This window comes from Talpa europaea (genome assembly GCF_964194135.1).
Source record: "Talpa europaea genome assembly, chromosome: 7".
Classification (NCBI taxonomy): Eukaryota; Metazoa; Chordata; class Mammalia; order Eulipotyphla; family Talpidae; genus Talpa; species Talpa europaea.
The window spans coordinates 96,475,535-96,547,623 of record NC_140074.1 but is presented as its reverse complement, the minus strand read 5'-3'; positions in this window follow the sequence as shown (position 1 = coordinate 96,547,623).

Below are 72,089 nucleotides of genomic sequence, written 5' to 3'. Positions count from 1 at the left end.
TATGGATGAACAGTTATTCATCATTTGGTATCATTTTTCCCGTTATTTTTCATAGACTATTTATGCACAGCTTTAGCAGGACGTCAGCATCTTCTGTCATGCAGCTAACTGCACTCCTTCTGTTTGCTCTTGTTCCTACCGCTTACTGCCATGTTTTTCTAAATATTAAGTGTGTGACATCCCTCAATAAGTCCTGGGCAGGATATACAATTTTCTCAAATACATTGATTTGGTCATTTTTTTTTTGGGAAAAGAGCCCAGTGGATAGTCCCCACTGGGGGAAAAATATCTTTTTGCTCGGAATTCTTTCCATATATTTTAACTATGAATGCTGTTCTGAATGATGTGTTTCCTGATATTAATATTGTGATATCTGATTTCCTTTAGCTTGCATTTTATCTGATATGTTTTTACAGCCTTTGAATGTGAACTCTTCTAAGTTCCTTAGTTTGTAGTGTGCTCCTCTACACACAATACTTAATTTCTGTTATGTAATACAAGCTGATGGCTTTTGTCATTTTTTTGTTTAGCCAGTTTCCAATTTACATTTATTATTCACATGCCATTTTGCTTTAGTCTTTCTTATATTCTTGTACATTGGTTTTCTTTTCCTATCTTTTGTTACATGAGCTATATGTATTTATTTTTTTAGGGAATCTTTAGATATAAATTCTGTTTTTAATTCAATTGCAATTCAATTTAAAATTTTTAAAACTTCATTCTTTAACTTTTTAATTATCAGCCTCAAGTAAGAAATAGTACTTACTGATTCCCTTCAATTTGGAAAAAGAATTCCTTTTCTTTTTCTACTTCCTATTTTATGTATACAGAATATGAGATTTTAGAAGCTGCTATTATTTTTCTCATTGTAAAGCCCTTACTATTTCAAAATTACTTGTAGTGTTTTCTAGTGCTTTGCAACTTTATTTTAAATAATTGGCTTAATTATATATTCGAATAATTTCAAATTTTACTTCTAGTCTTCCTACTTTCTCATTACTGACTCTGAGTTTTAAAAACTATTACAGTTTCCAATTATGTTTGAGCTTGGCTTTGGATAATGCTTTTCTGTATAGGTATATGGGTTGCATACTTGAGTATTTGCATATCTGGAAACTCTTCTCTTTTCATCATCTTCACTTCATGAATAAAGTTGTCCAGGAATTTGGGGTTCACTAAATTTTCCTCTCAAAACATATTGTGGAGCTCTCCAGTGTCTCTATCATTTAATGTTGCAGAAGAAAGGTCTCAGCCCCACCTGGTCCTTATTTGAGCTGTTAAAGGACTTATCAGAGAGGTCCCTCTATATAATGAGTTTCCCCACCACTCATATTATTTTCACATATATTTGCAAATATTTAAGTTAGATATTAACTTGGTTCTGATAACTTCTTATAAAAATCAAGACAAACTTGCTTCAAGAGAATTTTCCCGAAGACTAGATTAATAATGTGATGGAAATTGTAATAAATAGAAAAGTAAGTGTTCTGCCATAGAGCTGGAGGTAAACAGAGGAATGAAGGAAAAGGAAGACGGAATAGTAGAGATGACAGGCTACCTTGGTTGATCCATGTTTAATCACTTTCATTTCACATTCTAAAAATAAGATCATAATACAATTTTACAATGTTTTCTATAAAAATAGATCTAGAAATGTCTCTGATTATATGTGTTTTATCCTTTAGTGAAGGTGGCCTTTCATATTATAATTTATATCTATGGACTTCACAGTTTTAGAATAACATTGGTATACTATTTAAACATGTTTGTTAATTGGAGCAATAATATTACATACCAAAATATTGCTATGTTAATAATTATTATATACACTTATGGTAATTAACTATATTATTAAATATATAAAGAACCAAAAATAATATAATTATAATGGCCCTAAGTATATTACAATATAGAACTAATAATTTGAGATAAATATAAATGATATTCTTTTAGGAACTCAGTCACCTCCCCACGATACTTCATTCCCTTCTCCCCCCCAAAAAAAACACACACAAAGAAGAAATAATCTTTCTATATTCTGTGAGTTTTTACAATTTCTCATATTCCACCAGTAACTCCTGCTGGGCTGTTTCCTCTGGGCTGACACTGGTTTCAGAAAGACATGGAGCGAACTAGTTCTTGATAACCTGCATCTTTATGTGCTAAATGTCTCCAAGTTGCCCTCTCAAAGACCTTCTCTCCCCACATTCTGCAGGGAGCAAATGACACAGAGGGGGAGAGAAGTGTCACAATCTATGCCCAGCTGGTCTGGATTATCCAACCTCTGAGGTATATCCGCTGGCTGCCCCTGTATCCCATTATAAATCATCTCCTTGCTGAACATCAGGCCAGACTGGGATCTGATTCATTGGCTGAATGTTGCTACCTGGCTCCAGGAGAAGCCTGCGTCTCAGTCCTGTAATAGTCATCACGCTTTAAGAAACCTTCACATTTTTGAACAGTTACATAGTGTCCTCAGCAGAAGAAAAGAGGAAGTCTGGAGTCCATTTCCGGCAGCTAGCAAGGAGCTGTTTTCCTCTCCTTGACATTAGCAAGGTTTGTCAGCTTGTTAATCTTTAAGGGGATTTGGGGTTGAAATTTTTGGGGGGTGGAGCTTGGGATGGATAATATAGTCAAAGCTCTTCAAAATGGTTTGAGGGAATAAAATAGATGCCCATGTTTTTTATGGCTGTGATTCCCACTTGGCCTTGGGTTTCAACTCCCCAGTTTAGTGAAAGGAAACCACAAACTATTGGATAGTGTAAGCACTATAAAAATAGTCTCTACCTTTTTTCTTGATGACTTCCAAGTCTGTTTCTATAATTCTGAGGTAGCAGAAGCAATCAATAACTGTAATATAAATTACATGTGGATTGAGCATTCAAGCATTACAAAGCCTGGGTCTCCAGAAGGCCAAAGTTAACTGACAAGTTTAACCTAGACACATTTTCTTCCTTTTTTATTATTTCTCTGCCTGATACCCAATAACCAATAAAGAAGGTCTGGTAAGAAAAGCAGCATTAGGGCATAACTAGACTAATCCCCATTCATGGAAAAGTTTTATTCTGATCAACTCCCATAACTTGCAAAAACCACATTTGGGATGAGATAAAACAGAGGGGAGGGAAAATTTCCCCCACAGAGACCTGACTATAGCAGTCATACTTACTAATTATTCTCTGACAAATATACATTTGCCTTTAGACAAAATGGTAGAGATGTGCTACATCTGGCAAACATCACATGTGGCTTCTGTGTGGTTGGAACAATACTGTCATTGTTTCTAATATTAGATGGTGGAGATGGAGTCAGAATTACGTCTGCCTTCATAGATAGTGTGTTCATGTTCCCTCCTCCTTAGGGAAGAGAGAGAGAAATCTCAACGTACTCTATAGATTTTTCTGGAGAAATGCTGTGCTTGTAACACCATGCCTTTTATATGAGAGTGGTATTTAAACCATACTCCATGCTCCAAGTTATTTTCCCTTAGCATGCGTTTAAACTAGAGCCACTCTGCTTTTCTCTCTTTAAATGCTGGATTTCTTTTTTTTTTTTTTTAAAGATTTGTTTATTTATTTGTTTGTTTGTTTGTTTATACATACAAGCACTGGGTACAGTCAGAAGCATGGGAGGGTGAGAGAATTCACCAGAGCCAGAGCTGGGAGCAGAGTAGGCAGAAGGACCGAAGTACACTGCTGAGGGGAGCAGCGGGCGGCAGGAGAGGTCTGCGCGCCATGTGGGACTCTCCTTCTGTGGCTGGGGAGCAGCCGGGGATCAAACCGGTGCCGCATAGGCTGCGGGCAGCTTCGCAACCCATCGCTCAACCGCTACACCACAGGGGAGGCCCTAAATGCTGGATTTCTACATATAATCGAGTGTGAAGAAACAATTCTCCTGCTTTAAAAACAGGATGAGGGGATTTAAAAGTTACATGTGTGATATGATATTTTGCTTTCTGTCCCATGCCATTGGAAGCAGCGGCAGTCAACACCAACTTGTGGCATGGGATGAATTTCTAGCAGAAACTTCTGTGACTCTGCTTTGAGTAATTTCTACAAGGTTTGAAATACAGCAAAGAAAAATGCCAGAGTTCCTGATGATGGAAATTACCAACTGTTAAAGAGTCCATTTTAAGTAGATAATAAGATTTATAACCGATTCCATGATTTAGCATCATTGCATGTTCCTGAAGAATCAGAGTTGGTCAAAAAGACTTAACAAGAATAACACACAGCCTGTTTTATTCTCATGAAATTTAAAAAATTTTGGAAAACTTTCAATGTTATTATTTTACTATGCGTTTGCTGAACTTTTTTTTTTTTTTTTTTTTTTTTTTTTATAGAGGCATGTTTATTTATTTATTTGTTTTGTTTGTTTGTTCTGTTTACACATGCACTGGGTACAGTCAGAAGCGCGGGAGGGTGAGAGAATTCACCAGAGCCAGAGCGGGGAGCAGAGCAGGCAGAAGGACCGAAGTACACTGCTGAGGGGAGCAGCGGGCGGCAGGAGAGGTCTGCGCGCCATGTGGGACCCTCCTCCGGTGGCCGGGGAGCAGCCGGGGATCGAACCGGCGCCGCAGAGGCCGCAGGCAGCTTCGTAACCCCGCGCTCAACCGCTGTGCCACCGGGGAGGCCCCGTTTGCTGAACTTTTAAGGAGAGGTGAGGAGATACAAAAGAATACACAGTAAACTTGTAATCAGACCTGGGTTTGGGTCTTAATTCTACTATTCGTTATGTTTTGGAGTAAGTTACCTAGCGACTTAAAAAAATTTGAATCTAAATGTATTCAAATATCTTCATCCAGAAGACAAAAATATCTGTGCAGCCTAATTCCTATGACTGTTGATGGGGAAAAAAAAAAAATCAGAACTGATTATAACAGAATTTCTCAAACTGTGAAAGTTCCTATTTGTATGTGTATGTGCGTATGTGTGTTTCAACTTGAGGTTTCACTACACAGATTGTTAGCAGAATGACCGTGTGGCTATGTGAGTTGTTCAACATGAAATTGGTTATCATTTTAATACCTGTAAGACTTGGGTGGTCCTGGATGATGAAAAACCACAGGCTTCCATTAAGTTCAAAGGTGTTTAGCAGTAGACAGAAAATAGACAATCTAATGAGATAATCAACTTTGGTTCAAGTTGCAGATGTCTATGCATAGAAAAAAGAATTAGGTAATCTATGAGACACAAATGTAAAGGTCACATGCTATGTGAAAACCTCCTCTGAGTTATTGAGTCGCTGATGTAACAATCATCAATACAGTTTAATGTATGACATCAAAGTTGCTGACACGAATCCAGTCAGCCACTTGATAGAAATTTTTCTTTGTTTGCAACCCAAGCATGCTGAGAAAGCAACCCCACGTAATACATGGGATAGTATAATTGTGCCCTTAATTGGCAGAAACCATTGTACTGAATTGCAGGCAACTCTGTATCTCACTCCCACCAGAACTTTCTTATCTGAATTTACATCAGTTATTTGAAAGGGTAAATATCTTCCTTAGTGGTAAGCATCTCAAACCCCCAGAGAAATCAGAATTCAACACTCAAAAGTGGAAGAAAAAAATACCCTGTTTTTAATATTTGATATTTAAGAACTTGCTATATTAAAGAAAATTTGGCCATACTAGAGTGGCAGTTCAACAATCACAAATTAAAGTGTGAATTGAAATTTTAATTTAGGCCTGTGATTTTAATTTTAAATTTTTCCAAGTGTATGTACTCTATTGGAAGATTTAAGAGAACTTAAAGCTCATTATTTTTATATTTGTTTATTAGATTTAAAAGGTGTGGTTTATAGTAAGACACTTACAACACTTAGGAAGGATATCAACTATTTCAAATTTAAATATGTAGTCTAAAATATTCAAGGGAGGGCCTCCCCTGATGGCGCAGTGGTTGAGCGCTGGGCTGCGAAGCTGGCTGCAGCCTCTGCAGCGCCAGTTCATTCCCACGGCCACCGGTGAGGGGCCCACATGGTGCGCAGACCTCTCCTGCCGCCCGCTGCTCCCCCCAGCAGTGTGCTTTGTCTGTCTCCCTGTTCTACTCTCTGCTCTGGCTCTTCTGAATTCTCTCACCCTCTCGTGCTTCTGACTGTATCCAGTGCTTGTATAAATAAATAAATAAATTAAAAAAAAATTTTTAATAGAGGCATGTTTTATTTATTTATTTGTTTGTTTGTTTATACATGCACTGGGTATAGTCAGAAGCACTGGTGGGTGAGAGAATTCACCAGAGCCAGAGCAGGGAGCAGAGCAGGCAGAAGGACCGAAGTACACTGCTGAGGGGAGCAGCGGGCGGCAGGAGAGGTCTGCGCGCCATGTGGGACCCTCACCCGGTGGCCGGGGAGCAGCCAGGGATCGAACCGGCGCCGCAGAGGTCGTGGGCAGCTTCGCAAGCCAGTGCTCAACCGCTGCGCCACTGGGGAGGCCCTAAATAAATTAATTTAAAAAAAATCATCACTGGCAAAAAAAGTGAAATCATTGGAATTAAATTATTTTAAATTTATAATTGGGACCATGCATTAATTCAAAAGAAAATTTAAGAGTGAATGTTCAAATTTGCCAAGAGAATGGAATAATAAAATTTATAAGCAGAATTTAAAAGCATTAGGAATAACTAGGATTTTAACTTTTAATTGTAACATATCTAACATTAATATTAGGAACTAAATAAACTTTTGAATGGTCCCTTCTGCACACAAAAACTACCCTCAAGTTAACTTTAAAAAACTTAAATGGACAACAATAACTCAGGAAAATTATCCTGTCAACTGAATGAGCTGGACTCAATAGAGTGTAGGCTGAAATCAACCTTATTCTTTTTCACCACTTCTCATTAAACTGTCTGCGAAAAAGTTCTTTATCTGCGTTCTCATCTCACATAGGTTTCATAGTTTTTTTGTCACTCTTACAAAATAAAGAACCCAGATTTAACTTAATAAACAAACATCACTCCAGTTCAGAGCAATTTTAGAACCTCTAGTCTCCTCCCTCGCTTGGCTTGCTCAGGTCTGGCAGCCCAGAGAGTGGGCGGGGGTGTAGTCTGTTTCTTCCTGTGTCCTGGCTCCACTTCTCCTTCCATTCCTCAGCAACCCCTTGGAGGACCTTGCAGGTGGTGAGGGGAGAGCAGGAAAGGACTGCATGGCACAGTCATGACGTCACCCTCTGCCTGTGGCTGATTCCACGTACTGATGTTCCTGATATGACATCACTTGTGGCTCCTCCATAGATGCTCCTTTAGGGGCCTCCAGTTGATGTTTCTATGGCTCAAGTGGGGTTAGGCAGGCTGAGCTCCATATAGTCCAACTCTTTCTTGAAGTTCTTTCTTCACTTTAGACATCCTTTTGGATGTCTGAAAGAGGACACCAGGATGGATCCCTTCCATATCTAATCCCAAGGACAACCTGTGTTTTTGCCTCTAGCACCGGAAATGCAGCCTACCCCCAATCACTCATTTTTCCTCTTTAACTGTTTTCTTGGGTCTTATGTGACAGCCTGTGCCACATGTTCCGCTGTGTCTCCAATACCAGAGAACACTGGGAAAGAGGAGCGCTGCCAAGACTCCTCCACAGTTCTCCCGAAAACAATTTTCTCAACTTCTTTCTTCCATGTCAAATCATTTACATTTTCAAATCGGGTGATGGGGCTGACACTGACAGAACCAAAGCTCACTACACCTTGATTTAGGAGTGAAGTTACTTGGGATTTATTATCCCTTTCTTAACTTTTGGGCTCTGAGGTTACTGTGCGACTACTATGAACAAACAATATTCACTGATAATTCACAGATGGAAGGAATTTCACAGAATAACAGATTATCATCACTAAAGAATCGTTTCTCAAGCTGAGACATGTGGACCCTTACAGGTGTCCTGGCATATTCTCTGTGATATGCTTAATTGTTTTGTTTCTCCTTGAAAAATATAAAAAACAGAATTCCACCACAAGTTGCACACACTCTCATGAAAAATTTAGAAAACATACAAGAGAACAAAACAAAAATATAAACCTCAGGAGTACAACCCAGTGATGGTCACTGTTACCCTTCTGATATGGGATTGTGGGAAATACATACATCTCTCTGAAGTCTGGGATGCTAGTATTTGTACGGCATTTGATCTAAAAATCCATTATCTAAATCTGAATAATATTCTAAAAAGTTATTTGCATGTATTTCTTTGATAGTTGTAAAATTTAGCAATGCCTGTGATTAAAAAAAATCTAGTTTTGCATAAGGTTTTATACTAAAAAGCAGAAAGTCTTTCACTTTCATCTCTCCCAACCCACATTCTCTGCCCTAGAAGTGACCATTTTTTAACAGTTTCCTTTTTAAACATTGCTGTTGGATCCTCCTGTCTTTAAACCAGAGGTTCTAATTTCTGGTTTCACATTAAAAATTTCCCAGCACAGCCCTCCTGCTTGCCTATGACTATTTTCACAAAGCTTTGTCCCTTTGCCAAGCAGTAGCAGCAGCTTTTTCTGTCCACTGTGTCTGTGAAAACATCTTCTCCTTTTCTTTTGCTAATAAACTAGTCTTTTTACAACATAAAATAAAATTAAACTAAATAAAAAAACTACCTAGAAGTTTCTTAATGTTCCCCATAATTAGACCCTCTATAATATTGACTGATCTGGACCCCGGGAGCTGGATTCTGGCACAGGTATTATTTTTAAGCCCAATAGGTAATTTTGATGTATCTTGAGAATTAAGAACCACTGAGTTATGTAATATACTTACAGAGTAATTGTTTGACTTACCCACTTTCAAAACTATTAATTTTCTATCATGAGAACTGAAGATTTACTTTACTTTCACAACCCCTATCTTTTTCCCTCCCCATGAGTCCCACACTGGGTAGTTATATAATTATTAATGTTTGCCCATGGGTTTATTTATAATTTAAAATAAATGCAGATGTTTATGTGTGCTCATCAGATTCAGATATTATCTTCCTGTTACCAATTATGAAAGATGAGAACACCCTTCTTACCCCCTTCCACCTCTCCACCATCCTCTATCAATTTCTGTTAACTTTCTATTGTGAAGTCAGTTACCACTGTGATCTAAACTATTATGACATGCATGATTACATGATTTATCAATTAGCTGATTCTAAATATCATAAACCATCAATGTTACATATGTACATATATATTTATAGAGACAGCCTATAACAGCGTAACATAATGATTCAGTCTTGCTCTGCCACTTACTAGTTTTATGATCTTGGTCAAGTCACATTTTTCATCTTTCATCTTCATCTCTAAAAAGAAGAAAATAAAGCTTATTTTTTGGAGTTGCTGTGAGGATAATTTAACCCATGGCACATAGTAAAGACTCATATAGTAGCAATTCTTCACTGCTTAGCTCATCAATAGGATGATCTCTAGGCCATATAAAGTAGAATACTTCTTGAATCAAGGTTAAATTAATTTCTTTTTTATGCTCTAATAAAAGGTTTTTTAAATGCTTTTTTTAAAATTTGTTTTATAACCCCACCACAGATTTCCTGTATCATTTCCCTTGCTTTGCCACAAGTCTCAAAATGTCTTCCTCTTTTTTTTTTTGTTCTCAAAAATGTAACATACTCCAAGTATATCTTCAAAATATTTCAGCTTTTCCATTATGTGGTCTACTACTGATGGAATCCACTTTCTTCCTGGGCACATTCATCTGCCCTCTGACCTCTTACTACAATCTAGACCAGATGCTTTCTAGGTTTCATGGATACCACCAGGGTCTATCAGTGTTTCCTGCATTCCACCATTTCCTCTCTTTGATCTCTCTCTATTTTTGCTGGTGTAAATCCTCAGATAATTTCCTCGGAATGGTACATGAAAGGCAAATTTTCTTAATCTTTGCATACCTGGGTACTTTATTATTTGTCATCATGCAATCACAAAGAAACCCCAAGCAATGTTTTTTTTTATTTTTTAATCAAAAACCTTTTTTATTGAAGTAATATTGCATTATAACATTATATAAGTTTCAGGTGTGCATTGTTGAGAATCAACATATGTATATATACTACATAAGTAGCAGTACTTTTAATTGAAAATTTAAACAGATGTATATACTACATAAGTAGCAGTATTTTTTAATTGAAAAATTCATTTTAAAAGTCATAGGCAATCCTAAGGACTTAGAATAACCAAAACATCTTTCAAGAAAAATAAACTCAGAGTTAATTCTACCCAAATTCAACACTTGTTTTAAAAGTATAGCATTTAGAAAAGTATAATATTGGCATAAACATAAACAAATAGCTCCCTGCCTATAATAGTCCCCAAATCTCAACCACCCTTATCTGTCACTTTTTTCTATTTGTGGATCACAAAGAAGACCTTATGCCCTGATATTGGGCATTACCATCCACAGAAATGCATTTCATCCCTAGTAGTACATGTGTTCTAGATCTCAGTAGATCCATCCATTGTATAGATCCAGATTCAAAATAGGAATCTTACTGCAACCAAGATGCTGTTAATATCTGGCAGTGTTTGTGGATACCTGGACTCTTCTTCTATGGTTGCTACCATGGTTCAAATGACCACCTTCCCCTGTAGATTTAGATACCATTGCCTTCTGGCATCCTGCTTACAATCCTATATTTTTCCATCCATTCTGAAATGATGGTGCTTTGCTTGAAAGGCAAGTATAATAAATTGATTTTTCTATATAACCCCCTGCCCATATATACACACAGACCCCAGATTCCTTAACATGCCTTAATACGACCTACACAAGACTGCCCCCACCTTTCTATAGTTCAGTTTCTCAAATGTGTCATGCTCTATGCACAAGTTTTCTCTGTGCATGGAATGTTCTTTCTTCTTTTTTTCCTTCTACATCCTTCAAATTTCATTATAGGTCGCACATACTTTAGCAACATCTTCAACCTTATTACAATTGGATTAAAATACTCCTAAAATGGCTCCTACAGCCCTGACATTTACACTTTCTTAGTATCACCCTACTTCTGTTTATCCCACTAAACTATAAGCTTTACACAGTATTATCTTGCTCATAGTATACAACAATCACTAAATACTGAAATATTTTTAAAAAGTGTAAAACTACCTTAAGTCAACACTTAGCCTCTTCCTTGGGCTATTGTTGGAAAGTATCTGGCTTTATTTTAAAGCAGTTCCAATGCTGCCGGGCTGGTTTACATTACTCTTTCATGAGGGCTAAAAAAGGCAACCAGGCTGTTGGCTGAATTTTCTAAATATGCTATTAGCAATGATCTCTTTTTAATGATTGCCACCTCCTTGCCATTTGGAACAGAGTGGGGAAGTCTCATACCTACAGCCTCATAACCTTTACAGTGCAGAAGTAAATATCAGGCCTAGTACGAGCAGTTTGCTGCCCAAAACTCCTGGAAGAGAACGTGCTGCTACTTCAGAGGATAGCGGCTCTTGGCCACAGGAGAGCCAAAGGCTTGCAGATTGAGTCTCTGTGTGATTATGTTGGCTATTTGTGTTAGGAAAAGATGGTAAAACCATGAGGCTCCTCAATGCATTTGTAACTGATATTCACAGTGGAGAAAGGATTTGAGAGTCCAATAGCGAATTGGCCCTTTTAGGGGAATTTTATAAGAACTCTCACTCCTTCTCAAGCCACATTTGCATTCCTGCTGAATGGGCTTTTTAGATTCTCCTTGTGAACATGCATAAAATCAACAGCCAAAGAAAATGCATTTTGGAGATGGCTATGTACCAGGATAAATACAGGTTGATTTTATTCAAAGATAATGAGATTTTTTTTTTCAATTTATGTAGGTAATGACTGACTTCTTTTATCAAACATACCAGCCGTTATGAGCATAAATGAGTTCAAGAATCTGGAACATAGGTCCCTTAGGAAGTCATGTACTTATCAAAACCATGCTTCCTCTGCTTATATCCTTTCTGGAGCTCTATGCAGGCATGGTCCCTGCGCCTGTGACATATTCTTTTAGAATGAGCCAAAAATCATTCAGAACTACAATAGTGAATTGGATGGGTAATGGGTAAATTAAAAGATATATTCTCTTTTAAACTGACAATGAAAAGAAAAAAACAAAAAGAGTGAGAAGAGAGTCTGTGTGAGATATTACTATCATGACATGATTCAGTGTGGGAGTATGTCTTAACTTCATGGTAGAAATTCAAGGTTGAGGGCCTCACCGGTGGCGCAGCGGTTGAGCACTGGGCTGCGAAGCTGCCCGCAGCCTCTGCAGTGCCAGTTAGATCCCCGGCTGGCCGGCGAGGGTCCCACATGGTGCGCAGACCCCTCCTGCCGCGCCCGCTGCTCCCCTCAGCAGTGTACAGCGTTGGTCTGCCTGTTCTGTTCCCTGCTCTCGCTCTGGTGAATTCTCTCACCCTCCCACACTTCTGACTCTATCTGGTGTTTGTATAAATGATAAATAAATCTTTAAAAAAAAATTCAAGGTTGAGCTTTAAGTAGAACTAACAATGCCAAGTAGGTTTGCTGGTTTATCGTGGCCAGTTGAAGCTTGATCAGCATCAGTCAAGATGCACTATGTCATAGCAAACTTCAAATTTTATCCTTAAAAAAACTAAAGCAAGCAATATCTTTGAATCTTTATACATATGTGTCTATTCATTAATGTACAGCTCCAAAATCTCAGAGAAGTTCACAGGCACTAAGCCTTAGCTCTCTCTTATTGGCCAGAGCAAAAATGAAGCCAGTTATACTTGGGCAAATTCATGGTGATGTGAGAGCAGGTAGAGGCCATGAGTCTGCCTACCTGTGTGTAGGGCATCCCAGGACAGACCCGTGAGCCCCTCAACCTCTGACAAAGCAAAAAGGCACAGGCAAAATATGAATAATACTACCAAGAAGTAGCATTTCCTGATTTATTTTTCTACTCCAGGCATCCTTCTAAGCACATTACATAGATCATCTCATTTAATACTTACCACCACTCCTTGCTATAATTAGTATAAAACATTCCCATTTTATAAGCAAACCACAGAAAAATTAAGTTACTTCTCCCAGGCCACAGGGCCACATTCAGGCAGACTGCTGAATCAAGGGTTTTGTTTAGAAGATGCATTCTCGGCTGTCAAGGGAAGAACTGAAAGCTTTTGCTTTTTATTCCTCATAGTTTCCTCTGTGGGGTTAGAAATGGTTACTTGCATTTTGTAACTATAGAGCTATACCCAAGCAAAAGTAAATAACTGGTCAAATATAATCCCTGGCAAATATTAACAGATGCAGATGACTATTTGAACATAAAGAATGAAGAACTGAGAAGAGTGAAACGTGATTCTCAGGCTTCAAGCATGTATGGCTTCATTGAAATAGAATGAAGAGGATCATAGGGGAAAAAATCAGTTCACTTTTAAGCATATGGTGCTTGAAAGAGAATGGAATATTCATGTGGGAAAGGCCCATCAGAGAACAGAGCTCCTGTTTCAGAGAAGGTCATAATACTGCATTGTCAATAAGCAAACTGAAGACTAGTTTTGGATACTGCCCAGTCAGGGAACATGAGCAGGAAAAAGAGTAATGGGGAGCCATTGAGGGCTATTTCATTTGAGGTTGCCTAGTATTCATCAAAGTGCAGGGTTTTTTTACTCATGTTTCAGAAGAGACCATGGCAATGATGGAAAGAATATAAACATGATGCTCACTCCTCAAAAAGGTGATAAATATGATATAGAAAGGAATGGAGATATAGAAATAGATGATAAAGATATATAGACATTTCGATATGGATATAGTTGGGGGAAGGCAAGAGAAATGTTTTGATGAGAAGTTATCCTGGAAGATACAGATAGCATCTTTTCTATCAAACTATAAATACATCTGCATTACTTAAAAATAGTTTGCCCTAAAATTTACTTTAAAACAGCACCTTGTAATATATCAGCTTATTCTTCCCTTCCAGGTACCACTTAATTGAACATGTTAGGTCATATATTTTAGTTAACTGTAGTATTTTAGATCAATCTTTCCTCATCATCTGAGTTGGAAAAAACTGTGGTCAACATTTATGTCTTGTATCCTTTCCATATTATTATTACACAATGGTGAATTGATAGCACAAGAATACTCATTCATTCAAATAACCTTTATTTACTGAAAACCTTTTTTGTACTTGACACAAAGATTAGTCAGTCATCAATGAAGTGCTATTACTGCCAGTCACAAAATATCATATATGGTATGATTCTACTTATGTGAAATATTTAGATTAGCCAACTCTGTAGACAGAAAGTAGGCCAGTGATTGCTTAGGGCCTGGGGAGGACTGACATGGAGATTGGTGGTATAATAGTTAAATGGTATGGAGATATTTTTAGGATGATAATTGTGTTTTAAAATTATGTAGATGTTTACACAATTGAATCACTGAATTGCATATTTTAATGGATGAATTATAGATGTGTCCATTATATTTCAGTATAACTGTTACAAAAAGTGTTGTTATATGTTTTGTTCTCTCTTGAGGAAAATATATTCAAATGGAATGTAAGGTGGAAAAGTATAGTGCTAGAGGTTTGTGTGAAGAACTCTGAATGCACAGAAGAGGGGGACATTATTTTGTTCAAGAATATTGGGGAAGTTCAATGACCATTTGCTAATTGGTTGATGGATATCCAGCTGTGCCTACAGCTCTCAGCATATTGCCTCTAGTCTTGATAGCTCTTGGCTTTCTTAGAGCTGGATATTAATTCATGAAATTAAGTCCTCATCACATGGGAGAGGAACATACCCCCTTGCTGCCTGGAGCTCCTTGAAACATTTGCTTTACATTCAGACTGAAACCCAGAAGAACAGGAAATCAAGCTCTGACATGTGGGCATTTGGTCCAGTGGCTAGAGCTCAGAGCTTTCTTTCCTTCGAAGATTAATGAAGCACAAAGATGCCAGCTCTTTCCTTTCAACTCCTCACAATAATCAGCTCTCAGCAGCCTGCCAGTTTAATATTGCTTCACTTCAATACTCAGAAACAGTCCCAATTGGAAAAGACCAGGAAAATTTGGTCCAAGAGTTTTTATGAAGAACAGCTTAACAACCCCTCTAGAACATTCCATAAGCAATATTACAAGCTTTCCTTTCTTTTTATATCTAGGGATGGGGAAGAGAGTAGGGGGAAGGGCATTGTAATCATGAGTCAAATTTCAAAGTCCATAAGTTGAACCTCTGTTAGGCCCTGGATATTTTCTAAATTAATTGACCATCAAATTCTTACCCTCTACATCTGCATTACATTAGAGATCATAAAACTATTTGGGGTTTTTTGCTACTTAAAGGAAAGATTGTGTAGGCATAATGCTTTGAGAGGGCCTGTTCCTTTTCAAAATTTATTTTGAATTCATAAAAAGAAACAAGATAATCTTTTGTGTTTATGCATTGCTATTCTCCTCTAAGAAGCTCAAAGGACTTTGCATAGTCTTGTCAGTCTTGATAAGGGAAAATGGAGACAGACCTCTATGTTAGCATCTGACTCTAAAGGAGAACTTGAATTTCCTGCTAAGCCTTTCAGTATTCTTCAACTGGTTTGTTTGATAAATTTTGTAAGAGAAGTGCATTCCTTTAGCCCACTAATTAATCTAGTCATTTAGTCATGCAACAAATACTTATGGACTGTGCCAGACACTGCATAGGCCTAGGGATACCAAAAGAAGATGAACCAGTGCTCTCAGAGGGTTTATAGGCTGATGTGAGGGACCAGCAATCTAGAAATAAGTAAATAAAGAAGAAATAAACTTAATACAGTAGTTGCAGATAAAACAGGGCATAAGGTTATCTACTTTACATAGAATAAGCCTAAAAACTTTCTGGAGAAGGTAGCCATTGAGCTGAAATAGGAAGGTAGAACAGAAGCCAGCCACACAGAAGAGTCAAAGAAATATACTCCAGGTACAGAGACTAGCTGGTGCAAAGACCCTGAGGCAGGGAAGAATTTATCATTTTTAGGAACATATAGGCCAATATGGACAGAGAAAGCTGATGACAAGAAGTGTGATAAAACAGAAATAGGAGCATGCCTTATATGTACTGGGCACCATGATGTCACCCGGCAAGAATGATACTGGTTAATAATATTGGCTAACTCATATGTAACCCCATACTAGTCTAAGCCATCTTAGTATGTTTTACCTCACTCTAAACTTATAAGGCGTCATTACCATCAAAAACACTTTACAAAAGAGAGACGAAGGAACAAAAAGTTGAGTCAACTGCCCAACACACAGAGCTAATAATATAGGTTGGAGAACAGAGATTTGAACCCAGACATTTTGGTGCCCAAGTCCAAATACTTAGTCTGCTGTGTTACACAGTTGTTACATAGCACGCGAGGAGCAGGGGAGCCAGAAGAGTAAATAGGCAGTAAGAATATAAATTCTTGGCTCCAGGAAATTAAAGGCTGCTTGCAGAGCATCTGAACAAGGCTTAGGGGTCAAGCCATGACTTGCTGGGGTAATTAACCAGGTGGAGAGGGCAAGGTAGGGCTGGTGGTCCATGACAAAGACCTGAGACTTTCAAAGCTTGTGAGTTACCCAGAGGATATTATGCATGACTGTAACATGCAGACAGGGAATATCTAGTACTTTCTGAGAGATGATGCTAGACCAATAGGTGGGTTCAAAGCCATAAAGCTCTTACCCTCCTTGCTGACTTCTACCATAACCCACATCATCCAAGTATCATGAGTGTCATCAGTGTTAAAAACGAAAGCAACCATCTTTTTCATTATAGCAGGAGGTAGATCAAAGTGAAAAAAAAAAAATTACACAATGATGTAATCATGAGGCTGCATTAACACTCCATGGCAAAAGACTATAAAATACCCAAATCTTGCACAAGTCTGGAAAGACACCCACTACTCTCCCAAATCAGGCAGGAGTTATTCCATGGTTATGTAACTTGGGGATAAGTAAGCCCCATGCAAGGGCTATCTGGGAATATGCCTTAATGACTATAGGGATCTGTAGTTTGAGTTTTAGGATCTTATTCTAAATCTAGCTCTGAACCAGTGCATGTGAGGAAAAGTGAGAAGTTAAAAGGTCAAGAAGGAAATGTCAAGTTGGAAACGCCCTGGAAAGTTCTCCAACTCATATTCTCGCTTTATTGTGATAGAAGCCTATGGCTATTTTCCCTTCTTTCTTCATTGTTCTCTATTTGGTCCCTAAAATATGCCTTTTGGAGTCAAGCTGGGCCAGCAAGCCCAGTTCTTACAATGGTTTTCCCTGTGTGATACATCAGAACTTAGAGGCAAAAGAACCCAACACTGAGGGTTTTCACTGAGGCTCCTGAAAGTTTTCTTCTACCTCAAATTAAAGCACCTTGATAAAACCAGATGGAATATAGAGAATTAGGTAGTGATTCACTCATTATTCACATTTCTACATTTTACAATGTTTTTTTCTGGTTCCAGAAGTAAAATCTGTTTATTGCTGGATCTTTGGAAGATACAAAAAAGATAAAAAAGAAATAAGAATCCTTCACCATCCTATTATACGTTTTACAATTTAAGGTAAATCTCTTATTTTTAATTAACTATAAAATGCTTTTCTTCCCTATACAGCAATAACTTTTTAAACAAAAAGTGTATTTAAGCATACATATTACCAAAAAAGTATGTAACAAAAAGTAGGTCACATAGCATATAATGTATCCATTTCCCATTTTCCAGTGTATCTTCATTATTTATGAATCCCTTATACATTCCAAGGTCTTATTCTTTGTTCCTTATATATGTTGCAACATTTTCCTGATTTTCATTTAATCTCTTATTAACTACTCTTTTATTATAGAAAAGTGTTTTAATTTTTTATGTAGTCAAATCTACTCTATTCTCCCTATGGTCTATAGCACCAATATTGTCCTTAGAAAACTTAGCATTCACTCAAGGTTATGGAAATAATCACCTATCTTTTCATATTAAATTTGTATGGTTTTCTTTTCTACATGTAAATTATTACTCCTCCTGCAATTTATGCTGATAAAAGGCATGAGTAAAAGATTTGGCTTTGTATTTCTCAAATTGGTGAGCCAATCATTTCAATATCACTTATGGGTAAATCTATTCCTTCTCCATTGGATAAATACCACTTTCATTATGCAATTCTTGTGTTAATAATCTGTTTCCAAAATTCGTATTTTGTCTCAGTCTGTCTGCACCACACCCTATCTCTATATACTATTTTATGCATATTTTTAAGTGACAAAGAAAGACCCTCTTCGTTACTCATATTTTAGTTACTTCTGAGTATTTATTATTGCAAATTAACTTTAAAATCATATTGAAAAATCTTTTTAAAGTTAATTTGCAATAATAAATGCTCAGAAGTAAATAAAAAATGAGGAATGAAGAGGGTCTTTCTTTGTCACTTAAAAATATGCATAAAATAGTATATAGAGATAGGGTGTTTTGCAGACAGACTGAGACAAAATACGAATTTTGGAAACAGATTATTAACACAAGAATTACATAATAAAAGTGGTATTTATCCAATGGAGAAGGAGCTTCCATATGATCCAGCAATTCCACTCCTAGGTATTTACCCAAAGGACACAGAAACATCAATTCCAAAGAGCACCTGCGCCCCTATGTTTATAGCAGCACTATTTACAATAGTTAAGCTTTGGAAACAACCCAAATGCCCAAAAATAGATGACTGGATCAAGAAGATGTGGTACATATACACCATGGAATATTACTCAGCATTCAAAAAAGATAAACACATGCAATTTGCAGCAACATGGATGGAGCTGGAAGGGATCATGCTCAGCGAAATAAACCAGAAAGAAAAAGAAAAATACTAGATGGTCTCATTCATAGCAGGAATCTAGAAAACCTAAATAAGGGACCAGGAAAAAGAATAACTACAAGAAAGTAAATATCAAAATCAACAAACAACTATGAACCAGAGACACTTTATGGGGTATGGGGGTGGGGAAAGGAGGGCTTGGGGTCAAAATAATGGGGTTGTAATTGTATGGGGAATATAGAAAATAAAATTTAAATAACATGTGAAAAAAATCATATTGAAAAATCCCCTTCAGATCTTTCTAGAAATAAATGGATCAAGTCAGATATAGTTTTGGGTCTCTCTCTCTGTGTCTCATCTCTCTCTCATAATTCTTCACTATGCGGATTTCCCACCTTTCTTCTTATTTTATTTATTTATTTATTTTAAGTTATTTTTATTTTTTAAAGATTTATTTATTTATACAAGCACTGGGTACAGTCAGAGGTACGGGAGGGTGAGAGAATTCACCAGAGCCAGAGCGGAGAGCAGAGCAGGCAGAGTGATGAAGTACACTGCTGAGGGGAGCAGCGGGCGGCAGCGGGGGTCTGCGCGCCATGTGGGACCCTCGTCTGGGGGCCGGGGATCGAACGGGTGCTGCAGAGGCTGCTGGCAGCTTCACAACCCAGTGTTCAACTGCTGTGCCACCGCGGAGGCCCTCTCTTCTTATTTTAATAGTAACTCTCTAAGGCTTTCCAGGTCTTACTAAAGAACCTATTGTCAACTGGTCAGGTTTCTTAGCATTTCTCAGTTGTCTTTACTAAAGCTTATTTCTTTGCACAAGGCTGTAGGTAATTGGTCAGCTGCTGGGTTTGCGGTCTTTAATCAGGTGACTTTTCCAGTTCTAATCAGCTGGGGGTAAGGGATAGGAGAGTGGAAAGTCACAGTGATGAAACATGTCTAAGTATCAGGAGTTATAAGTGGGGCAGACTTTCTTAGACCATGCTTGCATAGTGCAGACATTTAGAAACTGCCAGACTAGATCCTCAATATAGGTAAAATAAGCAGCACTCAAAACTACATCTTCAATGATTCCAGATTTTAAATATATAAAATTTAAATTGTATATATTTAAGTATCATTTACTGAGCATTATAATCAGCAAGGCACAGTATTAAAAGTTCACAATCATTATCTTATTAATTATTCTCAAAGTTGAATATTATTCTCACCATTTTAATGAGTAGGAGAACAGAGGCTCAGAGAAAATTTTAAAAATGTACTCAAACTCAGAAGGTTAGTGTCAATACCAGAAACGGAACCAAGCTCATTTTGTCATCAAAGACTTTCAATGTTATACTCATATGCCTTCTGAAACAGGACTGGAAGGAAGTGCACAAAGTACTAGGAGTTTACCTATGGTCAGCAAGATGAGGAATAGTAAGATTTTCATAAAAGGGAGTCAAGTTTAAGGACACATGTAGACTTCAGAATCAGAATTTGACAAGTAATATTTACCTGCTGTGTGTCCTTGGATAAATGGAAATTTTCAAAACCTATATCATCAAGAATTTGTAAGAATTAAATGAGATAACCTATGGAAGGAGCCACAGTGCATTGTCACGGATCAATTTGACTAGCGCAACTCCTATTTTTATATTTTTCAGTATCTCCCCAAATTTCTCAATGAGCAAATATTTCACCTCTACCTAAATGGAAGATGAGAGTAGGGATTAGTTTATCATAAGTAGCAATATTGAATTTTAAGTGGTGATATTGAATTACATTAAACAATTTTCCAACTTCCCTGACAACTAATGGTGTGCATGTTTAAGAAAGTTAGCGAGATTTTAATTTAGAGTAAGCCTTTTTATTTTGGGGGCAAACTTAACAGTGGCAGATGTAAACTGCTCTCTCTAGCACTATGCTTTTACAGGTACAGTTATACAGGTACTCCCTGAATGCTGACCTCCAAAGTACTACAAATTACTTTATGATGGTGTTTTTCAAAATAAAGTACTGAATCATCAGCATCAGAATCTTTTGTTTAAAATGCAGCTCTCTGAACTTTAGGTATCACCTACTAATTCAGAATCTTGGGGCCTGTGTTTCAGAAACTTAAAAAAAAAAAGGTAAGTTGAGGCAGGGGCAGGGGAGGTGGATTTGAAGCTCATTGTAGGGTAAATGATTGTCGGATTTTCTGCCCTCCCACTATTAGGATTGATGATGGATTCCTGCGGGCCTGAATGCATGCCTGATGGCGGGAACCAGGAGTAGGGTGTGGGCATACGTAGGTGAGTACACCTGGGCTGAGATTGGGCTTATAAGGGTGGTGTCTCAGGGAACAGAACCACCAGGAGAGAGAAGAGAAAGAATGGCACCATGCAGAAAGAAAGAGTAGCAGAAGAGAGAGAACAAGGCAACGAGGGAACGACGGAGAGCCCAGAAAGAGTGAAGATTCGCCAGGAGGTAGGAGGCCCGCCAGCCTCCTAGCCCCCCAGCCCTCCTGCCTGCTGTGTACCTGGTAAAATTCCAATAAAACCCTGAAAAAGCCACCGAGGGATCCAGGACTCTCCTTTACCCGTCTGCATAGGGTCATAGAGAAACTGCTCTGTGCCTTCCCGCCCCTACACCCAGTTATGACATTAACTAGTTGTGTATCCTTGAAAAGACCCCTTCACCCTTCAACCCATCAGTTTCTTCATCTGTCCAATGAATCAGAAGGCTTCTTGAGGTCTCTTCCAGGTATATTATTCTATCAAAGAGCAGTAAGAAAATGTTTTGGGAGAATAAGAGACTTGATCAGTAGGTAAAAGAAGAGGATGAACGTATTTAACAAAGTTTATTGAGCACCCCAGGCATCTCTGAGTGCAGCTGATGTTGGAGGGACAATGAGATAGCATCTCTGACCTGAATCATCAGTTTCTTGCTGGAAAGTAGTCCAAGAAGAAATATGGGCAAGGACTGCAAACAGTTTGGAATGTCAAGATAAAAATGTTTGATTTGTGTAAGTAAGCAACCAGTAATCATTGGTAGCAGATGAGCAGAGCAATGACATAATGGAATATTTTGGATGTTGGTAAAAATAAAAGTTGTGGTAGAATGTTCAATTAAGAGGCTCCTGGAAAGCTCTGGATAAAAAATGATATGGGCATAAATTAGAGTTCTGTGGAACACAAAGGAGTGATTCAAAAGAGTTAAAGCTTCCAGTTTCAGTTTTGACACAGAAAGAGCTTGAATGTTTTTACTGCCATCCTTACAACAAGAAAAATCTGGGAAACTAAAAACTGCTGACTTTTCAGAGAACTGAGATATAAAGAAAACCTCAAAATCCAGAGAGACACATCCTGAGAGCCATAGCTGATATAAGGTGCCCCAGTCATTAAGTGGTAAAAACACTTAAATTGTTAGTGTGAGGAAATGCTAGAGGCAGAGAATGGACTTGCCTAAGTGTGAAAAACTCCTAGGAACCACATAGGACATCGTTCACAGGTTTTACCTCTAGGAACTCTACCAGGTTATCAAAATGAGGAACGACCAAAAAAAAAAAAAAATTCTCTTGTGTCCCCAGTCAGGGAGAAGAAAAGACTCACCATTACGAACAGTGCCACAAACACCTAATCTCAAAGGAAAGAAAGACCTTATTACCCTATCAGAGTCCTAACCCACCTGGGAAAGGACATTTCTGCCACTCTAGCCTCCTCTACACTTTCTATCTCACTGAAGGTATAGAAAGAAGAGAAAAGGCTAAGATTGAATTGTAGAAAAGTTCTGAGCCCAGGGATAGAGGCGCATCAAAAGGTATAAGATTATAGAACTTTCCTTCACCCACTCTGACACCATACTAATAGGGCCTTAGTGTAGTAACAGTGGTTCACAGATGAAAGGACTGTAAGACACTTACCCTATCTAATTAGGAGTCCTCAGGAAAGCCCAAAGTCAACATGGAGACAAAAACAAGGACACCAGAGAGAATTAAAACACCTGACACCTGCAGCTATGCAATCATTAAACACAGCTCAATATCTAGCCAGATTAACTTAACAGATCTCACTAAAAGTCTAATCTCAGTTTCCATTGTCTCTGTTTATCATGTCTGACATACATCAAAAAATTGCAAAGAAAGCTAAAATCAAGAAAAAACACAAAGTGAAAACACAACATAAACATCAGAACCAAAGTAAGAGACAGAAGCAGAAGACAGAATTATCAGAGTGAGAATTTAAAATGCCTGTGACTAACATGTCAAGGGATCTAACAAAAAAGAATATGTAAGAAGAGTGAGGCGAGCAAGCAGGGAGATGGGAGAAAAATCAAAAGGTAATGTTTTAAATTAATAATACTGACACAGAGTGAAGACTGCCTTGTGATAGGCTCTTCTGTAGACTGGACACAGCACAAGAAAGAATCAGTGAGTATGAAGATGTTAACTGAAACATCCTAAACTGAAAAAAATTTCTGAGAGAATGAAAAAACAAAACAAAACAAGACAGAACATACATGAAATGGGCCTCCCCTGGTGGCACAGGTGATTGAGCACAACTCTGTGAAGCTGTCCGCAGCCTCTGCAGCACCAGTTTGATCCCCGGCCGCCAGTGAGGGTCCCACATGGTGTGGCAGACCTCTTCTGTCACGCCCGCTGCTCCTCTCAGCAGTGTGTTTCATCAGTCTGCCTGTTCTGTTACCCGCTCTCTCTGGTGAATCCTCTCACCCTCCCGCGCATTTAGCCTATACCCCAGTTCCTGTATAAATAAATAAATCAATCTTAAAAAAAAAGAACATATACGAACTGTGGGGCAATTTCAAGATATCTAATAATGCATAAATAGAATACAAGGAGAAAAAGGATGGAGCAGAAATTTATTTGAAGAATGCTCAAGAATTTTCCAATACTACTGACAGTCAATAAACCATAGATGAAAGAAACTCAGAGAACATGATATGATAAATATCAAAGTATTGACACCTCGATATATCACTCAAACTGCAGAAAATGAAAGACACACTAAAAATTTTGAAACAAGTTAGAGGGTGGGACGGTTTTTCTATAAAGGAATACGTATAAGACTTATAGTGAACTTATTGTCAGAAACCATGCAAACAAGAAGAGAATGGAGTAAAATATTTAGTGTTGAAATTAAAAAAAAAAACAGTCTAAAAGTTCTAAATTCAGCAAAATTATTCTTGAAGATCTCTTTTGACAAACAAAAGAAGAGAGCATTCATAACCAGCAAGGCTGCAAGAAATGCTAACAGAAGCCCTTCAAGCAGAAGTAGATAGCACAGGCCAGAAAGTCAAATCTACAGAGAGACTGGAGAATATGAAGGATAAGATGAAAGAAAATAAAATATGTTTTTATTCTTAACTAAGAAATAATAGTTTTAAATAATGTTGTATTAATAAAATAACATGGTCAGTATAGCTTATGAATTAGTGAAATTAATAAAAACAAAGGCATAATCTCACAAAGAGATTAACACTTTGTGAAAAGGTATCTGTAATACATGTGAAATACTACAGGGGTGTTTGAAAATGAACCTAGACTAGTTAAATGTATATATTGCTAATGCTAGGAAAACCATTTTTAAAAATAACTGCAGCTTAAATGTTCAGAGGAAATCAATAGAATCATAAAATATTCTATTAAAACCAGAGAAGACATAAAAAGAGGAATAAAATAGAAACAAAAAAGGGAACAAATGCAAATGCAATGAAAACATTTACAACTATGACAAATATTAACCTAATTATATTGATAAAACCTTACCTAGGAATAATTTAATGCACTACTGAAAAGACAGATACTGTCAGAGTAGATTAAAAAAAAAAGACCCAACTATATGTTATTTAGAAGAAAATCACTTTAATTATAAAGAACATATAAAGATAAGAGGATGAATAAACATATACCATGCTAACATTAATCAAAAGAAACTTGGGGAAGCTACAGAAACATCAGGAAAAAACAGATTTCAGACTAAGGAGAATTATTAGGGATAAGGAATTTTCAGAGATAAAGAGGGTCAATTCTGCAAGAAGACATATCAATCTTAAATATGTACACATTTAACAAAAAAGCATCAAAACATGTGAGGCAAAAACTTCAAGGGAAAATAGACAATTACTATTATAGTTGGTGAAGTCAGTACTTTTCTCTCCTTAATTGATAGATCAAACAGGCAAAAAGTAAGGATATGGCTAACCTAAAAGTGCTATCATACAAAGAGTTCTACTTGACAGATACGGAATATCCCATTCAATAATAGAACATAACTTCTCTTCCTCATTTGGAATATTCACCAAAATAGACCAAATTCTGACTCATAAAGCAAACTTTTTGTATAATATTTCTTACATCATTTTTCATTTGTGCACAATGTATGCATTTTCATCTTGGTTATATTCCCCCATACAATTGCATTCCCCTTATTTTGACCCTAATCCCTCCTCTGCCCTCACCCCCCGTAGTGTGTCTTTGGTTTAGAGTTTAAAGTATAGCTTAACCAAGATCAAAGAACGAAAATTATGTGAGTATGCCATCATATCATGAAAAATTTAAACCAGAATGCTAACAGAAAGGGAGTAGGAAAATCCTTAAATTTTTGGAGATTAAACAATATACGTCTACAAAAATTTCAAGATAATTTTTAAAAATATTTTGAACTGAATAAAACTAATACTTAAAATTTGGGTGGCACAGCAAAAGCAGTGTTTACAGGGAAATTCATAGCATTAAATATGTTAGCAAAGAAGAAAGTTCTAAAATCAATCATCTAAGGAAGAGTACTTTAGCCCTAAAATAAGAAAGAGATATATTAAAAAATTAGATCAATAATCAATAAAATTGAAAACAGGAAAATAAACTCTTCTTAGGAGAAAATTTTAATGCATAGTTTGGAAAGAAAATAGAGAAGCAAGTTAGTCACTTGAGGTTAGGGTTGGGAAAACCTGCACAGTATATTGTCATAGAATTCAAGGGTCATAGTCTCAAGAAAGTATGGAAAATCAATGTTGCTAAAAGACTCAAAGTTCAATGAAAGCGAAGTAACTGGAAATGGATAGGAGACCATGGACCCTCTTCGTGAGAGAATTATCAGGGAAACTGCTGGAAAGGACCCAGACTGCATGCATCAAAGTTGGCTTGAGGTAAGTATAACTGAAAGCATGGGTGATAACAAAACTTGATGGGTCTCCTCAGTGGCGCAGCAGGTTGAGCACAGCGCTGTGAAGCTGTCAGCAGCCTCTGCAGCACGGGTTCAATTCCTGGCCGGCCAGGGAGATACCCACATGGCGCAGCAGACCTCTCCTGCCACGCCCACTGCTCCCCTCAGCAGTGTATTTCGTCAGTCTGCCTGTTCTGTTCCCCACTCTGACTCTGGTGAATCCTCTCACCCTCCCTTGCCTCTGGCCTGTACCCCAGCTCTTGTATTAAAAAAAAAAAAAAAAAAACCTGAGGCAAAGGCCACACACTATCTGCTTTAGTATCTGGGCAGTAAAAGGAAGAAACATCAGCAACTAAGAGAAGTAAAGAATCTCTTTATAGCTGATGAGATCTATATGGAAAAAGAGTAGAGATGCGAAAACGTAGGTACTTAGTATTGGCAGCAAAGCTGCCAGATGCCGAGAATGAATGGGATCATGAGCAGAAAGGAGACAATCACCCAAGGACAGAGCTCTAGGCAGCTGAGCAGTATTTTTGATTTTGATATTTAGAGGCATTGCCGTGGTCCTCGGATCAGGTCGAGAAGAATGTATGAGAAAGTTAGAGGTGGTTTCTCCTAATAGATGAAATTTCAAGTCAGATTATTTTTATTGGGTAAATGTCAGGAGTAATCTGTAAATCATACACTTAAACTCAATATAACCACCAGGATCAAGAAGGTTATAGCATAGGAGGGCTGATATGACATGAAATTATTTAAGAACTTTGAATTTCCATAAAGTATTTACTTGCTCCTAGTTTTCTTGAACCACGAGCCCCTCTTAGTTTATCTTTCACCTTCTCAATTTTGATAGAGACATGGCCAAAAAGAGGGTTCTCCCTTTAGTGAGAAAACCAACACTCCGTGTGTGTGTTTATAAATGTGACTGACACTTGGTCTCAGGATGGAGGCGCTGATACAGAGGTGAGCTTTGGGTGAAGCTAGAGTGCATGTTGCATGGGGGGACAGTCATGTCTCAGGTCCTGCTCATTGCTGTTGTGTGTGTGTGTGGGGGGGGGGGGGTTGGCAGGAACTGTCACATCTTCTGATATTTGAAAAGAAGCCAGAACACTAGATGTTTATGTGAACTATTCTGATTGTTGTATGTTGGCTCAAATGAAAAACAAGACTGGGTAAACCATCTGGGAACCAGACCTGCCTGTGCATCAATCTGCATCCCTGTTGTACACATTCAATTCAACCTGTCACAGACCTGGGGACAGCTTTTGATACCTGAGAGCTGAAGTTACTTGTGGTTTCCTTTAGCTGCACTGATTAAAGGGAAAAAGGGGGAATCCTTCAAAGTCAAGTGAGCAATTGGGATTAATAGTTTACCAGGGCAACTGATATGGGGAAAACAGGGCAGGAGCCTGAAGCTAAATGGGTTTTGTGGCAACTGAGCATTGTTTGTTTGATTTTGATATTTAGAGGCATTGTCGTGGTCCTTGGATCAGGTCGAGCTAGGGTATACTTTACCTACTATGAGAAAACCTACGTAGGTAGTAGTTCAACAATTAGGTATCAGTAAACTGAACTCTGGTCAAATACATGCAGCACTACAAATAAAACAATTGAGAAAAATATTTAATTATTTAGGAAATTTCTCCGTCTATAAAGGTCATTGCTCCAAACAGTGTTACCAATTTTTTAAGTTTTAAGAGTTTGAAATATTCCATGAAGCATGCTTCCATGGCCTCATACATTATTTTGTTAACATTTTTAAAGTTTTCTGAAATAAGAACCTTTTTTACTAAAGTTGTGTTGGTTAGTTTCTATAATAACATAAATTAACACTACCAGAGGTTGTGACTCAGCTGGCAGGGGGTTAGGTGCTTTGGGGTTGTTTCATGATTGCACAGATGCTAGCGAGGCCAATACCCGACCTGTGCTATCTCGGAGATTTCACAAAGTTGTTCCTGAATCCCAGATTATAACACCTGCCCAAGATCTCTTCCCTTCAATTCTCTCTCCTTTCCTTTGTGGCAGAGATTGCTAGTTGTTTCCTAACATTCATTCCTTCGATGACAGAAGAATTTTAGCTGGTGATCAGACTCCTCAGAATTAGGCAAAATTCCAGTCTTCCTTGCCAACTAGCTGTAACATGCAACTCAGTTTTGGCCAACGTGAAATAAAAAGACAACTTTTAGGCACCTTCTATTAGAACTGCTTAGTCCTTGACCACTTCCTCTTCTTAGTCTTTTATGCATCTAGTATGCAGATACATCATTTTGGAGCAAAAGGATGAGGGTTATACTCTAGGGATGACAAAATGTGATCTGGAATAAGAAACCTAAGACTATTTGGGAGCCAAGTCTCCAACCTCTCTGGGCTATATGCTTACAGCTAACTCTACCCTAAGTGACATGCCTCCCTACCTAATAGTATAACTAGCTACATCTAATGTTGGTGTTGGAATAAGGTAGGTAATAAATCACAAGTCTGTCTTCACCTCCTGTCTTAAGAGGCCTAATCTCGTCCTTTACTATTCTAAACAACATATGAGCATACTCCTCAATACGCCAAATTTCTAGAAGGCTAAGCTGACATACTGAATAAGCTAAAACATCTATTCGCCATCTTTTTCATTGCAATTTTGTATATATATTCAAAAACCAAAATTAAAAATGAATCTGGAAAGAGTGTCTACAATCCCACTTATTTTCATCTAAGAATTTTTTTGGCTCTTCTTATGATTCTATTCCACCAAATAAACATTAAAATTACCATATTAAGTTTTCCCCAAAAAATCACATTCAATTTTTAATTGATATTTCATTAAATCTGTGTTAATTCAAAGAGAATCTATGACTTTACAGTAAGCCTTCTTTTCCAAGGAAATAGTTTAATGTACTTGTTCAAGTTTTCTTCTCTGTCTGTAGTTACATAGCCCACACATTTCTCATTAATTTAATTCCTGGATTTTTATCACTTTTGTAGCTACTGAAATACCAATTTATTACTTGGCACTTTGATCTCAACACATCACAAAACTAAACAAACATTGGAAGGAAAAACATGACTGATTGGATTATGGACCTATAAATTTTTAGAAGTTATTGTTACTGACAAAAGTGAAAGACATACTATAAATGGTCCAGTAATTTTGTATGTGATAATTTTTTTTTAAATAGGAAAGTTTATTTAAATATGGAGCAAAACCATACCTTTATGTGTTTTTGAAAGTTTTGCTTCATTTTGATTACTGATCTGGAAACCCTGACATTTCCATTCCTGTTTTATAAAATTGGAAGACTCATGAGACAAAAAGAATGCTTATAATTATTTAGTGAATCCCTCATTTTACACACTATGAAACAGGCCAAGAGAGATACTGTGCCTTGGCTGAGATAGTCCAGTTATTTACTTATTTATATTTTTTAGTGATGGCATCAAACAGATGCACTAAGAGTGGGGCAGTAAAAGAGAAGTGGTTTATTATGCAATAAACACGGGTTTGAATTTTGGGCTGCCCACGCACAAACTGAGTAACTGTGACCTGCCTGCATCACAACAGCCTGATGTGTAAAAACTGGGGACGATAATATCAAACCTGAAGGGTTGTCCTAAGGATTCAATAACAAATTGCATTAAAACACTTAGTCCACAGCTTAGCACCTGACAATGTGCCTGTTTCAAAAGTGCTCTGTCCCATCTATATCTGAAGACAAGAGGGCTTTCACCAACAGATAAAAAAGGAACTCTCCTTGAAAGAAATGTGATTATATTATTCCAACAGTCACAGGGAAAACTGTGAAGTTAAACTTCAAGAATCAGTGGAAATAAGATTACAAGGTTGCTTCAAATTTAGCATGAAGCACTGAAGCTGATTAATGACAGGTATACTGGCTTGACTGAAGATTCCCATTGAATCTGGAGCTGGATTTTTTACTGAGGCACCACAGAGTGTCTCCAAAGTGGGTAACTTTAACGTCTTGAGTTTGGAGCAATTTTAATATTTAGTAACTATGGGCAAGAATTTTTGTCTCATTTTTTCAATCCAGTTGCTGGAGAGAGTATATCATTTACTTCTTATCTTGATCCATCGAGACCCCACTAGCTAAATAGTCTTTTCTACAGAGCAGGTACCACCCCATGCAAAACTGTTCCAACCAAGAGCCTTAGATTTCTTCCCAGGTGTCTAGTCCTGAAGGACAGAGAATGCCAGCACATGCTGCATGAAGGATAATGTCTTGGGAGGCAGTGACTCAGACACATGCCAGAAAAGCACAGCATCCGGCCAGCCAACTCTTAAATAATCAATCCTGACAATTACAGATGGAGCAGAATTTACACACAGGAAATGTCAGTCAGTGAATGTCTCTGGGTAGTATCAGGAGGGTTCACTTTGCTAACCCAGGAACTTCAAGGGTCGTTTTTTAGAAGAGGCTGATTGTGTTTATGGTTGTCATTTGTCTATATGGTCATTTCACTTCTCTTTATGTTGTGATCTGGCCAGATTACTCCTGGAATAATCTTATTTTGCTGGGTATCTATACATTCGATGGAATATGCTACAAAATCTAAAGTGTCACATTACAGTTCTCCAAAACTATTTGATTGCTTTGACATGAAATCCAGAAATAAATAATCCTAGTATAGTAAGAATGGTTTTAGAATGATTTAGTTCATTCACCTGGAACTGTCCTGATACCCAAAAAGGATGAATTAGGTAAGTACTTACTAATGGAATGCTGCCTTATACCTGACAAAACAAAATTTGACGTGTTGTTTAAAATTCAGGTAATATTTTTTTCCTCCCCACTGTATCACTTTTCATATGTAATTTTGCCTTTATTACATTTAAGAAGATGGAACTGCTATGGTTCGTATTCCATAATAAAATTCTCTCTTCATCTGAAAACTGCTTTGTAGCCATATTAACCTCCATTCATGCATCCAACATAGCAAAGTAAAAATCACTAGGAAAATAAAAGGGCTGACATATAGTTACACAAAAAGCTAACATTTTTTTTTAAAAAAATATTTATTTATTTATTTTTAAAGATTTATTTATTTATGCAAGCACTGGGTACAGTCAGAAGTGTGGGAGGGTAAGAGAATTCACCAGAGCCAGAGCGGAGAGCAGAACAGGCAGACTGATGAAGTACACTGCTGAGGGGAGCAGCGGGCGGCATGAGAGGTCTGCGCGCCATGTGGGACCCTCACCCGGTGGCCGGGGATCGAACCAGTGCTGCAGAGGCTGCGGGCAGCTTCATAACCCAGAGCTCAACTGCTGCGCCACCGGGGAGGCCCAAAGCTAACATGTTTTAAATGTCCAAAACACCACAAAAGAACTTAAAAACATAGGGCAGAAGTAAACAAGGCTAATATCCTCAGATAAATGTGTATCTGTTAAAATACAAGTAAAAACTGCTATCCCAAAAGAAAAATGGGCAAAGAATACAAACAGGAAATTTATAAATGAAGAAACAGAAGTGGCCATTAAGTATAACAAACATTGTTCACACTTTATATTAATGAAATATTATTAGCTGGACAGACAGTGAGACAGAAATGAAATCAGACAAATACAAATTAAACACAACTTTCTACCTCATTTGTCAGACTGATAAAAAATTTTAATGTTAGGCAATAACACTAACAAGTGTGTAGAGAAACAGTTTGTACCATGCCTTGCTGACAGGAGTATAAAGGGGTCTGACAAATATGGAGAGCATTTTGCTAGTACCTTGTAATATTAAAAGCACTTATGGCTCAGAGATTATACTTTTAGTAACTATGCTCAAGAAATCCTTGCACACAAACATGGGGAGTATAGCATGAATGTTACAGTCAAACTTAGGGCAACATACCATATGGCAGTAAAAGGTTTTTGGCAATTGTGTGTCCACTTAAACATTATATAGCAATTAAAAGGAACTTTAAAAAAGAGAATCTTTTTAACATATATAGTGGAAATACTTTAAAAGAATTTTGTTGGGTAAAGAAGCAAATTACAGAATATATTTCCATTTGTATGAATTGAAAACACACATAAATAATATACTATTTAGAATCCAGTTACTATGGTCATAAACTGAGCTTTATATTATCTGCATATTTTTATCTGCAGTATTTTAGTTCTTATATAAAAAAAACAGTAGAGAAAATGTTATAAAGTGTTAATCATCATAATTTCCAATCATGGGGTGGTTTTTATTATTTTTATTTTAAAAGCATGAAAGAAAATATTATAAAATGTCAAGAAAGGATACAAACATCAATAAGATATGTATAGAGAGCTTAATGTTGGAGGAAAATAGCGGTGATTGAGAGAGTAAGAGAGTCTGAGTGTTGGGAAGGCCATTTTTGAGAGGGTGATCAAGAAGATCCTTCCATGGAGACAACATGTTAGTCACAGGGATGCAAATTAAAGCCACAATTGAAACAGATTTTTGATAAAATATTTAATGCATAGCGGTTGTATGGCCCAAGGAAGCACTGCGTGAAAGTGTGGACATGATCCCCTTCCTGCAAACCCCTCCCCCATCCTGACACTAGAGGAACTAAAGAAATAAAAAAATAAAGAGAAATGGAAGAGTAAAACATACCCTCCTCCTCTGTCGGTCCCAAGAGTCACAAGTCAGGACTGATAATAGGGAAAAGAAAAGTTTTGATTTATACAAGAAAGTTTAAATTTGACTTTAGGATTTTTCTACACATAAACATGTGACTTAAAACGTTAAGAATATTCTTACAACTGAAAGTGAGTCAGATGATATTAAAGGGGTTGGAGAGATTTCATTCCTTATAGTTGAAGGCAATGATAGAAAAATTGAAACAAAGTACAATATCCCAACAAGCAAGATAAGCCAACGACTGTAAATTTGAAAGGTGAGTGGTTTTTTGCTAGAGTAACCATCTGTCTGGCTTGCTCAGGCCAATCTCTGATTATGCTGTGTTGTTCCAGAGAAATTATTAACAGCACCAAGTGTCCCAACTTGGATTATGATAAAACACATGAGGATGAAGCTATTTTTTAAGGACAATCAGCTAAAAAGTGGCAGCACCATGATTCATCTGAGGTCTGTCTGTCTTTCTACTGTTATTAAATGTCACTAATCTGGACTAGTAGCCTAAGTCAGTAAAGTTCCACAAATGAAGTTTAAGAAAAATGAATTTTAGGGCCTCCCCGATGGCGCAGCGGTTGAGAGCTGGCTTGCGAAGCTGCCCGCAGCCTCTGCAGTGCTGGTTCGATCCCCGGCCACCGGGTGAGGGTCCACATGGTGCAGACCTCTCCTGCCGCCCGCTGCTCCCCTCAGCAGTGTATTTCGTCACTCTGGCTGTTCTGTTCCCAGCTCTGGCTCTGGTGAATTCTCTCACCCTCCCGCGCTTCTGACTGTACCCAGTGCTTGTATAAATAAAATATAAATAAATAAATAAATCTTAAAAAAATTATAAAAAAAGAATTTTAACTATTACTTTCAAGACTATACCTCACTTTATATTTAAGCCAATAATTACTAGCCTGGAAGAGAAACCTTTGGGATGGACCTTAATTAATAAGTAGGATGTGCACAGCATAAAGTGTCTGGTTCTAAAGAGACTGAAATATTAATTTCCTTAAGGATATCAAACACTTCAGGTTGATATTTACCATTTGCCAACATGTTTTCCCCATTCGTCAAAGGTAAGAGTCTGTTTGAATGTTCATGAATTTCAAATTAGTAGAGTTCAGATTAAATTGTTTTTATGTGTATTAATAAAACTAATGAAATGGGACCACTGTTCATAAAAGCTTAAAATATCAAGCAATCATTTTAATATACTGTAAAACAGTGTAAATCATGTACAAATTATATAGCACTTCCTTTTAAATATCAAATTACAAAATTGCGGCCCCTTTTAAAGAGAAACTTGAGTCTATCTGCAAAGAATTTATCCTTGGGGACACATTTTGAACTATTAAAAAATGTCTCTGAAAACTTAATACACCTCATCATGGAAGCAGCATTTGAACATGCTCATGTGTGAATTTTTGCTGGTGTATTTAATCTCACAGTTTATGTGTAAGTGTGCTATTATTTTCTTTTACGTTTAAAAGGAGTAGTTCCCAACTAGGAAGCAACGTTTCAATTTCTGTCTTTCTAAAGCATGTCTTAGTGGGAAATTACTAGCATATCTGCACTGAGGTGGAACAGTAGAGAGAACAGAAATCTTGGCTTCCACTTCTCAGCTGTGTGACCTTAGGAAAACTGTTTAACCTCTCTGAATGTCAATTCTCTTTCATGTAATGATACTATCTCACAATTTGTAAGTAAGCTCAGAACACAGAGTGAGCTAACACTGATGTAGCAATGTCTTCCAACGTACCTTTAGAAACAAGTCTTCCTTTTTGAATGGACTGTATAGTGTATTATTTTTATTAGAATAAACTTCCAAAAAGCACTAGTCTTAAGCAGCAAAGAACATTTCTTCAGAGGAGGTTCTCAGAATTCCAAAGGGGAGCAAAAAAAGGGGGAGGGCAGGCTAGGAGTGGTGGGAGGTAGAGTTAGAAGGCCCCACTGAGGAATGAGCAACTCCCAACAGATCCCTGCTTTTCAAAATGTGCACGTGTTGGGATAGATAAATCCTGCAGAAAGCTCACAGCCTGACAAGTTCAACCACAGTTACCAATCTCTGCAGAACTGCAAACCAAGCCCTCTTAGCTTTGGGAGGGAACTCCTGCCTCAGCCCAGACTCACCAAGCTCTGCAACTGATCTTCCCCTGAGCCTTTTAATGAAGGTTGACACTTGGCGGAGGCAGGGAGCTGAGCCACATGCTCTTAATGAGCTCTCATTCCTAAGAGGCTTTGGCATCACAGGAGCATACCTCCTGCCATGTGCTTCCTCCATTTATCTGCTTAGCTCTCTGGTACAGGAGGCTGCAGTTAACTACAGGCAGAGATGCCCCATCAGACCTTGTCTAGCTGGAGACTCCGGGTGTCAGTATTCTTTGTTAGGTTTCAATCGGTGTGGCGAACCCACCAACTGAACAATGTTCAATGTTCAGGATCAAGTCCAGGAATTCCTTCCAAGCAATCTGAGGGTCTTCTGTAGAGGAAGTGGTGGCTGCACAGGCAGCAAAGCAAATCTATGTAGGGCACCAAATCACATATATTATACCCAGCCCTCCATGTCACACTCTTATTATCATGCTATTCACTCATAAAGAGAGCACTGTCTTACCTAAAAAGTCTCAAGTAATGGTTGCCTAGTTGGCTTTTGCTCTGAAGCCTAAATGGTTTGTGAAGCCATTCATTTGATCAATGAGGATTAACTACTCACTCTTGTCAGGTGTTCTTATCCCTACCTTAGGGCTAAGAAGTTAACAGGATTGGAATTAGCTCCCACCCTTATAGAACCAATATTATGCTAGACGGGGAAAGATACAAACATCAATAAGATATGTATAGAGAGCTTAATGTTGGAGGAAAATAGCGGTGATTGCGAGAGTAAGAGAGTCTGAGTGTTGGGAAGGCCATTTTTGAGAGGGTGATCAAGAAGATCCTTCCATGGAGACAACATGTGAGCTATGCTGAATGAGGACACTGCCATGGAAAGAGGTAAGGAAGGAACTTTCTAGGCAGAAAGATGATGTGTGCACAGTGCAAAGAGAAGTCTCTGCAAGCAAAGATTGTGTGAGGCAGGCGTTTTATCCACAAGGCATAGGGGAAGAATGGATCTGCTCCCTGCACCATTATCATTATTTGAATGGCCCCATCCTGCATCCTGTTTTCTATGAAATAGGCCACTGGGTTTGTGTTGGGCTATTACCTCGCTTGAATTTATGTGGATTGTGCTGTCATTATGGGGGTCATTCTGTCACTCTTCCCATTCTGACAGAGTTCCTTTTGTTTTTATTGGGACTAGTGCCTCACAGAGCAATTTTGCACAAGATAGGCACTTTATAAATATTTGCCAAATGCATGAATGAAAGAGGTAATGTCTGTGACAGTGTGGGAGGAATGGCTTTCAAGGCTTTCAAGCAAGTGACAGTAGCTGAAATTCTTACTGTAAAAGGCACAGGTAGATCCATTTCCAAGGGACTGTGTCAACAAAAGTGCATCACTGCAGCTCTCAGGTTAGTTCTACTTATTTCTCTAGGCAGAGACTAAATGAGCTAACAGTACTCTCAGTTACTTTTTTTCCTCAGTTGGAAGGAAGGATCCATTTTCTTTATAGAGGCAGGATTCAATCTCTACTTGTTATAAAACAAGGTGCATTGAAATACATGCTAAGTAGAAGTAAAAGGGAAAAAGGGAGAAGAAAAAAGCTGAGAAAGTCTAAGTGAAGGAAATAAAAATCCTAGCCCTTTCATGATAATATCCTTCTGACAATGGCCAATCACTGCTTCCTTGATTCATGAATGAGACTCTCAAGAACAAGCCTAAAATGTGGGTTGGATCTAGGTTTGGATTTCATATGGCAGTTATCTTTTATTATTTGAAATGCCAATTGATTATTAAAAACACATTTCTTTAGCTTTGACTACCATGTAATAGACAGGTAACTATTATATCATTGTTAAACCCCAGTAAATACTGCTTATTGGAAACACATTTCTTTCAACTCAACAATATGATTGTGTATGTATCTATTACAGAAATCTTGAAACTCTATCAATTTGTGCCAAAAATCTCTCTCTTCTTTTGAATTCATAAGACTCAAGATATTGTCTCAAATGGAGTACTATTAAATCCCAATAAGTATCTCGGTAATAAATGATGACTGCTGCAGCAAGAGTTTGGCAGTTTGTTTAATCACTCAGAATAATAACTGGAAACAAGAGCACTCTGCACATTAAAAGCAGATTTGTTCAAAGCATGTTGGCCACTTTGTGTCTAGACTGAACTACTGCTGGCTCAAATGTTCCGGACAAAAATTTGTAGCAGCAAAGCCCTTTTCAGGGGCGAATGAATCACTCTGCGGGTTGGGTGCAATTCTACCAAGGGGTTTATTGTAGCATTCCTACATTCTTGGATTTGGGTTAAGATCTGGAGCCCTGGGCTATAGCTCAGGCTGGAGTTGTATAATTAAAGAAGGAAAAGGAATAGAGTTTAAAGAGATGAAAAGGTTTAAACTATCACCTAGTCTAACACACCATAAAGATGAGCAAACTGAGGCAACTGGTTAGTTCAGGGTCATTTACCTGGATTCTGGTCCATTTATTCTTTTCAGGGAATGAAACAGATATACAAAATCTAAACACAGCTCTGCATTACAGTTTTTTTTTTCACTAAAGTGAAAGAGGCTTTAACTCCTCTGGCATTGGGTGGAGTGTAAAAGACATTTGCTGCTTTATAATTATATTTATTTCCTGCTTCATTTTGGTTTGGGATAGTAAGAAAGAACATGATTCATATGATAGTTATGAAGCTAGACTGACATCCAGTTTGCCAGTTGGTTAAATACTGAAATGCTTTCCTACAAGTTGGCAAATAAATACTTCCCAGGGTGCCTGGAGGAACCCCATTATCATCTCAGCCATTAGCAACTGTCCCCATCCCCACCTGTTCCCACAATCTGGCATCTAAAAGGTTAATAAGGGTGCTCCTTTATAGCTTATTAATCAGTTATGACTGATCAGTGCCTATTCCTCATGTGTTACTACACATTTTGAATCTCTCTCCTGAGTAAGACAACTAATTTTGCTAAAGACTTGATACAATCCTAAGAATTGTGAGAAAAGGTCTCTACCATAAACTACATAAGCCTAGTTAACAAAATGGACATAAATACTACAAATGATATTTCCATAACAATGTATTCTTACGTTATTGAAATCTATATAGTGTATAATCCATATCACCTGTAATAATTATATATAGATAATAATAGCTCTAGAGTTCTTGCTAGGTGACAAACCCTCTTCAGTGTTTATGATGTTCATTAACTTGTTTAATCTTCAAATGGGCCTATGGAGTTGGTGCTATTTTGCAGATAGAAGAGCAGAGAGGTGAATTAACTAGTCCCAAATCAAACAACTAGGAAGTGGTGGAGATTGAGCAAAATTGAAGCCAAGATATTATGACTCCAGAACCTCAGTTCTTTATCTGCAGATTGAAACTCTTTCTGGGGCAGTATATGGTTTATGATTATAGATTTGTGTTTGTTGGTACTTTCTAGGCAATAATAAATCAGAATAACTGCAATTATAGTGTAGAGAGGGGTAGACAAAATTATTATTGTGACTTAGCTCCCTATTTAAATGTTGTGGATGAATTTTCTTGTTTATACGGCTTAAACCTGTTTAAAATAAACCATTTTTTTCCCTGCTAGTAATTATCATGTTAATCAGCAAAGTATTTAGAACAGTAATTAAATTACTGAATTGAAATGAGAAGTGAGTTGAGGGTAAAAGACCATATATTATATGATCCCATTCATATGAAAAGTCTAGAATAGGGAAATTCATAGAGACAGAAAATATATTGCTGGTCACCAGAAGCTGATAATGGGGGCAATGGGAAGTTCCTGCTAAAGGGCATGATATTTTTTCTTGATGTTGAAAATGTTCTGGAATTAGGCACTAGTGACAGTTATACAATAAGGGTAAATTTTATAGTTTTCAAAATTATATCTTAATTTTAACAATATATTTTTTTTACAAGTTAGTCCACAGTCTGTCAGGCAGATGGTCCCTACTAAAGCTACTTTGGTCAGAGAGATCTGACCTTTAACTATTTGAGGATGAACTGTGTCAGAAAGAAAAAGAGAACTCATACTAAACAAGACAGCAGAAAATCTTTTGATGCTAAACAAGACAGCAGAAAATCTTTTGATGCCCTGGATTGAGAGAAATGTCCTAAAATCATTCAATTCAAGTAAGTGCTATAAATAACTGTTGAGGAAGCACAAGAAGCAAGGCACCACCACTTGGCTATGGTTGACAATGAAACACAATAGTTCTATTGTAGGAACTGCTAAGTTAGAAGACAGGCACAGTTTACAGTTCATGGAGAACTGCCATCAGGGAAGTGCCCAGAGGATGCCCTCGGTGCCATGGCCCAGTGACTGCAGGCATGCGGGAGTCACATTCCCCAGGCACCAGATACTGGATTTTATTGGAATATCTGGAAAAGCTCTTTCTCCCATTGTTTCAGTGGTGCTCATTGAAATCATATGATGTTGCACAATCATCTGAATGACACAGCATTAATGAGAAGTGATCCAGTGTTCCAATTTCTCTGCCAGGCACTCCTGCTCAAGTTTCATTGCACTTACCAAGCATGATCATTGCTCAAAAAGGGCCTTGGTGAACAAAGAATAGAAGGGAAGAAAGGAAAAAATCTGGAAAATGAGAGAGCTAGGCCATGGTGACTCCTGATAAGATACCCTCCATCTACACCAAAGACTACTACGTAGGTGACAGAGATGCTCAAAATGGCTTCACCCCTCTCCCATCCCTTATGTGTTGTGACATACTGAACTGATTGCAAATCTTTGTAGTCACCTTTGGTCACAAAACATTCTCATGCCAGTTAAGACATATTTTCAAAATTAACAAGTTAACTCCACTAGTCAGAGTTAAAACTTAAATCTTGCATTTAATGACACATATGGTTAAAATAATGTTATGTATATCGAGCACAATAAAAAATGTTTGTAAAAACTAAGCAATAAAACCAAAAGTAAACAAACACACTTCAATTTCACCTCCAATGTGACTTCTCATTCCCTTCAAATCATCCCTAAGGATTCGCACAGGGGAAGAGCTGCATTTTCCCTTTCACTCCTTCTCCCCTGTCACTCTTCAGCTTCCTGTTTCTCCTGGGTTGAGCAGAGGAAGCAGGATTAGAGGAAAGGGCAAGAGTCATGTAACTTGATAGATGTTCTTTGCCTTGTGACTTGACCATGGGTGTCTCTGTGTGGCAGGTATCCATGTGTACATACTTTCCTGGATACAGAGAGGCTCTCTGAAAGTCTGTGATAGACTTCTCTTCCATCCCTTCCTGATGGGTAGACATACTCCTGCATCATTTTTTCCCAGTGCTATATGAATCAGACCTTGCTGTTTTCTGTTAATTCTAATGCTTTGATTTCTGGAGGCTTCCTGATTACCTTCCAGCTTGATTCAGTTCCTAGAGGTAGTATACTACTTACATAAAGGTGCTTTCCAAATACAAACTGATCAAGCCTGAGTTCTCACACCCCACCACCTCCCCTACAGGACACTACCGCTCAGAACCAGTATTCCCATGCCTTAATCACTAAAAGGCCAAGTAATTAGAAACAGCTCTGACACCGGAGAACTACTGAAAAATTATTCAAACTAGCCCATGCTGAGCCCACTTACCCTGCCTCACCCATCCCTTCCAGTGGAAAGTATAACAAAGACTTATCCCCATGGTTTCACCCTTTATTTCACTTTTTGATGAAACCTAGTGCTTCTCCTAGTGTTGCCCCATTTTTATGAAAAAACAAAATATAAATGCAACATTTGTTCTGTTAACTTCTATTTCTTAAGACTATTGATACTTTTTTATATTGGGTTTTTATATTTCTTCTTTGAATTTCCTTTAGTTCTTTGTCAACTTACCTATTTTAACTTACTTTGTCATGAATTTAATTTAAAAAAAATACAAAACACATGTGTAACTGTGTATAGCTATTCATACTTTAAAATATTTGCTTTGTCATTTTAAATATTAAAGAAAGCTACAGATAAAATCAAAGTTCTTTTTGTCACCCTGCTCCTATCCATGTCCTCCATCCCCTGCAAAGGTAGCTCCCATCCACACTTAATGTGCACCAGTTTGATCTGTTCCTGTATATATCGAACTATGTTATGACATTATTAGTGGGTATGTTTAAAAACATATAAAATGTTAGAATGCTGCATCCAGTGTTCTGCAATTTTTTTTCAGTGAAGAATATGTTTTTAGATGTATTCATGTTGATGTGAGTAAAGATATAGTTCATTTATTTTAGTTATTCTGTGCAATACTTATGTATGACAGTTTCTTTATACATTCATCAATTGAGTCTTTGCTATATTTCCTATTTACCCCCTATGATTCTGCAACTAATTCTAATGTGCTTGTTTTTTTTTTATGGTAGAAAGTTAATTTTTAATAAATGTGTTGTTTGTTTTTTTTTTGAATCAGTTGTTTAAAAGTACTAAGTATTTTACATTCACTCATTTAAACCACCAAGCAATTGGTATGCATGACACGAGCTGTGAATACTACAATTCAATTCAATTCTGACACTGTTTACCTAGAAATAGCATCAGAGACAACAGGTTCAGTTACACAAGACTTCGCCCAACCCCCACTTCAGATTCCAATTAAAAGCCAAGGTTGTCACCTATGCTTCTGACCAAATGGTTACATTAGCATTCAAGCAAGGGGCACCCTGGGAACCCAAACTCTTAAGAGGTACATACCTCAAAAGGGGCCTAGTCATCTGCACACATAAAGGCAAAGTAAGCAAAATTTTAGGGGTAGGAAGGGAGGATTACAAACACTAGTTTCCCAATAAAATTCCAAATATTATTCATCTCCTTATGGGCAAATACCCAGCCAAACAGGCTCAACCCCAAATGGCGACAGCCGAGGTCTGAAAGATTGTCACAAATATAGGCATCATCTGCTGTGGAACTGCAAGAAAGGGATAAGGCAGGTCCCAGAGAGCTGAGACAGGAGAGATCCAAAATTCAAAATGTACCACATAATCCACCATGAGTTCAAGATAATGGCTGTCATTGTCTCTGCCAAGGACAAGGTACAGTCATCCCACCAGTCTCTCACTCATATGTCTCTTCCAAATTTGTCTTCCAAGTGTCTCTACATATCTCTCCCTCACATGTCTCCTCTTCCCTCTCTCATTCCATCTCCATATATATATATGTATGACATATATATATATATATATATATATATATATATATATATATATACACACACACACACACACACCCCTTTCTCCTTCCAAGGTACATTCAGAAGTCTGGTTTATGGTATGCTGAGACTTGTGATTCAATGTGCTTGAGATCTCAGCCAGAGATAGGGACAGTGTTCATTCAGAACATAATTCATTGGCTCTGAATTTGCTCCCTACTATTTCTCTGACATTTATAGATTAATCATTCATACAATCCCCTCCCTGGTTTTGTAAATTTGCTACAGTGGCTCATGAAACTCAGACAAATATCTCATTTATTATATTACTGGTTTATTATAAAAGAATATTTAACTCAGAAACAGCAAGATGAAAGAGATGGAGAGAGCAAGATATGGGCAAAGGGCCTCAGAGTTGCCATGTTTTCTAGGTATGCCTCTCTGCAAATCTTGTGCTCGTTAACTTGAAAACCCTCTGAATCCCATCCTTTGTATTTTCATGGAGGCTCCATTACAGAGGCAGGATTAATTAAATCATTGGTCACTGGTGACTACAATTCTAGGTTGGAAAACTTTTTCTCTCTTTCCTCTCCAGAGATGGGGGAAGTGTGAGGAGGAATGAAAGTTCCAACACTATTTGAAAGGGTTTTGTTATGAATAACAAAACACCCATTTCACCATTACATCTCTAAAACAATTTCAGGAACTGAGAACAACAGTCCTAATATTGTAACAAAAGATATTCCTCTTGCCCTTATGGATTAGAAATTTCCAAGAGATTTTGAGAGCTGTGATCCAGGAATCAGATTATGATAGAGGACCTCAGCTGTAGATTAATGCAAGCAGTGGGTAGAATTAATAAACTGAAATGCACAGTGGCAAAGAACACACAAGCAGAACGATAAGGAGAAGGATAATCTAAAGAGCAATAAAATCTGTACCATGGGGGCCCCAAAAGGAGATAAGAGAAAGGCACAGACATTTTGTTGAAAGAAATAATAGCTGAGAATCACCTCTATCCAGGAAAGGAACCAGATATCAAGACCCAAGAGCACAAAGAGCCCCAAACAAAATATGCTAAACAGACATACCCAAGTAACACTGTTGAAAACTAATAACAAGAACACTAAAAGCATCAAGAGAAAGAAGAGTAACCTATAAGGGAACACCTATTAAATCATCATGGTTTTCTCAATGGAAAGCCTACAAACAAAAGAGGAATGACAGGAAATATTTAAAGTACTCAGAGAAAAAGTTTTCCAACCTAGAATACTTCATACTGCCAGACTATCATTCAAGAAGGAAGGATAAGGTGCTTCACAGAAAAAACAAAAATTAAAAGAATATATTAACACCACGCTGAACTTGAAAGAAGTTTTAAAGGGACTATAATAAAATTACAATAAAACTAATATAGCAACAACAGACTCCTACATTAAGCAACAAGAAGGAGGAAGAGAGTAAAAATGTGGCTCAAGAGAAGGAGTTTGAGATCAAACTAATAGGTCAGAAGAATAAACAATTACACACAGCTTCAGAATAACCCTCAAACAAAAATCAATAAACATATACATAAAACAATGGAAATACAACCTAAACAAAACACAAAAGGAAAATGTAAAAAAAGGATAAAAACAGACTGAAAAATAAAATTAAACACATAACAAAATGTCAAAAAGCATTTCAGTTTCAATTATCACCTCAAATGTAAATGGCTCAAATACATTAATTAAAAAGTATAGGGTGACGGGTCTCCCCTGGTGGCACAGCGGTTGAGCACTGGGCTGCAAAGCTGCCCGCAGCCCCTGCAGCACCAATTTCATCCCCGGCTGCTGGTGAGGGTCCCACATGGTGCGCAGACCTCTCCTGTTGTGCCTGCTGCTCCCCTCAGTAGTATGTTTCATAAGTCTACATGTTCTGTTCTCCGCTCTGGTGAATTCTCTCACCCTACCATGCATCTGACTATACCCAGTGCTTGTATAAATAATAAATAAATAAATCTTTAAAAAAAAAAAGTATAGGTTGATTGCATGATTAAAAACCCAACCATAATTTATTTATAGGAAACCCATCTTACCACCCAAACCAAGAACAAATCTAGACCTAAAGGCTGTAAGAAAACCCTACAAGCAAATGGTAACCCCAAAACATCAGGAACAGCTATACTTAAATGAGATAAAATAGATTTCCAGTTTTCAAAGGTAGTAACAGGTAGAGATGGTCATTATACTATGACTAAGGATCTAACACCAGAAGAAATAACACATGAATGCGCCAAATGACAAAGCCCCAAGATATATAAGGCAATTATTAACATAACTAAAGAGAGACACAACAAAATATGAGAGACTTTCAATGCACCTATGAAACATATTAACATATTAACAAGCCTGAAAATAAATAACAACAGCCTTAAGTGAGGAGCTAGACAAAATAGGTTCAATAACTACAAACACTCCACCCCCAAACAACAGCATATACACATCTTTCAAGTACATATGAAACATTCTCAAAAAGAGACCACATTTTGGGGCACAGTAATTGTCAATTAATATACAAAGATTGAAATCATACCAAGTACTCTCTCTGACCATAATGTAATACAGCTAGAAATAAACTACCAAACATGGGAAAATATTAAATCCATGGAGAGTAAACAACAAGCTGCTTAATAGCTACTGAATTAAAGAGGAAATTCAAACAGAAATTAAAAAATACCTTGAGACTAATGAAAACAAGGATACAAGTTATCTGAATTTATGGTACAGCACAAGTTGTTTTAAGTGGAAAGATAACTGCAATACAGACCACATTAAGAAGCAAGAAATATCCCAAGTAACAAACAGAAATGTTAAACTGATCACAAACATGGACACTGAAAGAGGAAAAGAAAATCTCCCCAAAAACCAAAGTCCATAGGCAGATGGTTTTACAAGTTTTGTCAAACCTTTAAATATACCCATGTTATTCAAACTGTTATAGAGCAACCCCGATATTAAACGGGTTCCTGGCTGTGGGTCCTCACCTGCGCGCTTTAAAGGGACTTATGAATTTTATGAATACTCTACTACAGACACACACAAAAGGGTTAATAAAAGGTTTATTTACAAGAGAAAAGGAAATAAGGAAAATGTACAACTCAGGGAGAAAATAGGGAAATAAAGTCTTTAATGCGTCCTACCCGATCCGACGACCTGGAAACCCAAAGTCACTCTCAGAGCTGGCGCGGGCGCTGCAAGCTGGCGGAGAGCCAAAATGGGGGGCCCCCAAAGCCCAAGTGTCTGCCTTTTATATCCACCTGGCTGCTTAACCCCATCCTCAGGTCCCAGCCACCTTCCTTTGGTGATGATGGGATTTGGAGTTCCCAGTGTTTTTGACTTTGAGCTAGGGTGGGGGGGGAGTCCACAAAGCCTATATGGAATTAGCTTTGGGACATCCTTTTCCCCCTAACAAAACTATTATGCCCATGTTATTCAAACTATTATTAAAAATCCCAGAAAATGGAATGGTCCCTAATAGATTTTATGATGCCAATATCACCCCAATACTAACATCAAACAAAGATGGCACAAGAAAACTATAAATCAATATCCCCGATGAATATTATGATGCAAAATTTTTAAACAAAATGTTAGCAAATCATTTTCAACAATATATTACATTGACTGCACATCATGACCAACTGAGCTTTAACCCAAGCATGCAAAGATGGCTTAACACATGCAAATCAATCAGTGTAATACACTGCATCAGCAAAAGCAAGGCTAAAAATCATATAATATCAATAGATGTAGATATTATCATAAAATCATATTATCAAAAATCATATAATATCAACAGATGTAGCACCCTTTATGGTAAAAACTCTTAACAAGACAGGCATATAAGGAACTTACCTCAACATAATAAAGGTCATGTTGTGCAGTCCTATAGCAACTACAATACTTAATGTTGAAAAACTGAAACTTTCTTTTTTTTTTTTCTGATTTTATTTTTTTTGCATATATTTTGTTTTTTTTTTATAAATTTTATTGTTATATTCCCCATACAATTGCAGCCCCCCCATTCTGACCCCAATCCCTCCCCTCCCGCCCCCGCCCGCCTAAAAGTATCTCTGGTTCATAGTTGTTTGTTGATTTTGATTTTCACTTTCTTATATTCATTTTCCTGGTCCCTTATTTAAGTTTTCTAGATTCCTGCTATGAGTGAGACCATCCGGTATTTTTCTTTTTCTTTTTGGCTTATTTTGCTGAGCATGATCCCTTCCAGCGCCATCCATGTTGCTGCAAATTGCATGTGTTTATCTTTTTTGAATGCTGAGTAATATTCCATGGTATATATGTACCACATCTTGATCCAGTCATCTATTTTTGGGCATTTGGGTTGTTTCCAAAGCTTAACTATTGTAAACAGTGCTGCTATAAACATAGGGGTGCAGGTGTTCTTTGGAATTGATGTTTCTGTGTCCTTTGGGTAAATACCTAGGAGTGGAATTGCTGGATCCTATGGAAGCTCTATGTTTAGTAGGTCCAGAAATCTCCACACAGCTTTCCACAGTGGTTGGACCAGTTTGCACTCCCACCAACAGTGCAGAAGAGTTCCTTTTTCTCCACACCCTCGCCAACATTTGTTGTTGCTAGTTTTTTTAATATGTGCCATTCTCACTGGTGTAAGATGGTATATCATGGTAGTTTTGATTTGCATTTCCCTGATGGCAAGTGATGTTGAACATTTTTTCATATGCCTGTTGGCCATTTGCATTTCCTCTTCAGAGAAGTTTCTTTTTAGCTCTTCTGCCCATTTTTTGACTGGATTATTTTCTTTGTTGTTGTTGAGTCTCATCAGCTCTTTGCAGATTTTTGTGATCAGTCCTTTATCATTAGTGTTGGGTGCAAAAATGTTCTCCCAGTCGGTGGGGTTTCTCTTTGTTTTTGTTATTGTCTCTGGAAGTCCTAGCCAGGGCAATAAGACAAGAGAAAGACATCCAAGGAATCCAAATAGGAAAAGAAGAAGTCAAACTATCACTATTTGCAGACGATATGATATTATACATAGAGAACCCCAAAAACTCCACAGAAAAGCTAATTCAACTCATCAATCAGTTCAGTAAAGTGGCAGGATACAAAATCAACATGCAAAAGTCAGTAGCCTTCCTATACACAAACAATAAATCTGAAGAAGAAGAAATCAAAAAAACCATCCCTTTTGTTATTGAAACAAAAAAAATCAAATATTTGGGAATAAATCTAACAAAAGAGGTAAAGGACCTATACAAAGAAAACTATAAAACACTGTTAAAAGAAATAGAAGAAGACACAAAGAAATGGAGAGACATCCCCTGCTCATGGATTGGAAGAATAAACATTATTAAAATGGCCATCCTTCCAAAAGCAATATACAGATTCAATGCTATTCCAATCAAAATTTCAAAGTCATTCTTCAAAGAAATAGAACAATTATTGATGAAATTCATATGGAATCACAAAAAAACCCAAATAGCCAAAGCTCTCCTGAAAAAAAAAGAAGGGAATGGAGGCATCACACTCCCAGACTTCAAACTATACTACAAAGCCATAATCATCAAAACTGCATGGTATTGGAACAAGAACAGACACACAGACCAATGGAATCGAATAGAAAATCCAGAAATAAACCCACAGATTTATGGTCAACTAATCTTTGACAAAGGAGCAAAGAATATGCATTGGAGCAAAGAAAGTTTGTTCAATAAATGGTGCTGGGAAAACTGGGTAGCTACATGCAAAAGAATGAAGCTTGACCACTACCTCACACCATACACAAAAATCAACTCAAAATGGATTAAAGAACTAGACATAAGACCTGAAACCATAAAATATATAGAAGGAAATATAGGCAAAACACTACGTGATTTGCACATCAAAGACATCTTTACAGACACATCACCCAAAGCAGTGATAGTGAAGGCAAAGATAAACAGCTGGGAAACTTTCTTTTTAAGATCAAAAACCAGAATAAGGATGTCCACTGTCACACTTCTGTTTCATTTAGTGTTAGAGTTTTTACCTAAAGCAGGAAGATAGTAGGAAATGAAAGGTATCCAGAATGGAAAAGAAGTGAAACTATCATTATTTGCAAATGATAGATACAACATATACTCTACCAAAAGTTACTAGTAAAATCAAATGAATAATGCTAAGTGGCAGGCTACAAAACCAATCAACAATTATGTAATTTGGGTGAAAACCTATAGCATGTAAATTAGTATTAGGTAAGTTAAATGAAGGTTGGTCAATTATGATTGGTGCAGGCATGGGAAAGAGGTGTTTGTAAATAGTAAGAATAGAAAAAAAAAAAGAATAGCCTCAGTTCCTCCGTGGAGATGGACATGCCAAAACATGCCAAGGGTCTGATTTCCAATGGTATAATGGGCCAGAATGAGAACGACCCCTTCTTTTTCTTTGTGGCATTAGTCTTTATACATCTCCTCTATTTTCTGAACCCTAGCTGAACCCTGGAACATAATTCAAGGAATTCTGTGTCTTTTGGACTGCAGTCTTAACAAGACCCCAAATAAATGCTTCTATTTTACCTCCACCAGATCTCTCTCATTCAGTATCAGACATGTTATTAAACATGCTTGTTTTTCTCCTGTTAATTTATTCCTGGAGGGCAGGATCATGTCTCTTCCAGCTGTATTCTGTGATGTGCACTGATTTGGGGAGAATTCTCTTCTTGTCTTCTGACCTCAAATAAATAAAGTTTCTGTACATTATTTCCACACTATCTAAAGCAATGATTTGTATGCTGTGTAGGAAACACAGCAGTGGGTAAGAAAATGAACTCTGTGTTGGAATCCCATTGCTACCATCTGCTTAGCTGTGTGACCTTGGCCATGAAACTTAGCTATACTATACCACAGTTTATCTAGAAAAACTGAAATATTAGTAGGTACCTCCCATATTTGTTATAAAGATTAAGTGAATTATTATTGTTAGTGTATGTGAAACAGCTTCATAAACGAAATCACTAATTAAGCATTATGTGCAATTTTTTAAAGAAAAAACCATGCTTCTATAATAAATTATTGACTGATCTTTTAGTCCCAGGAAAGAGTCAATGCAATGAAAACTTTCATAATTTTCTATATTTGATTTGAAAGGGTGAGGAATTTTTTGCTGTTTCCTGACATGTCTATCCATGAGAAATTACAGCCAGGAGTTTGGCTACTGAGGAGACTGTCAGAGGATATTGGAATGCTGCTGAATGAACTTGTACTGTATGTTAAGGACTGAGCAAGGTACTAAGGAGCAAGTTAAGGCATGGAAGCACAAACAGGCTTATCAGTGGGGTCCACAACATAGGATATAGGAATGAAAAAACTCACTGAGTATTCCTAGGAAAAAGACATCAGAAGATGTCTCTCCAATTTTCTCTGCATGGTGTGTGAGGCAGCTAAGAGGTGACTGTTACTTGGGCCTGGTCTGCCCCATATTTGGATTTCTGTGAGTGGCAAAATCATTGCCCCAGACTCAGAGGACTATATTTGAGCCTCAGTATGGGTATTTCTTATTGCCTTAGCCTCACATATATACAATGACAACCATAATAATTTCCCTGCCTGTTTCTAAAGGTGATAGAAAATAAAATAATTGATCCAAAAGAAAATAATAGATGTAAAAAACAATGTGTTATTTAAATGTAAATTATTCTAGTCCCCCTCAGGCTCATTTTGTAAGTAAGCAATAAGTACAAACAGGTAGATGCTAAATGAATGCTTTTCTTTGACTTCTCCCCATTATAAAATTATATATTGCTGAAAGCACTGACACATAGAATAGTGCTGAGAAAGTGAAAAACAAAACAAGACAAAATGCTGTCATCCACCATTTCATCACCCAGAGTATGTTTGTACCATCAGGGCACCACCCACCAAGTTCTTCGCTGGCTTGATGAACAAATTAACACCTGACAGATTAGGAGAAGAAAAAGACAAAAATTAATAACATGCATATGGAGAATTTACAAGGCCATACACTCCAAGGTAAATGGGATAAAGCAGGGGTTTATGTTTTATGCCATGGGGCCTGGGTTGTCAAGGAGAACAGAGGGAGTCACATGATAATGGGGGGATGACATCACATGATAAAGCCTTGCTTCTGAATGTTTGCCCTGTCATAGGATAAGTTTCTCTGATGAAAAGGTTGTTTCTGGAGATATCACTAAATCTAAGTCAGCTAGGAGGATCTCACAGTATCTTTCTATCTGTCTGTCTGTCTATCTATCAATATATAAGCATATATACTGAAGAATAGTTATTGCTATTTTCTATCTGAGACCACAAAGAATATAGGTGTTTGTCTACCTGAAGTAGTAACTTTCAAATTGAGTGCATGGAATAGTCTGGAGAGTTTAAAGGGAATAAAAGGTAAAGGGACAAGGGTATGGTTTATTTTAAATAATTCAAAGAAATTAGACTATTTTAAATAAACACTTAACAGGAATATGGAGTAAAAACTGCAGAGAAAGGGAAGCTAGAGGCAGGTGACAGAGGTGTATGATGATTAATTTTATGTCAGTTTAGCTAGGTTATGGTGTCCAGTTAGTTGTTTGGCCAAAAACCAGTCTAGATATTGCTTGTTAAGGTATTTTATAGATGACGTTGACATTTAAGTCAGTGGTCTGAGCGATGCAATCTGCCCTCCATAATGTGAGTGGACCCCATATAATCAGTTGAAGGTCTTAAGAGCAATGAGCAAAGCTTTCCAAGCAAAGAATGTTCCTCGAGACTGCAACACAGAAACTGCCTGAGTCTCTAGCCTATGAACTACTCACATATGAGGGCTCCCTAGACATGGTGTGCACTCAGAGGGCTCTCTGTGCTGTCCACTAAATCTCTGCACATCAACCCAAACTACCAGTAAAGCTGCTGCACACACACACACACACACTTTGTATGGTGAATCAGAAACAGTTATTTTAAGACAAAACTAAAGAGTGCAATGTTTAGGTTGGTTTTGGTAGAGAGAGAAACCCAGATGCAAACTCTGTGTTCAGAGTTTGGTAAGACAAGAATCCCTTCATGGTTGAGGAAACCAAGAAAAGTTAAATCCCTGAAATGCGCAGCATCATTGAGTAGGTTTTCAACCTCTTGTTCTGTTAGGGCTAATTTTATGTGTCAGTTTGACCGGTTCATGGGATACCAAAATACCTGGCTAAACATTATTTCTAAAGTGTGACTGAAAGGTGTTTCTGAAAGAGGTTAATTAGCGTTTGAATCCACAAACTCAATGAAATAGATTGCCCTCCTCAATGCGGAGAGGTATCTTCTATTGAGGATGTGAATAGAGCCTAAAAGCACAGTAAGACAGAATTTTCTCTTTCTGTCTGACTGCTTAAGATAGAAATTAGTCTTCTACTGCCCTGGGACCTGGACTGAGACATACACTATTGGTTTCCCGAGGCCTCAGGGATTCAGACATGTCTACACCGCTGGGCTTTCTTGCTCTCCAGCTAGCAGAGAGCAGATCTCAGGACTTCTTGGCCTGTTATTTTGCATGCATCAATTCTTTAAAATAAATATATATGTAAGCATATATAATTACATATATATTTATATTTATTTACCTTTTCCTTTGGTCTATTTCTCTGGAGAACCCTATTGAATGCTAGCTATAGGACAGTAGATTAGTCTATTTTATTTGAATCCAAGAACAATAATTGAGGGAAATTTTGAGAAGGGAACTAAATCCTACTGTTTTATGTTCATGGGCTTTATAACTTAGCATAAAATGGGTGTCAATATTGCTATAACTTCATTTATATCTTCACTCTCCTGAGGGAAGGAGCATCCAGGCTTCATAAAAAAATGAGATCTCACTTGATATTGTTTTGCAGCCTGCACTCAGCTACATCCTGTGAACATTTCCTTAGCCCTTTGTCTTTTAGCTCTCTAATGAGTACATATTACCTAAGTGTAAATAAATACTTGCTGAATGACTAGATTAAAAGAATTGTATGTACATACTGCAGTTTATTTAATCTCTCTCATATTTCTGAACATTTAAATTTGGCCCAAATCTTCAGAGTAATGAGAAATAGATGGTGATCATCCTTGCACAGATATTTTTATATACATCTAATCAAATCCTAAAAGTGGCATTCCTTGGTGAAAAGATATGCACATTTTAATGTGTTTGAAATGCACTGCCAAATTGCCCTCCAGATATGTTGTTCCAATTTACATACCCACCATTGGAATATGAGAGTGTCCATTTCTCTGCACTCTGCCCAGTGCTCCAATAATTATTCCTTTTAGTCGTTGCCAATTTGAGACAAAAACAGCATTTCATTGTTGTTGTAATTTTCATTTCTTTGGCTATTTGTGTAGCTGAGCATTTTTAAAACTTGTTTATTTGTCATTTTTTATTTGTGTATATCTTCACTGGTGATTTGCCAGTTCAAATTTTTCCCCTTAATTTCAACCTAGTGGACTTTTTTTTACTGATTTGTAAGAGCTCAATACATCAAGGATGAAAGCATCTTTTCATTAATCTGTAAAAACTTCTCCTGTTAATAGTTTAATAAATCACTTTTGGTTATTGAGAAGAAAATTATTCATATATTCACATACATGAATATTTTCCCCTTGAGCTGCTTTAAAAAAATTCCTTACACTGTTATTATACAAATGTTCAAATCTACAGTTTTAGTTCTCTTATATGTATATGTTTTTTCATTGCTTTCTATAATCCACACATGGATTTTATCTTATAGTATAGTACACATAGACAAATTGCTTTTAAAATATTAAGAAGTATACTTTGTTGAATAAAATCTCTTCTTTATCCAATAATTTGAAGTGCTACCTTATTAATACTAACTCACACAAAATACAATACATTATATTATGCAAATATATGAATGATATCTATAAATGTTTAGTTAGGAATATGCCATATCCTAGATATTAATTATTATTCCCCTCAAGTAGTTAGCGCTATCATATGTGGCTACTGCAGTTTGCGGTATGTTGTAAACAAACTGTTTAACAACAAATAAATCCTTCATTCTAATTTTCTTGACTCTTCTCTCTCATAGAAAAGAGTGACTGTAAGAAATATTTGATATTTGAAAAACATATCCTGGAACAACAGTAGCTGGACTATCATTAACATTTTTAATAAATTAATTTTTACATTTATAATGTTTCTATTCCACTCTGAAAGAGTATTCTTTTCTTTTTCCTTTCCTTTTTTGTAAGCATTTTTATGTCATTCAGGAGAGTTTTGTAGTAATTTGTCTAAGGGACCTATATATTTCTTTTAAGCATACCTGGATATTGTAGCTAATGGAATATATTTTGTTTTATTTTAATGGATAATTTCTGCATATAGGGAAGTTTGCTTTTGTACAGTTAATTTTTTAAATTATTTTTGTATAGTTTCTTTGTAACTGACCTACTTTATAGGCCTTCTGTTTTTAGAAGGAAAATACTATGATTTACATGCAGTAAAGACTGAATTATCTAGAACATTCAGAAGAAAACTTATAAATTATTATGGCAAGAATACTTACCTTGTTCCTCATTTTAATAGGGACACCTATGATATTTCACCATTAAACATATTTTGATATTCACTTTTGAAGTGGTTTACAGTAGTTATGTTAAGGAAGTATCCTTCTAATCTTAGTTCTAAGTATTTTCAGTTCTATTGGACTCGTAAGTAAATAAGTTAATCCAAGATAAAGGAAACAGCATGAGTTCAAAGTCGGGTACAATGTCACTAAAAGTAGAGTTGTCAGACCTCCTGTATATAATGGATTATCCTATATTTCAAAAACATCTGTGTCAGGATGTATAATCATTCTACATTTGATCTAGATCTGACATTACTGATGACATCTGTTAGTCCATAATCTTCTCCTTGCCAGTGATAATATGTCCCAAAGCACTGAAAATAAAATACGGAGCAATACCAAAAAGCAAACATGTAAACAAAATTGCTGTGCGGTGGGCTAGATTTGTTCAGATCAAGTCTGGGTCTGTTGTTCCCTCATTTTTTAATCCTGTAATCAGCACAATCTGGGTGCAGTTTGAAACTTCAGCATGAGAAATGAATAGCAATTTAGGTCGTTAGGTTTTAAAATAATGACTCTGGAGAAGACCTGGGCATATCTACTGAGCCATCTAGTGGCTGCCGAGTGCACCAAAAAAAAAAAAAAAAAAAAAAGTATAACAACACTACTGAGGTCCTCAATTTTAGAATAAAAATGAATGGGGATTATCATTTGAGGATACCCCCTGCCTCCCATATCAGCAGTCCAAAATTTTCATACAATTTGAGTGCAATTACTTTTGACCTATAAGGGATATGATTAATGAATAGTAGAACAATTGAATTCACACTTGAATATATACATTAAAGCATATGCACACTTAAGCATAAACATTAGAGATGATGGTTATATTACCTGTATAAAAACAGTCATTGACTAAAGAAAGAAAACGTAAGCAAAGACAGTATCAGATTTAACTCGGGCTACCAACGTGATAGAGAAAAGTATAAGTAAAAGATGAAGACGAGCATGTATTTGTTTAGGCATAAACAATGACTATTGGCGGGGGAAAGAATTTTAGTTAGAAAAATTATGCATTCCCAACATAAAATTCATGGTTCTTAAAGTAACCGCCAGATTTTAACAGTGATAAAATAACTGAAGTTGTCTTCCATCCTTTCCTTAATATTTTGCTTCTGTCTACAGGAAAATAAAAAAAAAAAGACCAAAAAATAAAGCAGCTAACATAAAAAGAGTTAGCTTGGATCATAGCTGAGAATGCTAAAGAACAAAGATAAAGCAAATTGATAGCTTTCGAATGTTAATAGGGTTTGTCACCTCCTAGAGTGTGTAAATTGAAGACATCTGTCTGGTCTAAAATAAATTCCAAAAATCCCAAACTAATTGCTTCATATACACAATGCAAAACCTCAGAATTCCATGCAAAAATAAACCTTCATTTAGAAAATAAACTTCATATAATTATGATAAAAGAGAACCTGTCAATGAGCCAGTGCTTAATACAGAAGGATTATTTTGAAATAAACTTCTTTAGAGCTCATTAGAATTGGAGAGAACTGTGAAAACAGATCCTGCTACCCAGGTCCTGAGGTATGTGATGGTGTTTGGAGTAGCTTAGCTGAAACTAATACAGGTTTACATCAGGGGTCTTTGTTGACTTTTTGGCAATTACATTCATTTATAACACAAAAAGGGAGAATAATGTGTTTTTTTTTTCTTACCTGACCTCAAAAAAATAAATAGAAACACAGCAAAATCTTTTCCAGAAGAAAGGCCTGATGAATCACATCATAGCATCTCACATCTCTGAAGCACAAGTCTTCCTTTTGTTCATTCTAAGAGAGAGTTATTATTGTTCACAAAGGGGATGTGAAAGAAAAGGCTATTTTAAATTTTCTACAAATGGAAAAATTTCAGCAATCTTTTCAAAGATTTGCTATACTAGGAATACTTTCATAAAGTACTGTAGAATTGAGGGAGAGCATAGCATCATTGAAAGTTGCTTTAATCAGACACCACAGCACTGTAACTCATACTTGCAAGCAAAGGAGAGTAAACTTGAACAAAAAATGTATTAACTCAGGTGGGAAAGCTGCAGCAAGGATAGAATGCACATGTCCTCAAGGATGAGGGTGTCAGAATGCTGCAGGGACTCTCCCAGCATCCATCAGACTGAAAGTAGCTTTGTTCACTCCTACTGCTTGCCTTTTCCTGCAACACTAGAACCAAGTACCCAACAATTTTTGAGTTTACATCTTTCAAATTTCACCTTGAAAAGACACCAACTTAGTGTAGTTCAAATAATCTTAAGGATTCTAGCTGGCATAGTTACGTTTTCTGTTCCTTTCTCCAAATGCATGCCTATAGAGGGGAGTTCTTGCTGAAGCCAGTAGTCACCATTCTGACCCTATATTAGATGGGGGTGGTAAGATCAATACAGCAAAAGAAGGAAATGGCAAAGTTCAGGAAAACAGAGATACTGGGCATTTAAAGCATCATTTCTCTCCTAAGCATCAAGCAGCAGCAGCAGAACAGCTGAATGAAAGATGGCTTAACAACAAAATACAAGGGCTAACTGACCCTCTGATTTTCTTGATAAAGAGGAGTCTAAAAGGCAGGTAGGAGCTGCCATCTATAATTCAGGCAGCAGGGATATCACCTCCGCTCTTAGGAAAAATGATTCTGGTGGGCCAGCAAATTCTGTACAAAGGCTTTGCTTTCCAGCTCACTATTTTGTTCCAACATCCTACTTTGGATACCCAAAATGAATGTTATCATATTCTTTGCATTCTTGCAGAAATAGTCACCTTCACCCCAGTCCCACCTCTAAGGCAGATATCTATTTTTGAAATTGGTTAAGATAGGCATTTGTTTACAGAAGTTCAGGAGAGATTCATTATGATTTTGGAACAATTTTTGTTATACTACCCTCTCCTCCAAGTATGCCTCCATGAAACCCATAGAAATAGTCTCCTGCCTAAGAGAGGACCCCATCCCATGATGGAAGAACCTGGGCCCCCAACTAGTATCTATTTCATGGTTTATCCCCCAAGCTCTCTACATGTTTGGGTTAAGTGAGTACTCTTGGGATGTCTCATATATCTCCCAGAATAAGGGAATAGAAGTTGTTCCTTATTCCTTCATAGAACTGACTCCATGAGCCCACTAAGGAAGCTCAGGCACATGTGCAGCCAATACTTCCCTTGTACTGGGACAAACAAGAAGTGGGCAGCTTTGTGTATTAGAACTTTACAGTAAATGTGAACCTGCTCCAACCCCATGTCCACTCCATATCACCTCCCCACCCCCATTGTCCAGTATGCTGTTTCAACTGTCGAACTTGATGGGGAAGAAGAGATGGCTGAGCTCCTTGGGAGATCAGCAAGACTCTTTGTGTTAGAATCTTCCAAGATGGCCTTTGACCAAGTATTACTAGTTGACAGTTCTCCTTCTAAACGCATCGAGGAATCCAATCTCTCTATAAAACACAGAAGCACAGTCTTCCCGGCTAGGTCTAGTCACTGAAGTTATGATCTGTAGCAGCTGATGTTAATCAGAGATTTATTTCATCCTTAGTCTTTACAAAAATACAAAGCCTATGGAGCTCTAAATGGCAACTTTCCTTGACTCCTACTCTTTCATCTAATGCCTTGCCTATATTTGCATCTGTAAATCATCTCACCCTGGTCTCAATAAAACCTTTTTTTCCAATTCATTGTTTGTGGTTTATAATCACTGTGTTGTACCAATTACAAGCTACACTCCAATTCTGGCATCTTCTAGGAAGATCCTTCAGGTAGTAGCAAGACAGAATGACTCAAGCTATATTTAGACAAAGAATAAACAGTTTGAGTTTTTTCTCTCAAATGGATCCAATCTTCCTCTAAAACACTATCCAGTAAATAACAAAAACAAAAACCAAAAAAAAAAACAAAAAAAAACTGCTGTCTTTCAAGTATGATTTACTGTTGTATTGTAGGAGGGAAAAAAAGGAAGAGCAGAAAGAGGAGTAGAGAGGAGGAGAAAGTCAAAGGAAGAGGAGATGGTCTTTTTACTACACTTCTGTATGGGAATTAGCCCTCCCTACCTACATTCTCACCTTTGCACTGACACTAACACATTGTTGGCTTCTGTGACAGACTGGAAAGTGTGATATTTCTGTACCTTGTTCCTATAGTACTGAGTAAACTGTGAAATCTGAGAAAGCAGCTAGGGGATCAAGCTAGCTCTCTTCTTAGAAGATTCTTTTTGACTAGTGAACTAAACTCAAGTACTATTTTATTTATTAGAATAAAATACTATTTTATTACTCAAGTACTATTTTATACTATTTTATACTCAAGTACTATTTATTTATTAGAAGTCACAGAATCATAAGTCAGTGAGAAGCTCAAAACAATCTACCTTTATCACTGAAGTGGAGATAAGCATTTGTCTTTACAGAACATGGTAAAGGCTATCAAAGGAGACTATACAGATTCAGAAGAGAAGAAATAAAGAACACAATTTGTAAAAGACTGATGCATTAGATACAGCAAAATATTAAAAAAAAAAAAAAAAAGGAAAAAAGAGGACATCAGGTAATGCTAGTAGTGAAGGAGGCCGGGGGAAAATGGAGGGAAAAGGAGTAGGGTCATAGAAACGAAGGGACGAGGGCATTTATAGAAAAGAGGGTTCCACCATGAAAAGTGCCCCAGATTGAGTAAGTTGAGATCTAAAGACACCCCCCCCCCACACCATGAATAGGAGACATTGGAGGGACAGTTTTCTAAGAATTTAGAGATCAGAAGCAGCTTAGAGTGGTTTGAAATTGTATTATAATGTAAATTATTATTTGTACTGTCAGTTTAATCTGTTAGTTTTCTCTATTTCTGTAACTGACATAAGCTTAGTAGTTTAAAACACACAAACAGATTTACAGTTCTGGAGGTGAGATATCTGAAAGGGGTCTCCTGGGTCTAAAATCAAGGTGCGTTTTAGGGCTATGTCTCCTTAAAGGGTTCCACCTTCTAGAGTTTGGTGACTCTATCCATCCTCAAATGCAACAGCATAGCATCTTCAAATATCTCTCTGATTTTAATACTCCTGCCTCTATCTTTCACTTCTATGGGCCTTTGTGATTATATTGGGCTCACTCACATAATCCAGGATTATCTCTGATCTCAAACTCAGCTGAGTAGCAATCTTAGTTTCATCTGTACCATTAATTCCCCTCCAGGACATACAATAAAACATGTTATAAGAAGTTAGGACATAAACACTTATGGTTCATAGGTGTAGGAGGGGAGCATAATTCTGCCTTCCACATTCTGAAATATGAATTTTTTTAAAGTCACTTTTAGTAACTTTAAGTCTCAGAGACCTACTATATGAATTAAGTTGTCAGGGATATTCAAGATATTTAACAAATAGTACACAGAAAACCAGTAGACCAAAATAGGTGTGAGCTGTAGTGCTGGAGGCCTACTGTTATTTGCAGCATTTACCTTCCTCATAATTAGATAACATATTGTGAGGGATTTACAGGGGCTTGGAGGTGGGCTCCCACCTCCAATGTGGGATGACCTCCAAGTGGAGCGGTCCTTGGGGAACTAGAGGTGAAGGTCTCTATCAACAACAGATATAGATCAATATTTTAATACTGACTGAACAATACCACTGCATGCTAGCTAAATATCAGTCCCATATATCCTTATATCCTTTGTATGCATACACACATACAAATATATATATAAAGAGTCTGCAAGGAATACCCTAAAATGTTCATAGTGGTAACCACAAAGGAGCATATTGATATTATGAACAACTACCAAAAGAAGATAGAAAGTGCTCTCAACCTTTCAATTTATACAGAGAGAATCTATTAATACATTGTTTATGTACTTAAATGCAAGACCGAAAAGAGTCTGAAGAAATAAACACCAGTAATAATGGTTTTCTCTAAGGAAGAGAGTAGCGTTGAGGCAGGTAGATAAAGTGAAAAAAGTATTGAAACAGTAACTCTATAATCAAAATCACTTGTGTTTTCAAATGCATAGATTTTTTTTCATATAATTTAACCAACAGATTTAAAATGTGTTAGTATAAAGTATAAGTTTTAAAATGAGTAAATAGTAGACAATAAATTCAGAATCTATACAGGATAAAAGTTGACGTTTTAGATCACTGGCTAAAGTATGGACTTTTAATTAAATGTTCTGAAATTACTGTATTTCTATTTAGAAAATAAATCTGAGTTCTTATAGAAATAAATTTCAAGGGCAATGAAGAAGCCATGTATAAATACAGAAGTGTTTATAATTTCTGAATAGGAATGGTCTTCTAAAATATAACCCTTTGGGCCTCCCCTGGTGACACAATGGTTGAGCGCTGGGTTGCGAGGCTGCCCGCAACCTCTGCAGTGCCGGTTCGAACCCCGGCTGCTGGGTGAGGGTCCCACATGGAGCACAGACCACTCCTGCCGCCCGCTGCTCCCCTCAGCAATGTACTTCGTCAGTCTGCCTGCTCTGCTTTCCCCTCTGGCTCTGGTGAATTCTGTCACCCTCCCGTGCTTCTGACTGTACCCAGTGATTGTATAAATAAATAAATAAATAAATGTTAAAAAAAAAAAAAAGAATGTCAAAAAAAATAAAAATAAAATATAACCCAAAGAAATGCATAAATGGAAAGTCTGACTCTATGACTATATTAACATGCAAAAGTTGTTGATAAAGATATTAATAAAGTATGTTAAAAGGCACAGAAAGATTGCAAAAAAAAAAACCTTGAAATATTTAAATAAAGGGAATCCGTACCAGGATAAATATAGAAATTCCATGCTCAATAAGGAAATAAACCATCCAAAATACAAATTAGACAAAAGATGCACGAAAAAAGTGCAAACATCCAATAAGTACAACAAAAGGTGCTCAATTTTCATGTATTTTAGGAAATACAATTTATGATAGTAGTAAATTTTCCACTGTTAGTTTAGTAAAATGAAAGAGATCCAATTAATTCATACTAGTAAGTATATGAAACAATTAATTACTATATAGTATTAACATTGGTTTAGCCATTTTGGAAGATAATTGAAAATTATTTGTTAAAGAATAAAATATAATTTCATCCCTCTGCAACATAATTTCGTGCTTCTGTACTATAATTTCATCCTATACATATTTAAAATGCATGTATGAAAGGTACAAATACATGTATGAAACCACACAAAAACGTGTCTGCAATGGTCACACCAAAATAATAAAAGCAGAGATGAGCTGCAGGGCATGGGAAGAGGTGCCAGAGAATCAAGGACTATCTTAGCCTTCCCTTATTGTTTGGATTTTTACAATGGGAACAGAATCTGCATATTCCTCATGAAACAAACAAAAAAACCCCACAATATTACTGTTAATTTGAAAGTTTGCAGTTGCGTATCTATGCAGGCTTGAGCACAAACCTTGGGTTCCAAGCCTGCCGCTGAAGTATTCCCTGAGACTTTGGGAATATCACAAAGCAACTCTGAACATTTATTTCCTCACCTGTAAAATGGAGATTCATAGCTGCCACGTTATCATTTACAATTGTTTTGAGAACTAAAGGCATTAAGTTAATTAAATGAGTTTTACATTCAATAAAGCATTTTCCAATGTCAGTTACTGTTACTAATTATGTGGATAATTTTCAGTTAACATCTTTTGGCTGATGAGTATGTAAAAAGTCATATTCAACCAGAAATATAATCTGCTGAAAATAGACTAGTTAATCTGAATGATTCACCCTTCTAACTCTTTCATTCTTTCCCCTTTCCTTCCTTTACTCTTCCTTCTTCCATACCTCTATTTTTTCATTTCATTTTTTAAACTAAGATTAAAAGTTTTAAGTGTTTAAAATGTTATGAAAAGGGCAGTTGCCACTTGGCCCCTGATAAGGTAAGTCTCCTGTCTCCTTCACTCCATTTTTGCCACACTGACTTCTGGGCTCTTCCCAGGACACCCCAGGCACACTCTTGACCTGCCCTCAGATAACCTACATTTACACCCTCCTTTCTTTCAAGCCTTTCCTTATATGATACCTGCTCAGGGATGTCTACCATTACCAGCTCCTAATTTCCAAAACCCTGTATATTTTTCCTAAGTAAGCATCATTTTATCACACATTAACTTATTTTGCTTGTCCATCTTTCCCCAAGATCTAAGTAAGGCTCACGATATCAGAGATTTTTCTTTTGTCTTTCTTTTTTCCCCTTGGTATCTAGAATAGTGCCAAGCACATAGTTGGTGTTTAGAAAATATTGGATGAATGGACGATTCCTCAAAGTCTATGTAACCAGTAGGAGTGGATACAGACTCTCAACAGATGTCAACAGATGTATTCTTTTTTTTTGCCAAACAGTTTTCAGAGAAGTCCAAAAGGATCATGGTCTATTTGTGGGAATTATTGCTGGAAATCTGGGAGAATAACAGAGTGCTGTCTTCCTCAGCAGCAGCATGACAGAAGGAAAGCTTACACTTGTGTGGAACCCAGTGGTCCCCTCCCATCTGGTGGTTTTGGGCGATGGGATGGGAATTTGGTTCTACTCCCAGTACTTGAACCTGGAAGATAGAATCTACAATCATATAAAATGACACGTGCCCTCCTCACTATGAGAAAGAGAACCAGATGTGGTAGTTTTCATGTCACTCAGAAAGACTTTATTTTTCTCCTGATTTAATTCAAACCTTCTCCTGCCTACACACAGAGAATCTTTAGAAGAATACCTTTATATCAGGAAAAGATAGCAAGGAAAATAAATGGCCAAATGTTTAGAAATACCTTTGATTCATATCAACTTGGAATGACTTAAGAGGTTACTAGCTATATAGGGTAGAGTTATTTGGGAGTATCCTTTTTGTCTGCAATCTCCCTTTTCCCTAAATCATGTACACTCCTTATTTCTTCTTCCACAAAGAGCTTCCTTGACTGAAAGTTGATAGGGCACAGTTTCAGCAAGTTCTGCAGGTCCAGAGGGCAGGGTTAGAATTCCCCTGGCAGTCAACCCTGTTCTTCAGGAGGAAACACGGCTGATCTATTGAAAGTCCTAGAAGCCAACTTCTGAGTTATTCTCCAAGGCCATTCTAGTCTTATACATCTACCATCAAGTACCATGTTTCATTTCTTTTGTTCCTTTTATATATCAAGTTGTGACAAACGCAAGTGGAAACTTTCCAGGAAAAATAAGTTTATCTGCACAAAACCCCATGGTACCCCTTGGCAATTCATTATTTTTCAATTAAATTTACTGCTAGTTGGCAGTTGCCCTAGTTTAATTTTCTGCTGTTTGTTTATCAAATAGGGAAACACATAATACAAAGCATAATAAAAGTCAGATTGAGTTAATTAAATGTGGAACCAGGAAACTCTAACTCTGCCTTTTGAACAGTTTTCTCATTAGATCTCCTTGAAAAATATCATTTTTAGCTGAAATTTATTTTGACATTTGCGATACATTATTCAATCGGGCCACATTTTCTTTTCTACAACTCCAGGAAGGGAGTTGACATTAGTTCACACTAGTTTGACAGAGGATGAAGGGGGAGACAGGTAATACTAGGACACTCAAACATTTAAGTCAATTTAGGGTTCTTCTGGGGCAAGGAGAGATGGTGCTGTCATCTGTCAGCAGGGCTGTGGTGGGTATAATGACCAGGAACATCAAGAGAGATTATGGAAAAGACTATGTAATTAGATTGTTTCATTTCAATTTCAAGATGTCTTTAGAAACTCTTTGATTGCTGTGATTTTTTTTTTTTGTATGCAGAATATCAAGGTCTCTAAAGCAAAAACAAATACAAACATATAAGAGATCGTTTGGGGAAAGTTGAGCTATGAATTCAGAAATTTATATAAATTCAATCGCATTCCATGGGTCACATCTGTCATGTGGATATAAAATAATTTCAATCTATAACTTCAAAGGACTTAGAGAATTATGATGGAAAAGTTGAATAAACTTCTGTTCATCTTATGGGATTTAACCACATATATTCAATTAAAGTATATATTATTTTCCAGGCCTTTGGTTGGATTTTAATGTGTGCTAGGGTTATTTAAAGGTATAATTTCCAGGGAGAACCTTCTGGGACTCTCTATGAAATTCTGTCATTATATATATATATCAGTCCCACTCAGAGACAAAGGAAAAGAAAAACATTTTGTCTATTATTTTATTAATGACAATAATTTTTTTTCTAGAATCTAGCCATACAAATGTTTCTCCAAGTATTATACATTTTACATAGGATGTTAGAGGTACTATTGTTTAATTTTGAATCAAAATTATAATTATTGTACAACTATATTTCTAAAGCATTAAAAATATTTGGAGATTCCTGATTTATTCTTTATTATCATTATTTGCCTGTATCAATTTTTAAATTTTTCTTATTCCAAAGTAATACATGTCTATTATAAAGTGTGGAAAAAACAGGCAAGTATACATAAGAAAATTAAGTTTACACGAATCCCCCCATAGCCAAAAAGGAACTACTATTTGACCTTTGCTATGCGACCTGAAAATAATTTTATATTTTCATAGAAAAAATTCTATTTTAGTTATGCTTGTAGATTTTAGTTACATTAAATTATATCTGTAAAAGGTTTTAAAAATCTAAGACAAAGTAGATATTCTTAAACAATTGATCTCTTTCTTGTACTCTTCCTCCCTACCCCAACTCAACTCTACCTGTAATTGTACAATTATCACAATAAATAACCAATGATGTTAACTTTATGTGTATTTCTTTCAATTATTTTTATAGATGATTATAAAATATATGCTATGTAGAAATAGTTGTGTTTTATCTTGATGGTATTTAAACATAACTAGTATCAAAATTTATATATGTACAATTATTCACCTTTTTAAACTTAAAATTCTGTCATGACTATTATTCCATATCAGCATAAAAAGTTCTACCAATTCTTTTAATAGCTACATAATATTACAGTGCATATATTAATAAAATAACTAGTCTGCATATCAATAGTAATTCATCTTGTTACAAACTTTTTCTACTTTATAAATTCTTAGACTCAGTTCAAGTCAAATTTGGGATTTGGGGTAAATCCCAACATACAGATTTTCTAGAGATGGAAATAAGTAAAACAAAAACACTTAGCTATATTTAGGTATCACAAAAAAAAAAAAAACAAACCAAAAACTAAGAAATCAAAATTATAGGATGAGGCTAACTTGAATTGTTTCCAATAAATAATTTATACTAATCTCCCACAGTCTGAAAGGTAACTATTTACCTTCTTAACTATGAAGTTTCCATTTAGTACTTAGAAAATAAACCTTCTTAAGTTTCTTAGAATGCTTTTATTCCTATGTGACTTATATTTACTAACACTTTTAAGAAGTATGATGAATTTTTACATTAGACATACTTTTAAGATTTTGCAATTAATGACCTTAACATTTTCAAACCTTAAAACTAATTTAAAGGGACGTCAGAAAAATGGCAAAGTCGTGACCTCCAAAAATTCTCTCTTTCAAAGCAAGAACACTGGCAAAGTTGTCAGAATCAACTTTTTCACCAAACTGGAAATTAGCCAAAGCTTTTAGCAACACAAGGAGCATTTATTTTTTACAATGGCTAATCTTGGTAAGAACAGCAAGTCTTGTAGAGTTTTAGCTATTCATAGTCCTATACCTTGACCCCAGCTTTGCATCAGCCTTGAAAATTAACAAACTACAATCAAACCAACAATTGGCAGTCACTGATAAAGACTGATTAGAAAATTGTATAAGAATTGCTTGTTGGAAATTGCATGAGTTTATCTTTTTGATTGCTGAGTAATATTCCATTGTGTATATGTACCACATCTTCCTGACCCAGTCATCTATTTTGGGGCATTTGGGTTGTTTCCATAGCTTAGCTATTGTAAATAGTGCTGCTATAAACATGGGGGTGCAGGTGCCCTTTTGAATTAATGTTTCTGTGTCCTTTGGGTAAATACTTAGGAGTGGAATTGCTGGGTCATATGGAAGCTCCATCATTAGCAGGTTTAGGAATTGCCACACGGCTTTCCATAGTGGTTGGACCAGTTTGCAGTGCAAACTGCAAACAGTGCAGCAACATGGATGGAGCTGGAAGAGATCATGCACAGCGAAATAAGCCAGAAAGAAAAAAAAAAAAATACTGGATGGTCTCATGCATTGCAGGAATTTAGAAAACCTAAATAAGGGACCAGGAAAAAGACTAATTATAATAAATTAAAAATCAAAATCAACAAGCAACTATAAACCAGAGACACACTATGAGAGGTGTGTGTGGGAGAGGGAATAGGAGCAAAACAAGGGGGGTGGGAATTGTAGGAGGACTATAACCAAGATGAAAAAGCATACATTGTGCAAAAATGAAAAATGATGTAAAAAATACATAAAATAAAAAAAAAAAAAGACGTGCCTGTTGGAGGGCCTCCCTGGTGGTGCAGGAGTTAAATACTCAGCACTATGAAGCTATCACCAGTTCAGACTGTACTGCTCCCCACTCTGTCTCTGGTGAATCCGCTCACCTCCTGCACCTCTGGCCTAAACTCCAGTTCTTGTATGCATAAATAAATAAAAAATAAATCTTAAAAAGAAAAAAAGATTTCTTTCAAAACCCTATTCTCTACCTGGTGGGTTCCCTGGGTGATGCCACTTGAAAGACTATCATTTGACCTGACTTGGAGCTCTTCCAGTAGCATAGGTGTTTTTGCCCAGAGGAACTTACTAAAAACAATCACAGACAATTACTTAAAATTATAACTGCCTAAGGCAGCAATACCAGTTGAGGTACACAATAAGTCAACCAAAAATTTTAAAAGAAAAATCTGGGGAATAAGATGTCTAGAAGAGGAGGCTTTGAAAGTGCTGACATATTGCTGGGAATTAGAAAGGACTTTAAAGAATGCAAGTGAATCTTAGACTAAAATCAAGGTATTGGCAACAGAGTTCCTTTCTGGAGAATCTAAGGAAGAATCTATTTTCTCGTGTTTTCTGACTTCTGCAGGTTACCTACACTGCCTTCTCATAGCCGAGTTCCATCCTTTGCTCCAAAGTCAACAGCAAGAGATCAAATCTTTCCCATGAACATCTTTAATTCTATCTGCAAACTTAATTCCTCTTTGTTATATGTTATTAACAGATTCTGGAGTAGGACAACATGGATATGTTTAGGAACCATAATTCTACCTACCAGAGAACCGAGGGTTTACTTGAGTAATCATAAGAATGCATTAGCAAACTTGAGGAGAGGTCAATTGGGATTATGTAGTCTGAGGAACAGCACATTTTTCATTTTGAAGAAAAATGAAGAGAGCCTCAGAGACCAGCAGGACATCATCAAGCACACTAGCATACACATAATGGAAATGCCAGAAAGAGTGGGGAGAGAAAGGGCATAAAGAATATTTGAAGAAATAATGGTCAAATATTACTAAATTTGGTGAAAAAGAGTTCTTCTCTTTTTCTGGGTGCCAAGAGATTAAATAACTGTAAAGAATAGCACCCATTTAGATAGACAAACAGGCAGGCAGGAAGGCAGATCAAAATGGGCACCTGAAAGTGAAAATTTATATTTCTGACATTGCATTTTCTTTCTGAAAGAAACAAATACACATTTGGACCCACTGCGCTCACATGCACTATCTCCTCAGAAACCCAACTCTACAAGTTTCACAATTTGCAATTTATTTTCTATTCAATTTTTACTCATGTTATGATTTTCTGTATATATTGCCATGTGGAGCCTCTTGGCTTTGTTTTGTCATATATTCCCCCCGAGAATTCAAATATGCCTTTTTACCCACAATCTGGGATAGTGAGCATAGTCTTTAGAGACAGTTAGTGTAATGGCCACAATGCTTCTGGGTGATTATTAATTAAAAGTCCCTTCACTAATGAAAAAGGTTTTTTTATGTGCAAGCACTTTGTCACAGGGCCACTGGGGAGGTTTTAAGTGAAATTCCACCCCTCAAATGGTAGAATATTTCATTTGTTTTTCTCCTAGCAGAAGATGGGTGATCAACCCAGGACCTCTGTTTAAAAAGTTAAGATCAGGTGGTGAACATGGAGAGAGAACAGAGACAAAGGTTCTAGGATAAGAAAAAACTTAAATAATTTGCTCAGTGAATAGTCAGGTGGGGAACTGAGCAGTTTGTGAAGCTGTCAAGTTGACTGAAAGCAGTTTCCTCAGACAGGGGTGAAGTCTGAGATAGGGTTGTTCTCCAGAGCACACTGTGGATTATCAGAAGGATTATCCATCTGATATCCCAGCGTGGATTATCACTGACATTGTCAGAACCTATGTACTGTTTAATAGACAATCTTAACATACACCTTTCTGAATTTATAAAGATACAGTAAAATATTGTTTCATAGATGACTGTCCTTGGAAGAATATGACAGTTTTTAGCAGAAACTCTCAATGCCCCAGAAATGCACATTAAAAAAAACAAAACAAAACAAAACAAAAAAACAAAGAGTCCCACTCGCACATTTTACTGACTCGTCTAATTCTGGGTGGCATGAGAAGTCACAGTGTTGTTGATCCTGTAAAACTTCATATACTTTCACTGAAACCTGTCCCGTAAAGTATCTACCTTTTTGCTAATCCATGAATACGGACATTTAAAAGTTAGGGAATGACTTCTTTAAAAGTGTTCCATGGATAGATTACTGTTTTTGTTTTTGTTTTTTTTCATAACACGTTTTCATGACTCAATTAACTTGAATATAGTACTAATTGGAAAAAAAAATACCTTCGAGAACCATGAAGGATTCATGAATTTTACAGACTAAACTTGTTTAGTTACCTGTAACTGTGCTCTTATTTTCCACTGATATTTAAAATGTCACAAAATGACCAGTGGCAACTCCTTTAATTTGGATTGTTATGCCTCTTAAACATCATCTTTGAATTTAAGAATCTTTGCTCCTTAGCAATAAGATATTCAAGATATAAAATTATGTCCATGCTAAAAGTGTCAAATTTATTGTCATTATTGTTCTTGGGGGGTTTGGTTTGTTTTCCGGTAGAGAACTTTATGAAGGACCAACAGCTAGATATAAATATTTTATAATTTCACAAGAATACTGATGTATTATAAGAGATATATTTATATCTATAGATTCTTTTTTATCAAAACATCTTGAAATTAGGTTTAAAATATTATTCTAATTCAATACCAACCACCTAAAAATTTTATTAAAAAGACAACAAATTAATAATAAAGTTTACCTTCATGGTTGCAAGATAATCATGTTAAAATATCAGTTGACTTTTCACATACCAATAACCACTCATTAGAAACAAAATTAAAAAAATTTTTTTTTCACCAGAAATAATCAAATGCCTGTGAAAAAATCTAATTAAAGCTATATAAGACTTTAATGCAGAAAATTAACAAGTATCATTAAAAAAATAAACTAGTCCTAAATATGTGAAAGATATGATCATTCATTAGAAAACTCAATATCGCAAAAGATTTTCTCTAAACTGATTTATAGATTGATTTATATGATATACAATCTATTTTGTGAAACTTGGCAGGATGAGCCTAAAATGTATATGGAAATGCCATATCCATGGTGAGATATTAGTATAAAAATTGAAAGAAACAGGCCAAAGAAATCTAACAAGGAATGTAGAAAGAGATCTAAATACTTGCCTGATGGCAAAAATGACTTTGCTGAACAATGAGAAAACAACAGACTGTGCAATGGCAGGCCAACTATTATCCATGTCAAAAAACAGAGTTAACCCACAATTCATCCAACATACAAGATTAAATCACACACACTATACACCTGTATGTGAAAGACCAAAGGATAAAAGCTTTTAAAAGTTGCTGTATGAATATGTTTAAAATAGTATTCTAATTCAATACCAACCACCTAAACATTTTATAAAAAAGACAATAAATCAAATTGGGTAAATGGCCGAATCATGTGATAGGTACATCCTAAACTTTTTCAGCAGCTTACAAATTAATTTCCAAAGTGATGTATGATTTTTCTATTCCTATGGAGCACAGTATGAGAGCTCTAAGTTGCACCAAACCTTCACCAACACTTAGTATGGGTCATCTTTTTTACATTTGAATAATTAAAATCATTGTATAGTGGTATCCAATGTGACTTAAATATGCATTTTCTTTTTTTTTAAGATTTATTTCATACAAGAACTGTGGTGTAGACCAGAGGTGTGGGGCGTGAGAGGATTCACCAGAGACAGCGTGGGGAGCAGAACAGGCAGAGCTACTGAAATACACTGCTGAGGGGAGCAGCAGGCAGACAGGAGAGTTCTTCTGAGCCAGGTGGGTTAGCTCCCTAGCAGGGGATTGAACTCCTGGTGCAGTGGCTGCAGGTAGCTTCATAGTGCTGAAACTTAATCCCTTGCACCACCACAGAGACCTTAAATTTGCATTTTCTAATGGCTAATTATATTTACTATATTCTTACATGCTGAGTTGCCCTCTGTATATTTTCTTTGATGATGTGCACATCACCATTAATTGTTCATTAATTGTTAAGATTGTTTTCTTTTTATTGAGTCTTTTTAGAATTCTTTATATATTCTGGAAAATGGCCTTTTTTCAGATAGATGACACACAAGTATTTTCTCCCAATCTTTGACTTGACTTTCCATTTCAAGTATATTTTGGAGTGCAGTTCTTAATTCTGACAAAATTCAATTCATCAATTTATATTTCTATGAAAAGTACATTTGTTGTCAATATAAGAAATCATGGCCTATTCCAATGTCACTAAAGTTTTTCATCTATGTTCTTCTAAGAGTTTTATAGTTTTTTTTTTAATTTTATTTATTTATTTTTATAGAGGCATGTTCATTTATTTACTTGTTTGTTTATACATGCACTGGGTACAGTCAGAAGTGCGGGAGGGTGAGAGAATTCACCAGAGCCAGAGCGGGGAACAGAGCAGGCAGAAGGAGCGAAGTACACTGCTGAGGGGAGCAGCGGGCGGCAGGAGAGGTCTGCGCGCCATGGGACCCTCCTTCGGTGGCCGGGGAGCAGCCGGGAATCGAACCGGCGCTGCAGAGGCTGCAGGCAGCTTCGCAACCCAGCGCTCAACCGCTGCGCCACCGGGGAGGCCCAGAGTTTTATAGTTTTAAGTTTTATAGTTAAGTCTATGATCCATCTTGAGTTAATTTTTGATATATGGTGTTAAGTACAGATGCAAGGTTAATTTTCTGCATGAGTATATCTAATTATTCTAGCATAATTTGTGGAAAAGACAACTCTTTTTGCACTGAATTACTTTTGTACAAAATTAGGTTGTCCATATTTTCATGAGTCAAATTCTAGTCTTTTTAATTTTATTCTATTGTTGATCTACTTGTCTATTTTGACTCCAATCACATGTATCAATTACTCTAGTTTTATCAAATGTTTTAAAATCAGTACAGTCCTTCATATTTATTACTTTACAAAGTGATCTGGCTTTTCTAGAATCACATAACAATTTCTATAAAAAGGCTTGCTGAGATGTTTTTGGGACTGCATTGAATCTATCATTAATTTTAACAGCACTAACATTTTAATGATATAGATTTTTCTGGCCAATTGCTAGCATGAAGAATGAGGGGTACCTCAGAACCCCCAAATATTCACACTCTAAAGGGATTCTGCCATGCACCACATAAAGACAAAGCACACACTTAGTGAGAAAGAGATTTAATAGAATTGATGTGCATAGAGAGAAAAGAAAGGGTAAACTTTTCACAACAAAATACCCAGTTACCCATTCCCTCATGGGTAAATGTCCAGTCAAACAGGGTTGGCCTTAAGCAGACCCACTGAGGCCCAAAAGCTTGCCACAAATCTAAGGCACTTTCTAGCAGGGAACCACAGGAAAGTGGTAAAAGGGAATGAAAGCAGCAAAATCAAAGTACAAATCAAGATAAAAGCTGCCATCATCAGCGCCTCCCTGGTGGCGCAGGCCATTGAGCACAGTGCTGTGAAACTGTCAGCAGTCTCTGCAGCACAGGTTCGATTCCTGGCAGGCCAGGGAGAAACCCACATGGCAAGCAGACCTCACCTGTCTGGCCCGCTGCTCCCCTCAGCAGTGTGTTTCAGTCAATCTGCCTGTTCTGTTCCCCACTCTGTCTCTGGTGAATCCTCTCACCCTCCTGCACATCTGGCCTGTACCCTGGTCCTTATATGCATAAAAAAAAAATCTTAAAAAAAAAAAGCTAAAAAAGCTGCCATCATCAGCCTTCCCAGGTGTCTCTCACCCACACATCTATTCCAAGTATCTCTACATGTCTTAACTCCATGTGTCTCCTTTCATGTCACCCAAGTCCTGGTGCAAGTCCAAAGCTGATAAGCAAGCGAGCCCTCTTCTCATTCTCACATGTGTCTCTCCTGTCTCTCCTCTATGTGTCTCTCCTCATGTCTGCAGCCCATCTGCCTTCTGTGCTACATAGCCTCATCTGGCCACTAAGCTCCGCCAACCCCCTTAGGTAGGGCAGGGAACATGGCACTTCCCTTATGGATATGTCAATGTTACACAACAAAAATGACATCTCTCTCCATGTATTTAGGTCTTCATCAATTTCTCTCAATAATATTTTAGTTTTCAGTGTACAAGTGTGTCAAATTTAACCTTAGGCAGTTCACATTTGATGCTATCTGAAGTGATATTTTTGAAATTCAAAGTCCTATTGTTCATTGCTCTTGTACTTTGTCGTACAGCCTCTATTTACATTGGTCTATTTACCAGGAGCTCATCTTCATCTCCTCAGCCCACAGAG